Genomic DNA, 72,089 nt, shown 5'->3' with positions numbered 1-72,089 from the left:
GCTGTCGCTGGCCTGCTTCCCCACCCACCACGAGACATCCCAGACGGCCTTCAGACGGCAAGGCCGGACCGGGTCTGACGTCACCGGAAGCGAAAAGACCCCAACCTGCCTCTCTGCTGCTTCCATGTCAGGTGCTCGGATGTAGGGGTCTTCAGTAAGAGGTTGCTCACCAGCTGTTAGCCCCAAGAAAATAATGCTACCCATTAATATGTTGCCGCTGATGAGAAGTCTGTCTCACACTGACCAGGAAAGGACTTGGGCTCGAACAAACAGATCTGTATGAACGTTTGGTTACAGGAGCATCATGTACCTCTGAATGTGCTGGTGGGTGTCGTTCTTCTGCAAAACTCTGCAGTCATGCTCTAGATATCACTGTAGATGTAACTGTAGACGCCATACGCAATGCAGCAATCTTAACTATAAATGTAATTGCGGAATGTCAATAAAATGCTCCGAGCAATACGAATGACTGCAAAACGCACAGTGGAGAGATGCAAGTTGATTACATGGCGTATTTGCACAGTCTACAATATCAGTGTTGAACGCCACGTCAGTGACACTTTTGAAGTTGTTCACTGGTTCACCAATATCGTAGCCAGCGTTCTGCCACGCGTAACGAAGCATTGGTCTGTATACTCCAGCAGATAGCTGATTGTAAATGACAGAATGCATATTCATGATAAAGAATCTGTCGTGCAATTTCGGCTGCATATTACTGGAACGTTGTTTAGTGAAGTCTGTTATTCTCTTGGCATATATTTTATATTGCCTGAAGAAATACACATCTAGAGGTTGTGCAAATTTTGTAGTTTTAGGCGGAATGATTTATAAATCTGCATGTTTTCCGCCAGATGCTTCCAGTAGTACTCGTTCATCCTTAAGTCCAGGCCAGGAGTCACAAAGTACTGGTGACTTTCTCGACAAATGTGGATTCAAAACTGACAGAAAAAACGTCTTCAGATGTTGTTTCGTCATCGTCCCACTCACACTTGCATCGACGACGACATTTTGAGGGCAACAGGTTTCTATTTGCCTTGACACGCGGGTCCAAACTTTCCACTGGATTCTTGGAAGCAAATATAGAGTTTGTTTGCCAATCGTCCGTCCATTGATACAGGAACATCGATCGTGTAACTATGTGTTGCACAGTTAACTGACTGCAACATCGCGACAGTGTTTCTCTCCCCTTTCATTGATAGTGTTCTGTCACAAGAAAGTTCATAGTTGAACTGACTCTGATCACAGTTCCATACAGAACTAATATCGATGTTTTCTCTCGTGATATGCTCATTGACGTCAGCAACAAACGTTTGAGCTCTTTCAATCACCTCGCCTTCGTCATTCTTATCTTTTCGTGCTTGGAGCATAGTGACACGGCGTCATGTTATCCTAAACTCCTTTTTCAAATTAGTCATAAATCCTAGTGAAACTGTAAGGTTTCTGGCTACGTCCAATGCCCAATGTTGTAAATGCCAATAATGAACGGCGGAACCGCATTCTCGCGCTTCATCGAATTTCGCCCTTACACGTTACTTGATGGTCTTTCTTTGCCACGTAATCCAGTATGTTTTCAATATTGCTTTTAGACTTCAGTTTAGGGTATCTTTTCAGAAGATTGTCGTATGTGTCGAACCCTCTTACGTAATAATCATCGTACATGTTCTCCAGTGTGTTGTCATCAAACGCCGCGATGATACTTGCAACATTAACCTTCTTCTCGGGAGACGGTTGGTATTCACTGTCGCTGCTTCCATCGCCTCTTCCCGCACTTGCCGTAGCACTACCGTTTGCAATGAGTTGTTCGTCATTATCATCCCTATCATCATCATCATTATGTGTTAGTGTTACAACAGTATCTGTTTCTACCTTATGCTCATATTTCTGCACTATAGTAGATACCAGAAAACATGCGAATGATTCGTCTTCTACACCAAAACCATCTTCACGAAGAAGGGTTCTTCGTAACTTCGTCTCAACCAATCGCAATACATTAGCAGGATTGGTTAGCAATCGCCGAGCCATCTGACGCTTCAATACACAAATAATGTCACAAAGCGCAACTTCAGAGGCACACTGCACCGTCCCTACTGGTCCCGACTGGCGTACCGGCAGGTCAGTGTGGAATGCGGCATGGCATACGCAGAGGCCTCTAGCGGACGACTGCAGAGTTTTGCAGATGCGGGAGTATCACTAGTGCAATGAGAGACCTTTACATTATTTCTCACACGATTTTTGTGTATTTGTGTTTGCTCGAGCCCAAGCACGTTCCTGGTGAGACTCGAATCTACGTTCTCAATTTGTTGCGAGCGACCACTGCATCTGAGCAAGCGTCTAAGCCTGACTCAGACATTCGCTGTCACCGATGTTTCTGAATTTTGCTATACAGACTGAACCAAGTGGCAGTATAGACTAAAATAAGGAAATGATTATGCAGTATAAAATGCGTACATTAAGAGCTGTGAGAATTTGCACATAATCGCTAGTGAGATCCATATCTCTTGTACTGAACAAGCGCTCGTAGTTCTTATGGTACACATTTTAGAGCCTATGTTTTCTAGTTAGTTTTGTTTTGGTCGATACTTTCTTTATTGAGTCATCAGACTGGTTGCTCCCCCTTCTAACAGCCGCGTACCGCAAGTCTCTAGAGGAATGGAAGGTTCCAAATGATTGGAAAAGAGCACAGGTAGTCCCAGTCTTCAAGAAGGGTCGTCGAGCAGATGCGCAAAACTAGGGACCGATATCTATGACGTCGATGTGTTGTAAAATTTTAGAACATGTTTTTTGCTCGCGTATCATGTCGTTTCTGGAAACCCGGAATCTACTCTGTAGGAATCAACATGGATTCCGGAAACAGCGATCGTCTGTGACCCAACTCGCTTTATTTGTTCATGAGCCCCAGTAAATATTAGATACAGGCTCCCCGGTAGATGCTATTTTCCTTGACTTCCGGAAGGCGTTCGTTAAATGGTTCAAATGGCTCTGAGCACTATGCGACTTAACTTCTGAGGTCATCAGTCGCCTAGAACTTAAAACTAATTAAACCTAACTAACCTAAGGACATCACACACAACCATGCCCGAGGCAGGATTCGAACCTGCGACCGTAGCGGTCGCTCGGCTCCAGAACCGCACGGCTCTGCGGCCGGTCGGCGTTCGATACAGTTCCGCAGTGTCGCCTGATAAACAAAGTAAGAGCCTACGGAATATCAGACTAGCTGTGTGGCTGGATTGAAGAATTTTTAGCAAACAGAACACAGCATGTTGTTCTCAATGGAGAGACGTCTACAGACGTTAAAGTAACCTCTGGCGTACCACAGGGGAGTGTTATGGGACCATTGCTTTTCACAATATATGTAAATGACCTAGTAGATAGTGTCGGAAGTTCAATGCGGCTTTTCGCGGATGATGCTGTAGTATAAAGAGAAGTTGCAGCATTAGAAAATTGTAGCGAAATGCAGGAAGATCTGCAGCGGATAGGCACTTGGTGCAGGGAGTGGTAACTGACCCTTAACATAGACAAACGTAATGTATTGCGAATACATAGTAAGAAAGATCCTTTATTGTATGATTATATGGTAGCGGAACAAACACTGGTAGCAGTTACTTCTGTAAAATACCTGGGAGTATGCGTGCGGAACGATTTGAAGTGGAATGATCACATAAAATTAATTGTTGGTAAGACGGGAGCCAGATTGAAATTCATTGGGAGAGTCCTTAGAAAATGCACTCCATCAACAAAGGAGGTGGCGTACAAAACACTCGTTCGGCCTATACTTGAGTATTGCTGATCAGTGTGGGATCCGTACCAGATCGGGTTGACGGAGGCGACAGAGAAGATCAGAAGGAGAGCGGCGCGCTTCGTCACAGGATTATTTGGTAAGCGTGATAGCGTTACGGAGATGTTTAGGAAACTCAAGTGGCAGACTCTGCTAGAGAGGCGCTCTGCATCGCGGTGTCAGAAAGTAGCACTCACATCCTATGTCGCCAATTAACTGCTGGATGCACTCTGATCTTTGTCTTCTTGTACAATTTTTGCTCTCTACAGCTCCCTCTAGTACCAAGGAAATTAGTTCCTGACGTCTTAACAGATGTCATATCGTGCGCTTCCTTCTTTCTGTCAGTTTTAGCTTCCATATGTTCTTTTCTTCGCGGATTCGCGCAGAACCTTTTGATTCTTTATCTTATGAGTCCACTCAGTTTTCAACATTTTTTCCGGTAGGAAGATATTTCAGATGCATCGGCTCTCTTCTGTTCTGGTCTTCCCACTGTCAGTAATTCTGTACCATGCAGTGCTGTCTTCCAAACCTACATTCTTACAAGATTCTTTCTTAGTCTGCCGAAACATTTTTGTACTTCCTTCTTTCATCGATCGACTGAAGTATTTATTCTGTTACCCATGTTTTCTTACCTACTTCGTACCTATATTTTTCATTCCAACTTCTGTGATGGACATTTTTTACAGATTTCCACTCCTCTTGAGCTGTCCTGGTTACTGAACTATTCCTTATTGCTGTATCTATAGCTTTACAGAACTTGAACCGTATCAAGTCAATCCTTAGTACTTCTGTTTCCCACTGCTTTGCATATTGATTCTACCTGACTGTCTTAAACTTCAGCCTACCCTTCATCACTACTATATTCTGATTTGGGTCTATAGCCGCTCCTGAGAAGGAAGGCATTACAATCCTGTATCTGATTCCGGAATGTCTGTCTCACCATGACGGAATGTAACTGAAATCTTTTCGTATCACCCGGCCTTTTCCAAGTATACCTTCACCTCTTGTGATTCCTGAACAGAGTGTTCGCTATCACTAGCTGCAATTTATCACAGAACTCAGTTAATCTTTTCCCTCTCCCATTCGCTTCGCCAAGCCCATAGTCCGTTATAACCCTTTCTTCTACCCATTCCCCTACAACTGCATTCCAGTTCGCCATGACAATTAGATTTTCATCTCCCTTTGGGTACTGTATTACCTTTTCAGTACGCTTATATACTTTCTTCATCACTTCATCTTCACCTTACGACGTCGGTATCTATACCTAACTGTCGTTGTTAGTTCGCTGTCGATTCTGATAAGAGCAACGCTATCACTGAACAGTTCATAGTAATACACTCTCTGTCCTCCCTTTCTATTCAGAACGAATCCTACTCCTGTTATACCATTTTCTGCTGGTGTTGGTATTACGCTACACTCGTCTGACCAGAAATCCTTGTCTTCTTTCCACTTCACTTCACTTGCCCCTACTATATCTAGATTGACTCTTTGCATTTCCGTTTTCATATTTTCTAGTTTCCCTTCTATGTTCAAGCTTCTGACATTCCACACCCCGACTCGTAGAACATTATCCTTTCGTTGATGATTCAGTCTTTGTGGTGTGTGTACTGTAAGACCTTCTGTGCACACACCATCAGATTATTTGACTTGTCGCTCTAACGAAGCAGGCGAGTGTCAGCAATATGTCTCGTGGTCTTATCGTGGCGTGTTTATCTTCTGCCATTAGATCAGACAATAGAAATGCCACTTGCAGGCTTAGAGTAGCAGATTTACGGTGACCAACTTCAGAAAAAACTTAATTTTCACACACATTTATTAAAATAATAACAAATATAGAAGTACTTAACTTGATTCTGGATTCTATTTACAATAGTTCCATTGGTCTTGGTACGTTAATCTTATTCTCACATATCTCTGATACTTGACAAAGTGTCTATTCATTTATCTTCTTGGCTATGTACAGGAATATGGTAATCTTATTTGGCGCAGACTGAAACTTTACTATGGACTGGTACAGACAAATGCAGACTGACTAATCGGAGGTCTGTACGCTCGTTATAATACCTCGCGCATTGATGTATCACTGCACGAGTGTGATCCGCGAGGAGAAAAGATTCGACGTTGGCAGCAATCTCATTGGCTGCGTTAGATATTAATACGAGGATCGGCGGAAGCAGAATTTGGTCCGTCTCTATGGCAGTGCCATCTCGTAGTGCAGAGAGAGACGAGTGCTGCGCTTACGCTGTTCTGCTTAGCGGGGCGCGCTCTATTGGGAAAGTTGTCTACGCGCTGACTACGCGGAACTATGTACACAACTTTCTCTCATCGTCACCTCCCCTGTGGCGGTCGCCAGCCGGAGATCTGAATGGTGCACTACCCAGCAATCTTTTACCAATGGAGAGGTCATCATGGCACTTTTTCAGTTACGGGTCACAGTGCCATGTGGACACAGTTACGTGTCTATAATGCAATGGTTTCCATTCCTTCCACATCCTCATGCCATGGTCAGCCATTGAACCCAGGACCCGGGAAAGTCTGATTACTAATAAAAACGCTATCCCACCTTTTTTAATCTCCTTTTTTTTGTTATTGGTCGTTGTATTTGTATGAGGCGGACGTCCAGTGACGCTTGGTCAAGTTCATCGTTGATCCGTGCACTCAGGTTTTTATTGCAAAGTGCAGCTAACCCTCTGACCGAAAACACTGAGCTACCGTGCCAGCAAAGTCCTAGACCACAAGTGCGCTTCTGGGTAAACACCTGGTTGATATCTGAGCCGTGTATCGTGCTTCACCTTGTATTTAGATTGCATTGGTTTTCCTTTTCTTCCCATGACATGTTTGTTTGATGTGTTGTCTGTCATTAAGTGGCTGCTTGGTTGTCTTTTCTCTCTGCTATAGATATCTGCGTTTGCTTCCGGGAAACTGCTATGGAGGAAGTGAGGTCTTTGTGCGGTGGCACGGAAGTAGGGGCGTTGTGCCCAGAGAGAGTGTGGTGGACACGGGAGGGCAGCGTGGCTTGCCAGCTCGGCCCAGGTGGTCGGTTGTACCGCGTCGCCACGTGATGTGTGTCGGTTATGTGTAACGAACGGGTCGAGTTGACGGAAGAGCTCCCCGCGGGTTGGATATAAACAGAATCGCCCCACGAGTAGTTGCTGTTCATTCCACCTTGGTGGGACGCTAACAAGCTTTAAATCCTCCGTTTCAACACTGGAGCTTAAAAGGAGACACCTAACATGAAGGAGCGGTCACTTCCCGTCAACGTTGCAGAGAAGACGTGAACTCCGGTAACAGAGCGTGTTGTCGCGTGACCGTGGCGTGTTGGGTACGCTGGCGACGCGTGCGCCGTCGGATATGTGGATCATTGCCATCGGAGGTCGTGTACTGCCTGTTCTAGCATAATTGCAATTTAAGTTCGTGAAAGGTTTAATCATTAAGTAATAATTTTGTGTAACCAGCGTCTCTTCTGCCTTGTTGCCTCCTGCGATTGGGTTTCCTGTCCCCGGCACCGGTGTAACTTAAGACAGTGATCTTTCCTCCTCCTCTCGTTACTGCCCTATGGGAGGTGTAGTTTTGACAGTAATTGTTTCGCTACCCTGTCGTGTGTTATGAATACATTCATGCTTCTTGTTGGTTGATCATGTGGTCGGTCATTCAGGACAGTGCGGTGTAATGTTTCCTTGCAAAAGGTTAGCTATAATTCTGTCAGCAAGTTAAGCCATCTTATAAAAAGTTTTCGCTGGCTAAAAGTTTCAGCCTGAGAGAGGCAATTGTGTTTACGGGCGTATTTAAATTGGTCAGTATTCTGCCTAGCCTGAGCATCCCTGAGTGGGTGATTTGTGGCCGCCTTACACGGGTCCGTCATATCTGTTATGTTCTAATGATTCCAGGACACTTTTGTTTAAAAACTTTTTTTTTAAATTCCTCCATTCGTTTATTGCCAGTAATCGTGTGCTTGCTAAGACCTTTCATTTTTTAAACGGCGCTGGTAGCTTCACTACCTCACCGTACCTTATTAACAAAGTTGTGTATTTATTTTAGTAGCCTGTTTACTAATGTTCTTTAATTTTTTCCAAAACTCTAGTATTGATATAAATAACTTGATTGCCGTTAGCGGCTTGTTTAAAATGGTGTTTATTGTCGTACTGCTAGTTTTTATAAGATATGAATAAAACATTTGTGTATGAAAATCTCAACTGGACAGTAAACTACTAGAAATTTGGCCCCGTTTCCCAACTTGTGGTGTGGCTTGTAGTAACAGTAACCACTGTGTGTGTCAATATCATTAGCCGCAGTGTGAATGGATTCCAGACAGTAGGTACATGTTGTGGTCTTCAGTCCTGAGACTGGTTTGATGCAGCTCTCCGTGGTAATCTGTCCTGTGCAAGCTTATTCATCTCCCCGTACCTACTGCAACCTAATATTTTTCTGAATCTGCTTAGTGTATTCATCTCTTGGTCTCCCTCTACGATTTTTACCCTCCACGCTGCCCTCCAATGCTAAATTAGTGATCCCTTGATGCCTCAGAACATGTCCTACCAACCGGTTCCTTCTTCTAGTCAAGTAGTGCCACAAACTTCTCTTCTCCCCAATCCTATGCAATACCTCCTCATTAGTTACGTGATCTAACCATCTAATCTTTAGCATTCTTCTGTAGCACCACATTTCGAAAGCTTCTATTTTCTTTTTGTCCAAACTATTTATCGTCCATGTTTCACTTGCATACATGGCTACACTCCATACAAATACTTTCAGAAACGACTTCATGACACTTGAATATATACTCGATGTTAACAAATTTCTCTTCTTCAGAAACGCTTTCCTTGCCATTGCCAGTCTACATTTTATATCCTCTCTACTTCGATCATCATCAGTTATTTTGCACCCCAAATAGCAAAACTCCTTTACTACTTTTAAGTGTCTCATTTCCTAATCTAGTACCCGCAGCTCACCCGATTTATTTCTACTACATTCCATTATTCTCGTTTTGTTTTTGTTGACGTTCATCTTATATCCTCCTTTCAAGACATTGTCCATTCCATTCAACTGCCCTTGCAAGTCCTTTGCTGTCTCTGACAGAATTACTATGTCATTGGCGAACCTCAAAGTTTTTATTTCTTCTCCATGGATTTTAATACCTACTCCGAGTTTTTCTTTCATTTCGTTTACTGCTTGCTCACAATACAGATTGAATAGCACCGGGGAGAGGCTACAACCCGGTCTCACGTCCTTCCCAACCACTGCTTCCCTTTCATGCCCCTCGACTCTTACAACTGCCATCTGGTTTCTGTACAAATTATGCCTGAATCAGCCGCATCACAATGTCGTGTGCTTAATTTTGAATGTAGGTATACTTAACAGCAAAAGACGCATTACTTGAAGAAGTCGCTGGGTTTATCCCCGGAACACTGAGCAGAAATGCGGAAACAAGTCGGCCGGACACACCGTTAATGAGTGACGCTGAGAGGTCATTTGCTTGAGGACAGTCGGCCTGGTTCCTTGCGTCGTCCTTGCTACCTCACGAGCCCCACGTGGAAGCCTTCTCTCGGTACAGGCCACGTGCCAACTACCAAGCTCGACATCCTGGAAAACAGGAAGCCCAAATATATCCACTCGCGACACATCGAGACTCCTTGTGTCCTAACCTTGATCCGAATGTTGCCGATTGTATTCCGGTCGACACTGGATAAGGTGGAATAACTTTCTTGCGTTTAGCTGGGCATATTCGTCAATAGCCACCGATATTTCGACAGCTGAACAGTCTGTCATTTTCGGAGCACAAATGAAACGCGAAGTACCCAAGATTGGCGAAGTCTTGCAGAAGCTCGAAATTTAGCACGAACTTCAGTGCGAGTTTATATTAGAACAGATAAGCCCTCGGTCACAAATATGAAGCTAAAGTTGACCAGATTTCGACGCTACTATAGGCGTTGTCTTCAGAATTTGAAACGTCTACTTTGAACAATTATACAAGACTGTACTTAAACTGACACACAATATTTTTAGCGCAACGCAATCTGACTTTCAAAAATCCCTACAAAAGAATGGCCCTGACTAACATTAACCTATACGTTTCACAAATCACTTACCTCACAAAAATCTTCGTTACTCGAACTACTGCAATACAGCGAGCGCCACTACTGCCAGCTAAATAAAAGATTCAAACTACGGAAGGCACTAACTACTGATAGGTATAGTTAGCAAATGAAAGATTTTAATAGAGAACAAACAATGTGTTTACCTTAATAGTCATAATATATATAGCAGTTCATCCAGTCTTACAAATTTCAAAACTCCGCCATCTCTCTCCCCACATCCACCAATGCTGGCGGCTCACCTCCAACTGCGCAACGCTACGCGCCGCTAACATCCAGCTGCCCAACACTACAATGGCACACATCATTGCAAACTAGCAACAGACTGCGCACAGCACAGCCAGTGATATTTCATACAGAGCGCTATGTGGCGTTACCAATATGAAAACCTAAACAGCCTACTTACAAAGTAAACTGTTCTAAAACATATTAGGTATGTTTGTGTTGTGGTCTTCAGTCCTGAGACTGGTTTGATGCAGCTCTCCATGCTACTCTGTCCTGTGCAAGCTTCTTCGTCTCCTAGTACCTACTGCAATCTACATCCTTCTGAATCTGCTTAGTGTATTCACCTATTAGTCTCCCTCTACGATTTTTACCTTCCACGCTGCCCTACAATACTAAATTGGTGATCCCCTGATGCCTCAGAATATGCCCTACCAACCGATCCCTTCTTCTTGTCAAGTTGTGCCACAAACGTCTCTTCTCCCCAATCCTATTCAACACCTCCTCATTAGTTATGGGATCTACCCATCTAATCTTCAGCATTCTTCTGTAGCACCACATTTCGAAAGATTCTATTCTTGTCTAAACTATTTATTGTCCATGTTTCACTTTCGTACATAGCTACACTCCATACAAATGCCGGCCGGGGTGGCCGAGAGGTTCTAGGCGCTCAGTCCGGAACCGCGCTACTGCTACGGTCGCAGGTTCGAATCCTGCCTCGGGCATGGATGTGTGTGATGTCCTTAGTACTAAGTTCTAGGCTACTGATGACCTCAGAAGTTAAGTCGCATAGTGCTCAGGGAAATTTGAACCATTTTTTTTAAAAAAATCGAAGGCGATGTCATGAATAGTTGTTAATAAGATGGCGAGCCGCTAAGGGCTGCTCGTACCTGAGTGAACAAGGGTTGCAACCAGACTGAGGTGCCCACGTTTGGGCAAGTAAACATGGTGTTGCTACGAGCGCCATCTAGTAGCCGCAGAAACAACTAGGCTACTGTACATTCTAAATTAGACACATGAAATTGTGATGCAGCTGATTCAGGCATAACGTAAGCAGTAATAAGAATAGGATGAAGTTAGATATTTTGCTGCTTTAAACAGAGATACATTTTGTAAGTAAAGAAAAGTCAGTTATGACATACAAGAAAACAGCAAAGATGTAACAGGAAAATAATATTTCGGTAAAATGCATGAGGAAATCTTAATCAAAGACCAAGCAATGGCTTTATACAATCGAAAAAGTTTTTATTTCGCAGCTTATGACGACATATCGCTCTGATTACACTGGACATGCGGCGAGCGACTGCCGACTGTGCAGTGTCACGGATGCAGCATTTTCCTGAGGTAGGAGACCTTACTTAACAAATAGTGTACCTCGCGACGATATACTAACATACGAGTGAGAACAAACATTATCATGTTTTTGTTCCTTCCCTTTCCCTGCAGCCACGCCACATTCTGACTGCTTACAGTTTAATATTTTCACCTGGTGGAGAAACGTGAAAATGATTAATGAACATGCTTACGATGTTTCAGCCTCATGCGATGTATACAGCCCGCACTGCAGCCTTCCGAACACAGTTAGTTATAACCAACTGCAACTAACAAATGTCTGGAAGACTTTACCATGGTTTGGCACGTCAAGCAAGTCAAGGGACACGCAACAGTGTACCGAGAGTACAGCAGCACTGAAAATGTGGTGTCACCGCCAGACACCACACTTGCTAGGTGGTAGCCTTTAAATCGGCCGCCGTCCGTTAGTATACGTCGGACCCGCGTGTCACCACTTCATCTGTTTCTTACTCACCGATATCCTCGTCACATATCACATATCTACCACAGTGTTAGAACAGCAATAGCAGATCAGATACATCTAGCACGTTGCCTGTACCTTTCAGTAACACTAAATTTCCTTCTCCACGGAGGAACAAACATCCCTGAAACCTGAATCTTATCCAACACCATCCTGCATTCATTAGTTGGTTGCAGCTTAACTCTGCTCCTTTCCTGAAAAAAGCTATACGTAAGTGGACTTTCAGGTCATAATGACCCGGCTGCTATTTCACGCTACTCATTAATTATTCAAAGTTATTGTAACTTTAGATTCATGTTGTATTTGATAATATACAGTTACATTTGTCCCGTGCTTACAAAGCTTCGAAATAATTTCCACCTACCCTTCCCACGGCAGTTTTATGAGTGCTGTTTAATGATTTGCTCTTTGTGCAGACGATCAGACTTACCATCGAAGTGTGACACATGCAAGATGCTACATTATCTTCTCTGCGCCTCTACTACAGGAATGATGGCTCTACCTGTTTTTGGATACCATTGACTTAATTCACCATAAGATTTATACACACTTACCAGTAGTGACAAACTAATATAGGCTTCGAGTATAATTTAATTCTTGTCAGACGCCATCATTTTTTTTTAACCCTCAGTGTTAGTCATTGCCAACGGCCTTCGTGCAGCGGTAACACCGGTTCCCGTCAGATCACAGAAGTTAAGCTCTGTCGGGCTGGGCTAGCACTTGGAAGGGTGACCATACGGTCTGCCGAGCGCTGTTGGTAAGCGGGGAGCACTCAGCGCTTGTGAGGCAAACTGAGGAGCTACTTGAGTGAGAAGTAGCGGCTCCGGACTCGTAAACTGACATACGGCCGGGAGAGCGGTGTCCTGACCGCATGTCCCTCCATATCCGCATCCCGTTACGCCCTTAGTCTGAGGATGACACGGCGGCCAATCGGTACAGTTGAGCTTTACAAGGTCTGTTCGGACGTAGTTAAGTTTTAATGTTAGTCATTTCTGCCACAATTCTATGAATATTATTCTTCATAAGGGCTTGAAAATAGGATTCATATCACTCTGGATATAGGATATCTTGTTAGACGAGGAGTCAGTTTTATGATGTTTGCACCGGCTGTTCTTCCAGTTCGTGGGACACGTTTTACTTCCACATGAGAGAGCATGATTTCGAGCGCAGTCTAAGTGGAAAGTCCACCTCTGTTTAAAAGGTCACTTGCTAATTAAATCTCAACTGCTTCCATAATAACACTATCACAATAGCTGTAAGTTCAGGCCAATCCATCCTCCATAGGCTGGTGGGTGTCGAGGCAGTGTTGTCCGTACTGGTATGTAGTATAAAAAGGTGGTTTGCTGTAGTGAATAAAGAACACATTGAAGTCTTTATTTTTATTTTTTATTGAAAAATATTAATGTCTTCACTGTGTAACTCGCATTTTTCCGACATAGCTCTGATAGGAGGTAGAACGAAGATTCTCGGTGTAACTCCGTTTATAATATGGTAAATTACTGGAAAACGTCGATTTTTGGCTTGGAAACGCATTTATTGATAAGGTAAAGAAAACCTTTTGTGGAAAATATTGGCCGGCCGAGGTGGCCGAGCGGTTCTAGGCGCTACAGTCTGGATGATCGCATGTCTGCTTGATCTTGAAATAACCAAATGTCAAATAATAAGAGTTTTGTCGCTTACTGTAGTGGATGACCGTCCAATGGCTTACGAGGCAAAGCATATCGGCCTGATCCTTACAGATGTAATTTAGTTCATCGTAAGCATGTGGAAAAAAAAGTTTTGAGGAAATTACAGAGATTTTTAAAAAATGACCAATTTTATCCCTCTTTTTTGGCAGAAAACATTCTATGTACGAATTTAAAAAAAAAAAATCGGCTACGAAACCTGAAGAGAATTGAGTTTGCTTCAAGGGAGACCAAAAATATTTAAAAGCGAAAGAAAATTGTGGGTGACAACAATCATGCTGAAAGGCATGTTTTTGTGAAAAAGCGACAGATATCGTCTAAGCCTGGTCCGTAATAATCGTCACACCGGGTAGTCAACGGACGCTTTCCGCTACTTTGACCTGCTAAGCTCTCATTTTCGCCCTCAAAGCCATTTTCGTCGCTGAACGCACTGCAGCTGGCGTCTCTATCTTCACAGAGATAGGCACATTTTATCCTCGATTTTGATTCTGCGGGCTTTTGCCACGTGAATTAATGCAGTATGACCTACACTGAATAGACATACGGCCAAATTTCAAGCAAAATTTACAATTTCACGTCGACTGGATGCTGTTTTTGGAAGCGTATCTCCAAATGAGACTATTGAAACTTTCCTTCAGATTTTAAGTCGCCAAAACAACGCTGCAGTAAAACAGGTTTACTCGGATCGGTATAAATGGAGAGCATGCGGGCTGAACCGGTTCTATAACGCCGAGGCGTCGGGCACGCTCGACCTAAAAAGCTTATAGAATTGCTACTTTTTGGAGTTCGCGCATAATATTTTGGGAAAATCATTCTTCGATGGATGTGAGTGGCTCGAAGACTTCTTGTAATAGAACCCAGTACGTTGTCCTCGATGCTGAGTGTTCATCGTAGGTGAGGGTAACATCTGGAGTGCCCCAGGGAAGTGTAGTAGTTCCGCTGTTGTTTTCTATCTACATAAATGACCTTTTGGATAGGGTGGGTAGCAATGTGCGGTTGTTTGCTGATGATTCTGTGGTGTACGGGAAGGTGTCGTCGTTGAGTGACTGTAGGAGCATACAACACGACTTGGACAGGATTGGTGATCGGTGTAAAGAATGGCAGCTAACTCTATATATAGATAAATGTAAATTAATGGAGATGAATAGGAAAAAAGAATCCTGTAATGTTTGAATACTCCATTAGTAGTGTAGCGCTTGACACAGTCACGTCGATTAAAAATTTGGTCGTAACACTGCAGAGCGATATGCAGTGGGACAAGCATGTAATGGCAGTTGTGGGGAAGGCGGATAGTCGTCTTCGGTGCATTGGTAGAAATTTGGGAAGATATGGTTCATCTATAAAGGAGGCCGCATATAAAACGCTAATACGATCTATTCTTGAGTACTGCTGGAGCGTTTGGGATCCCTATCAGGTCGGATTGTGGGAGGACATAGAAGCAATTCAGAGGCGGGCTGATATATTTGTTACTGGTAGGTTTGATCATCACGTGAGTGTTACGGAAATGCTTCAGGAACTCGGGGTGGAGTCTCTAGAGGAAAGGAGGCGTTGTTTTCGTGAATCGCTACTGAGGAAATTTAGAGGACCGGCATTTGAGGCTGACTGCAGTACAATTTTACTGCCGCCGACTTACATTTCGCGGAAAGACAACAAAGATAAGAGAGATTAGGGCATATAGGCAGTCATTTTTCCCTCGTTCTGTTTGGGAGTGGAACAGGGAGGAAGGATGCTAGTTGTGGTACGAAGTACCCTCAGCCACGCACAGTATGGTGGATTGCGGAGTATGTATGTAGATTTAGATGTACATTCGATTTCCGTAATAAAAAAAGTTCTAGTTTTTTTTTTCTACCGTCACCCTGTCCATCCCTTTAAGCTTCATACACCAGCTTTAGACGGCGCTGATGACTGGTCACTAATATGACGTGTCACAACTGTAAGGAATACGGTAAAAATTCGACTTACGCAAACAAACATCATCCTTTACAGAACTTAATCCTAGAAGGTGGTCGAGAAACACTCCGCGCTCTACGCCTCCGACCGAGCAAGGTGGCGCACTGGTTAGCACAATGGACTCACATTCGGGGTGACGATGGCTCAAACCCGACTCCGACCATCCTGACTTACGATTTCCGATATTTCCACTAAATCGCTTCAGGCAAATGCCGTGATGCTGTCTGTGAAAGAGCACGGCCGACTTCGTTCCCCATTCTTCCATAATCCGACGGGACCGATGACCCAGCACTTTGGTCGCCTCCCCCGAATCAATCAACCAAACAGCCACCATTTCCAACGAACACGACCGTTAAAAATACTGCGTAAGGCAAGACAGACCAGGAAGTTTGTGCCACTTAGTCATTCCCATCGCTAACCCTACTTAAAAATAGTATTACAGCAGCAGAGAGGTGTGTTTTGTGTTCTTTAAGAGTGAATTTTGATTTTGATATCCTGCCTGAGGACAAGCGTTCTGTTGGAAAATACATCGTTTGGGAAAGGCCTCATCGTTCTTTCAACGTTACCCAGTGTATCATTTATACCGGGTGATCAAAAAGTCAGTGTAAATTTGAAAACTTAATAAACCACGGAATAATGTAGTTAGAGAGGAAAAAACTGACACACATGCTTGGAATGACATGGGGTCTTATTACGATGGCGCTCCGCCCCATATTGCTAGACGCGTGAAAGATCTCTTGCGTGCGTCGTTTGGTGGTGATCGTGTAATCAGCCGCCACTTCCGCCATGCTTGGTCTCCCAGGTCCCCAGACCTCAGTCCGTGCGATTATTGGCTTTGGGTGTTACCTGAAGACGCATGCGTATAGTGATCGACCGACATCTCTAGGGATGCTGAAAGGCAACATCCGACGCCAATGCCTCACCATAACTGCGGACTTGCTTTACAGTGCTGTTCACAACATTATTCCTCGACTACAGCTATTGTTGAGGAATGATGGTGGATATATTGAGCATTTCCTGTAAAGGACATCATCTTTGTTTTGTGGTACTTTGTTATGCTAATTATTGCTAATCTGATCAGATGAAGCGCCATCTGTCCGACATTTTTTGAACTTTTTTTGGTTCGAATAAAAGCCCATGTCATTCCAAGCATCTGTGTCAATTTGTACCTCTCTATCTACATTATTCCGTGATTTATTCAGTTTTCAAATTTATACTGACTTTTTGATCACCCGGCATATACAGCAGTCACTAACCTCCTAGTCACAAGTCGTTGGGGTACTCTGGAAGTTACATTTTCTTCCGTTTAGAACGATGTCTTGAGCTCTACCTTCCAGGAAGCCCTAAATCGAGTGACAAACCTAAGTTCCTGAACCTAGTCACCATTCTGATCCAACATTCGGTCTGCCGTCGTTACAGAATGAGTCGAATGCACGAATGACCCAATGAGTCGATTAACCCATAATGGATGGAAGCGCTGTTCAGGTTTGAAGAGTTCTGTGGTGTTATTCATACAATGTGTTGGTTCCGTTCATTCCGGTTACACGAGAGGGGTAGAGTCTGTTTGCTTACAGGCGGAACAAGAGTTGTCTGAGTGAACCAGCGAATTGTATTTCAGTGCTAAGTCAACACAAAGTGAACCGTATAATCTTCACCTTTGCCTAGGTGTGGTTCTTCCGGAGCCTTGGCTTTGCTCTTCCGTGATTGGTGCGTTTGCTTTTAAATTTCGGAGGGCGCTGCGTTCTGGGGAGAAACCTGCTGACGACGAGAGTATCGAGTGCTGCTGCCGTAGTTTAGTTTCCGGTTGTGTGGCAGCGCAATGTTGCGGGTAGGGTGGTATAGCTTCCTGTGAACGCACGCAATTGCTAGGAGCGTGTGCACTTGGGACGGCGGCAGTCGTTCTGGACGGGCTGTGTGATAAAGAAGCTCGAGGTGACAACTGTTGACGGGGCATGACTGCGTTGTAATGGTGAAACTGGGGCGACTGACATAACTCGAGCTGGTGCTGGTTGTAACCTGTCTGCCGAATGCTTGTGTGCCTTCTGGACTAACGGTGAGAATTTCTTGACTCCATGTGTCTCACTCAATTCCTGCCCGTGTCGTCGGGTGTTTTTTGCTCTAAGGTCGCGTGCCATGGCGTTTCGCAATTTTAGTAGGCTCAGGCGTGCCCGAAATCCCGATTCAATGATCTGCTGTTATATTGTCAAGTGTAACTATCACTGGAAAAGAGTGTTAACTCTCTGTGCCTTAATAACTGAACCTAAAATATTATCTGTGGTTGAAATTTTATTCTGACCCAAGTGCAATAACGATCTTGTATTTTACAATTTGTTGAGTGGTATTATTATTTAGTACTGGGCGTCATTAACAGTTCCTGCCTAGATATGCGTCATATTTTGAACCATGTGTTTCAATGTTTAGTAATTTTTATTTTGTGTGTTACAGAGAGTTGCTGTCATACCCTACGTGGACGATTCACCACGTTGGTGAAGTTTCTAGTTTCTCTGCTGGTCTGTGCCATATTGCTGAAGCAGGCAGTCCTACCACAGCTGACTGTAAATTTTTCCTAATGGTGGGGAGCACGGGCTGGTTTTAAGTGCCAACTCACTAACTTCAGCCATTCCCAAATATTTATTACTCCTGATATTCAGGCCCTTCAGGCAGAGTGGCGACGTCACTACTCATTTTTGGTTATTAATTTTATCTTTTTAGCTTGTTTCATTAAAAAAAATCTTTGATATATGAATTTGTCGTTTGGTCTTTACTGCTCCTTTGGACGAAGTAAATTAACTGTTGGTTTTGCATTCTTGTAGCATTATCAAAACAACATTTGTGGTTATATTTGATTGGCCCTTCTGGCCGAATGATTAAAATTATACCTTTCAGTAACTTATTTTATTGGTCAATGATTAATCAAAGGTGTTAGGTCCCTCAGACCGTGATTATCTCCTTACGTTGAATCTTAAGATTGTCATTCTGACATTACAGTTGTAAATGTTCAGCGGCCCTTCAGGGCTGTAGTTAAAATTTTTTTATTCTGTTTTGTATATATATATATATATATATATATATATATATATATATATATATATATATATATATATATATATATATATATACCAGTGAACAAGTGTTTTTTAATGTTTAATAAAATTAAATTGAGTTTGGAACTGTAATCTCATTTGGGTCTACGCTTTCACTCCCTGCAGCCTTTGAGCTCTGCTTACCTTACGTTTTGGTTAAGTTTTCCCATACCACGACGTATCACAAAGGTCTCACAACCTTGGGCACAGGTCTTGGTCATCGTTTTGATTACCTTGCTTTGCCTCGTAAGCCATTGGACGGTCATCCACTACAGTAACGGACAAAACTCTTTGTTATTTGACATTTGGTTGTTTCAAAATCACGGAGACTTGCGAACATCGCAGGCCATTGAAAAGAAAAGGTTACACAATGACCCAAATATTTATAGGGGATTATCAGTGATCCCTTTCCTTGGAAGGTACTAATGCAGAAATGAACAAGTCAGAAGCAGCAAGAAGAGCAAGCAGAAATCCGGAAAAAGGGGGTCGGCAATGGACAACTACTTCACAGTGAAACCGATGTGTGAAAACACACAAAGGTCGGACTAGACACATGTTGCACTGATTGATCCAGAAAAAGGATATGATAATGTACCCACCAAATGCTTGTGGAAAAAGTTGAACGAGATTTAGATCAATATCTGCTAAAGGCTGCATCGAAATTATATGAAAATAAAAATCATATTCTTCCAAGGATTACGTATTATAGCCACCTGTTCTGGACTCTGTCATCCAGCCACCTCTTAGGAGGTCTATCTAATACTCTCTTTCCAGTCGGCCGAGAATTCATAATCTATGTTGGCACTCTATCTTTTATCATTCTAACGTGGTCTTTCTATTTCATTGTACTCTCTTCCACCTTGTTATAACTGGAAAGGTTTTTGAATCCGATTTTATTATTTCGTTTCTTACTTTACCTGTTTTATTACAGCCATTTAGTTACCGCATGAATTTCATCTCTGCTGCCTCTATACATTTTTCTTTTTTTGATACTGTTCGTGATTCAGAACCATGTACAAGAGTAATGCGGCCATAACTTATAAAATTTCATTTGTGTTTCTTCCTTGTTTTCCTTTCCAACGTTCTTACAATTGTTCCGCAGATAACATGATATTTATAAACCTACTTCTCCATGTCTTTGTCGTAGTTAAAACTAATATCACATCCAAGATATACATGTTCTAAATGTTTCTTATTTATTTTCTATCTGACTGTATTCTTCCCTTTGAAATCCATAATCTTAAGCTTATTTGCACATATAGTTAAGTTGTAATATACTGAGTTTTGGGTCAGTCTATGTATGTCTCTCTGTAAATTATCTTCTGTTTCTCGTACAGCTGTGTGGTCAACTACATAAAACAGAGTATCTAATCGTACGCTAGATCCTGTTTTAATTTCTTACTGTATTTCATCTTTGCGCTTCCTAACTTGGTCGTCAATATAGAAGTTAAATAAAGTAGCCGATAGAGTAAATCCCTCATTTATTAGAATTTCATCCGTCATTTTCGAACCTGAAGTTATAACTATTTTAGAATTTACATATAGGCTCTTTATGACGTAAAGAAGGCTTTTAGGAAGACCATGTATTTCCAATATTTTCCAAAAAAATGGCTCTGAGCACTGTGGGACTTAACTGCTGAGGTCATCAGTCCGCTATAACTTAGAACTACGTAAACCTAAGTAACCTAATGACATCACACACATCCATGCCCGAGGCAGGAATCGAACCTGCGACCGCAGCGGTCGTGTGGTTCCAGACTGTAGCCCCTAGAACCGCTCGGCCTCCCCGGCCGGCCAATATTTTCAACGAAAGGTTCTCTTTACCTTATCAATTAATGCGTTTGTAAGCCAAAACTCGACGTTATCCAGTAATTCACCTTATTATAAACATATTATCGTTACTTCGCTTTCGGAAGCCTGATTGTTCTTCTAAGTTCGTTGAATCAGCTCTAGTTTGTAATCTTCGAGAATTTTCCCGTAAATATTATATTCTGCATTTAGTAGCCATACTTCTGCTTAATTTCTTGCGTCTTTCATGTTGCCGTTTTGAAATATAGAAGTAAGTTTACGTGTGTTCCATTCTTCAGGTACGGAATACTCCTTCCGAAACATGTTTAAAAATGGAGAAAGCAAAAGTCTAAAACGATTCGTCCGTATTTGGTTAATTCAGCATTAATTCCATCTAGTTCGTACAAAAGAGCGAATAGTTATCGGGAGTAAGTGGACATAAGAATTGAAGACGGATCTGCGGCGGGAATGTGGGCTGCCACAGATCTCTTTAGGTATCTAGAAGCAGTCCTGCAGACTTAGCGTGGAAAATGCAAGGTTATAGAAGTGACAGTAGAGGGCAGCAAGATGTTTAGCCTCTATTTTGCAGAGCGAGATTATACTAGCAGAAGATGACGATCTGAGTTGTGTGACAAAGAAGATTAAAGATGAAGGCTGGCCTCAAGGTGAATATATAGAAGTATATGGCTGCTGAAGCGCGAAAAGAATTTGGACTCAGGTGGAGAAGTAATTGTAGGTGCAGAAATGACCTTGGGGTATTATTTAATAAGTCGGATACAAGTAATAATGAAGCAGAATTAACAAAGGATGATTTGCAGTAAGGCCAAAGACCTCTGTTATGTGGAACGAAAGAGCAACAAAGAAAACAAAGAAGAGAATGTATAAGATTTTAAAGCACAGTGTAGTTTTGGACGGAGTAAGAGCCTCGGAACTTATATATGTATATATATGGTGTTACAAAAAGGTACGGCCAAACTTTCAGGAAACATTCCTCACACACAAAGAAAGAAAATATGTTATATGGTCATGTGTCCGGAAACGCTTACTTTCCATGTTAGAGCTCGTTTTATTACTTCTCTTCAAATCACATTAATCATGGAATGGAAACACACAGCAACAGAACGTACCAGCGTGACTTCAAACACTTTGTTATAGGAAATGTTCAAAATGTCCTCCGCAAGCGAGGATACATGCATCCACCCTCCGTCGCATGGAATCCCTGATGCGCTGATGCAGCACTGGAGAATGGTGTATTGTATCACAGCCGACCACAATACGAGCACGAAGAGTCTCTACATTTGGTACCGAGGTTGCGTAGACAAGAGCTTTCAAATGCCCCCATAAATGAAAGTCAAGAGGGTTGAGGTCAGGAGAGCGTGGAGGCCATGGAATTGGTCCGCCTCTACCAATCCATCGGTCACCGAATCTGTTGTTGAGAAGCGTACGAACACTTCGACTGAAATGTGCAGCAGCTCCATCGTGCATGAGCCACATGTTGTGTCGTACTTGTAAAGGCACATGTTCTAGCAGCACAGGTAGAGTATCATGGCGGTGAATCGAGGAAGTACCGTACATACTGATGAAACTAAAATGAGTTGTAACTTTTCCTTATTTGTGTGTGAGGAATGTTTCCTGAAAGTTTGGCCGTACCTTTTTGTAACACTAACACACACACACACACACACACACACACACACACATATATATATATATATATATATATATATATATATATATATATATAAAATAAAAACTTCCACATGGCAAAAATATATTAAAAACAAAGATCCCAAGACTTACCAAGCGGGAAAGCGCCGGTAGACAGGCACAATAAAATAACACACAAACACACACACAAAATTACGAGCTTTCGTAACCGGGGGTTGCTTCGTCAGGAGAGAGGGAAGGAGAAGGTAAGATGAAAGGATGTGGGTTTTAAGGGAGAGGGTAAGGAGCCATTCCAATCCCGGGAACGGAAAGACTTACTTACCTTAAAGGTAAAAAGGATAGGTATATACTCACACACATATATATATATATATATATATATATATATATATATATATATATATATCCATCCATACTTATACAGACACAAGCAGACATATTTCTGCTTGTGTCTGTATATGTATGGATGCCTGCCTGAGGCAGGATTCGAACCTGCGACCGTAGCAGTCACACGTAGAACCGCGAGACTATCGCGGCCGGCTCTTCAAGAGTAACTACAATTATTTAGTACGAATAATGTTTCAAACAACCACGACAACTACGGAAAACGTGCTCACAACTTGCCTGCAGCACAACCTGGCATCGTTTACGAACGTCTGCAGAACGAATTGCAGATGTCAAAAGCAATACTGTACAATTACTAACGTGTTTACTTCAAACATGTAGGCCTACCGACTTCATCACAAAACGCTTTATTATTTCTACTCGTACTTAATATCGCAAACGTTAATTACGTACTAAAAACGATATATAACTAAATCGAAGATGCATGCATAACGCATAACAAGTCTCTCAATAACTCACATACCTTCTAATCGTTTCCAAAAGTCCTCTGAACTTCAACTCAAAAGCACGGCGAACATAGGAAGCGCGAGAGACGTTTGGCAGCAAAATGGCGCCAAAGCTAATCCACCAATCACGGGCAATTTCACCTATGGCCACTCTCTCTGTATACAGGCTCTCTATCGGCCGATATTATCGGGCGATCTCTGGCGACGGAGTCTGCGTCCGTCAGCGGCGCCGCTGTGAACGCAGCCTAAAGGTAACGACGTAATCTGACAAGGGAAGATGCTATGGAGGAGGCAATGAAAGAAAGGAATAACAGCACCGAGGAAAGAAAAGACAGAACAAGATGGCGACTGGAGGTGGAGAAGCGGCGCTAGAAGAAGGAGAAAAATAAGAGCTGTAACTTCCTTTCAGTGCTACTGGCACGCAAATATACTACTGTCCATAACAGTTGCTACATCAAGAAGAAATACAGACGATAAACAGGTATTCATTGGAGAAATATATTATACTGGAACTGACATGTAATTACGTTTTCACGCAATTTGGGTGCATTGATTCTGAGAAATCAGTACCCAGAACAATCACCTCTGGCCGTAATAACGGCCTTGACACGCCCTGCGCATTGAGTCAAACAGAGCTTTGATGGCGTGTACAGGTACAGCTGCCCATGCAGCTTCAACACGATACCACAGTTCATCAAGAGTAGTGACTGGCGTATTGTGGCAAGCCGGTTGCTCAGCCACATTTGATCACACGTATTCAATTGGTGAGAGATCTGGAGAATGTGCTGGCCAGGGCAGCTGTCGAACATTTTCTGTATCCAGGAAGGCCCGTAAAACCTACAACACGTGGTCGTGCATTATCTTGCTAAAACGTAGGGTTTCGCAGGGATCGAATGAAGGGTAGAGCCACGGGGCGTAACACATCTGAAATATAACGTCCACTGTTCAAAGTGCTGTCAATACGAACAAGAGGTGACCGAGACGTGTAACCAATGGCACTCCATACCGTCACGCCGGGTGATACGACAGTAAGGCAATGACAAATACACGCTTTCAATGTGCATTCACCGCGATGTTGCCAAACACGGATGCAAACATCATGATGCTCTAAACAGAACCTGGATTCATCCGAAAAAATGACGTTTTGCTATTTGTGCACCCAGATTCGACTACACCATCAAATGGTTCAAATGGCTCTGAGCACTATGCGACTTAACATCTGAGGTCATCGGTCCCCTAGAACATAGAACTACTTAAACCTAACTAACGTAAAGACATCACACACATCCATGTCCGAGGCAGGATTCGAACCTGCAACCGTAGCGGTCGCGCGGTTCCAGACTGTATCGCCTAGAACCGTTCCGTCATCACGGCCGGCAGTACACCATCGCAGGCGCTCCTGTCTGTGATGCAGGGTCAAGGGTAACCGCAGCTATGGTCTCCGAGCTGATAGTCCATGCTGCTGCAAACGTCGTCAAACTGTTGGTGCAGATGGTTGTTGTCTTGCAGACATCCCCATCTGTTGACTCAGGGATCGACACGTGGCTGCACGATCCGTTACAGCCGTGTTGATAAGATTCCTGTCCTCTCGACTGCTAGTGATACGAGGCCGTTGGGATCCAGCACGGCGTTCCGTATTACCCTCCTGAACCCACGGACTCCATATTCTGCTAACAGTCATTGGATCTCGACAAACGCAAGCAGCAGTGTCGCGATACGATAAACCGCAATCGTGATAGGCTACAATGCGACCTTTTTCAAAGTCGGAAACGTGATGGTACGCATTTCTCCGCCTTACTTGAGGCATCAAAACAACGTTTCACCAGGCAACGCCGGTTAACTGCTGTTCGTGTATGAGAAATCGGTTGGAAACTTTTCTCACGTCAGCAATTTGTAGGTGTCGCCACCGGCGCCAACCTTGAGTGAATGCTCTGGAAAGCTATCACAGCATCTTCTTCCTGTAGGTCAGGGCTTCCCAAAGTGCGGTCCGTCGGCTCATTGTAGGGGGGCCGCGGTCACCATTCACCAAATCGTGTAAAATAATGAGTATAATTACTGAATTAAAATGTGAAAACAAATTTCTTCACTATTTTTTTGCATGTGAAAAACGTGTACTTTTAATTCAGGTCGTATTCCCAAGCAGCCTTTGATGTTCCTGAGAACGCATACACAGTTTAGTACCGGAGAACGCGGCTTCTCTAATCGACTGTTTCTCAACAATACGGGGGTCGTTTGTGCACCGGCTCACGCCGCTAGATGCGTTGAAATCTTTTACGCATGCGCGGAGCGAGCTTTGTCGACCAATCACAGCGCTCGCTGGCACGTATGCGGCCCCAGGCATCATTAAATGTGCAACTTGCTTTGTCAATGCACCACCTATTTCATAAGTCGTTGACAAGTTTATTACTTCTAACATCGGTGGCTGAAGTCAGGAACACTGAGGAAGGGTGAAGTTTCTCATCGCCTTCACAACAAGGGAAGTTTCCAGTTGAAATGAATGAGAAGGGAGGACGACCAGAGGAAGATCAATCACAAGAAGCTCTACAGGCGGATTTATTATGTGAAAACGCTGCAAGTACTCCATTGGTTGCAATATCCTGTGGAAGTGGAATAACCAAGAAGCGTAAGTACAACGAAAGGTATTTAGTATTGGGCTTTATGGAGACAAAGGAGGTTAAAGCTGAGTGTGTAATTTGTTCGCGAGTCCTTCCGAACAGTTCAATGGTTCCAGTTAAATTGCACCGTCATTTTGAAGATACTCATCCAGATTTCGAGGCTAAACACAGCGATTTTTTTCAAAAGGAAGAGTGCTGAACTAGCTGCTCCTCAGCATTGCATAAAAACTCATGCAAAAACAATGAAAATTCATTAAAAGCTTCTGTCTTTGTTAGTTCTCGAGTGGCAAAAACAGGCAAAGCTCATACCATTGCAAAATGGCTCTGAGCACTATGGGACTTAACATCTGAGGTCATCAGTCCCCTAGAACTTAGAACTACCTAAACCTAACTAACCTAAGGACATCACACACATCCATGCCCGAGGCAGGATTCGAACCTGTGACCGTAGCGGTCGCGCGGTTCCAGAATGAAGTGCCTAGAACCTCTCGGCCACACCGGTCGGCATACCACTGCAGAAAATCTTATAAAGCCGTGTGTTAATTGTTTCTTGCATGCTAGACGAGAAGGCAGCAAAGCTTGTATCTTCGGTGCCATTATCAAACAATACTGTCATCTAGTGTTAAAAGGTTTTGCTTTTTACATTTAACCAAATATATCATTGATGATGATAATTTATGGCAATGTTTGCCGACAAGATAGAGAATGCAACCTTTAAGACTTGATTGCGTGTTGTTTGACATCGCGTTTGGTGCTTGGTTCGCCTGTGTGTAGAAAATGGTCGGATTTCCTTGGCTGTTATGGCCGGCGGTGTCAGGAAAAGTATGCGACGAATTGTCGTGACTATTGTTCCTGAACTGTTGGTTGGGTTGGTGAGAAAATGTCGCATTTTTCGGCTGTGAAAAATTCATTTGGTGAGAGGGAGTGGAGTGACTCGGCTGACTATACTGTTGTGGTCTGTTACAGTTGTTCCATTTCCATCCCTTGTGACGATTTCCATTATTCGTCTTGTTGTTCTGGTACTGGTAATTACCATTGTGATTTATCTGTGAATTACCGTATTGTTGCTGTGTGTTTTCGGATTGTATCTATTCTGGTGTGGATATTTGTTATATTGATTGCCATTGCGGCGGTTGAAACTGTTATTATTGCCGTAAGGCTGAGCGTTTGGTTGTCCCGTGTTATGTTGGCACAACATTCCATTGACGCAATTTATGTGCTGCTGCGGAGCGGCCGGTCCATTATAATTATTCAGCGCGCTCGCACGCACATCCTCATAGATCATTGTGGTGTCACCGCCAGACACCACACTTGCTAGGTGGTAGCCTTTAAATCGGCCGCGGTCCGGTAGTATACGTCGGACCAGCGTGTCGCCACTATCAGTGATTGCAGACCGAGCGCCGCCACACGGCAGGTCTAGACAGACTTCCTAGCACTTGCCGCAGTTGTACAGCCTACCTTGCTAGCGATGGTTCACTGCCTACTTACGCTCTCATTTGCCGAGACGATAGTTTGCTACGACCTAGCTAGGCTGCATTATCAGTTATTATTGATATTGTACCGTCAAGAGCGACGTTCGTCATTAACGGATTAAAGTTAAGTATTCCACCAGCTACGTTCGTTTTTCTCAATTCTAATTCCCTTGTCATGATCCAGACCTCACGCCAGCCTGCGTGAGCTGAGACTCGTGCATTTCGGCCTCCTTTAGCAAAACAGTGTTGGCTCTCCTGCCAGCCACAACAATCATATCTAAATTGTCAAGAACGGAAAGAAAGGCTTCTAGGTCCTCCTCACTCACATTAACTAGTTTTTCTCTTATTGACACAGGATGTTTTGACTTTAAGATCATGATTACATCTTTCGTCGAAATGGGCGTGACCCAATACTGAATTTTACGTAGATATTTTTCAAAATAATGTCTGAAACCTCCTCCTTTGGTGTTGAAAGGTTCGGCGTTGTAAACCTCCTTTCGGAGTCTTTGTTGTATACCTGAACTCCAGAATCTATTCAAAAATGCTTTTCAAAATCTGCATAGGTGTGTGATTTGTCTATTATTTCTGTACCCCAAATTGATCCTTCACCGTGTACATAGCCTAAGATGAACTGTATCCGCTGCCTGTCGTTCCATGATTCTGGAAAAGCACCTGTGAATGATTTTAGAAATACCATGGGATGTATATTTCGTTTTTCAGGTACACTCAGTCGCAAAAGTATTCGGACAGCACGTAACGGAGCGTAATTTTGCAGTTTGCCGCATGAAGAAATACAGAAATTGCGCTTCGTAATGCATTTGGGACTCTTGGGTAAGATGTCGCAACGTGAAACACGCGTCAGATACGAAGAATTGTTGATGGGTATGTGTCTGCTACGTAATATTTACTGAAAATGGCATGGGAAGGTGCAACAAAAGTATTCGGACAAAGGCGGACAACGTGAGAGAATAGTTCATTCCGAGACGCACAGAGGGTGAAGCGACCGCAGTGTGTCCGACATTTCCGCGAGACGATAGTGATGATTAGTAAACACGTATCGCGAGCCTGTGCAGGTCGACGATGGGACGCAGAGGGAAGTGTTCTACATTCCAACAAAGGCAATTTGTCGTTTATCATCAGGCGAAGGAGAAAACCTGCACGGAAATTGCCGCAATAGTGGACATCAAGAAAAGTACAGTTCACGACATTGTTAAACAGTTCGAGAAAGAAGACCGATTGGAATTCCGTTGCAGTACAGGACGGCCACGGACATTTTCACAGAGAGATGAACGTGTGATTGTGCGAAAGGTACAACAGAATCCGAAAATACCTGCCACACGAATTGCAAGTGAGGTGGAGGCAGACCTTGGTATAAAAGTTCATCCCGAAACCGTGCAGAGAGTACTATGACGATCGGAGTACCATGGTCGAGTGGCACGGCAAAGCCATTCATAAATGCAGTGAACCAGAAGAAACATGTGCAGTTTGCGAGGGAATACGCCGAATACGATCAGGCTTGGTGGAATCGGGTGATATTTTGCGACGAATGTAAATTTACACTATGGCAAAGCGACGGAAAGGCAAACGTGTGGCGAAAGACCAATGAAGAGCTGAATCCCAGGAACCTCAAACCAACAGTAAAGTTTGGAGGTGGGAGCATCATGGTGTGGGGATGCATGTCCGGGAATGGTGTGGGTGATTTAGTGTTCATTGAAGATACGATGAACAAGGAAGCGTATTTGAATATCCTGCGAGGACGTTTGAAGCAGAGTGCACGACATCTAGGTATTGCGAACAACCTTCATTTTTATCAGGATAATGATCCTAAGCATACCGCGCATATTGTACAAATGTGGTTGCTCTTCAATTGTCGGAAAGTATTGCACCCCCCTCCCCAATCACCAGACCTTAACCCAATCGAACATTTGTGGGATTAATTGAAACGGACCCTCCGCGCGGACATCTATACGAAGGAGACCTTGATTTGCCAAGAATGGGCAAATATAGGCTCAGATTTCACGAAAAAAACTCGTGGAAAGTATGCCTAGTAGATAGGAGGAGGTATTGAAAATGAAAGGTGGACCCACAAGGTATTGACATTTTCGTCGTACAACTTATGAACATTATTGGACAGTGTCCGAATACTTTTGTAGCAGCAGGATGTGCAGGCTGTTTCATTTTTATTGTTAATTTTTCTGGTATTTATGTTTTGGAAACGAAATAATACAATAATTCTTTTGCAATTAATATTGTTACGCATATATATTGCTAATAAATATGTTTGGGTTTCATAGCCAGTGTTTCTCGAGTACTCATTGTGAAGCTTCCCACTGTCAGAATACTTTCGCGACTGAGTGTATAAAAGGCTGAAAAACTCTGTGTTTCAGCACACTCTCGTCTCGCATTAGTTCAACGAATGTTAGTTGGTCGTGACGTGGAAATTTCGTCACGCGTATTATTTGCTGTTGGTGAGAATTGCACCTGACACTCGGGATATTGACGATTATCGTGTTCTGGCGGTAGCGAATACTCACTTTGTCACCTTGCAGTTCCGTAACTTGTCGTTTCAGTTGATCTGTATCATTGCTTAGCTGACGTTTCCATTCCGGAATATCGTGGCTAAATGCTCGTCTGATTTCACCTAATTCACTGGTTAAAGTGTCACCGGGAGCGGTTAAGATTTCTGCTGTAGCAAATTTAACCGTACCCTTTAATTCAGCGTGTACCTTGATGACAATGTACTGTTCTTTGGATTGCATCCACTCTTCAAATTCCCTATTAAGTGTATTGCTTATACTTGTGTTGACATCTGCGATCTTTTTTGTCAATATTGACATCGGATATTTGCTGAGCAAGGTCTTTAACTCGCTCGCCAACGTGGTTGACACCTTATGCCAATTGGCTTACTCTCTTTGAAACATCACTGTAATGTTTCAGAGAGTCTCCCGCAGTTGATTTACACACATCTATTTGGGCCTGCATATCTGTGAGCTTGCTACCAATTTTGGTCTCGGCGGATTCCACCATCGAAAGAACACTATCAATTATTGCGAGTACGCTTGCGTTTAGCTCGCTTGCGTAAGCAGTGGTAATGGCTTTAATTTTTTCCTTCATGGTGTCATTCGAATTTTTGATTTGTGCTTGGATGTTGGTAATAACAGAATTTATGTTGTTCATTCGCACTTGAGTGTCCTCTATCCTTCATTCTAAACTGTTGAACCTGCTGTCACTTTGATTTGCTAACTGACTGATTTGCGTTTCAATATTGTCACTTTAGTTTGTTAACTGTCCTATTCGAGTGTCAAGATTACCGATGTGAGCTTCAATGTTATCACTCTTGTTTGTAAACTGTGCCATGTTTGCTTCAAAATTGGTTTTCATATCAGCACACAATTTTAGTATATCTGACAGCGAGCATTCACGTGACTGCGACGCGGTCTGTGGCGCCGACAGCTCACGTGTTGCTTCGTCGACTGTTGTTCCCTCACTACGAGATTCAGGTTTGTTTACACCCGCGCGCGGTCTAAGTTGCCTTGGTTGCTCATCAGCCATCGTAAATTTAAAGTAGTTACACTGCACGAGCTAGAAAAAATAATTTTTTTAAATTATGATTTTCACTTGTCAGGTGCGCCAAGGATTTCGCGTCCTGATTTCTCAGATGTTGCTCGTTATAAACAATTGAAACTCTGACACACGAAAATGCCAATATGGCAACGGGACTGATAAAATAAATGAAAAACACTTATAGAGCACTGAAACTGGCACAGATAGCGGCCATTGTGATTCACTAAAATGCACAACAATGGAAATTTTTGCTAACTATTTCTAACTGTTGTAAGCCTAATGATGTGATAGAGGCGGATCTAATAGCAAAAGGAAACAGAAATTTGGAAATTAAATTGCTTGAGGAAAAGTAAAAAAGCGTAGAGACTGAATGTCACGCGCCGACTGAATGCTCGGTACGCAAAGCTTCAAACGTAATGAAAAATCGTACTCATATTAATCGTCTTGCGCGCTGCTATTTATTGCTATTGTGGATTCTTACTGCGATTTTCTGCATATGCGTCCTTTTTTTTTATCACTGGTTTGGCATCCAATTTTCTGCAGATGGTAGCATGAAAATAAAAACAAGAAGTTAGTTTTTTAGTCACGTCCCTGTTTGGGCGCCACATCTAGCGTTAAAAGGTTTTGCTTTTCACATTTAACCAAATATAACATTGATGATGATAATTTATGGCAATGTTTGCCGACAAGATAAAGAATGCAACCTTTAACACTAGGTTGCATACTCACGGCAGTTCTCCATGGCCGTTTTTTGGTACGATTTGGAAAGAGAGAAAAATTAATGAATGATCGCCGATGCGTCGGTTCTCGATTGTGTTCAGGAGACTTACAGATTGATTGCGCGAAAATAGTTTCTCAGATGACCTCCTAACCCGGATTGCTTTCACACAATCAGACTCTTCAATGAAATTACCTAAGGGACCTATTAGAATAATAAAACAATTGGAAATGAATGTAAAACAGTGAAATTTTGTAAAAAAAGTTGTCAGATCTGAAATTGAACACATTAATAGTCTCCCAAATACAATCGAGACACCGCGATAAAGAGCGAACCTGTAACAAAGTTCATTTAAACATAAACATTATTTGTGCTTAATTTAAAGAATAGCATAGATTTTCTGTACAGTGAATCATCAATATATTCTAAAAGAACAAAGGCGTTAAACTATAAACATTAACAAATTTACAATGAATACAAAACTTACATTTTTATGTTTTTCTTATACATGGAGCAGTCCAACAATCGCTGCTTTTGTATGTGTGATATTTTGTAAAAAGTTAAATGTCCTGGCGTGCGCGTAAGCGTTTTTTTTTGTTGGTGATAACGTGGTTTTTCACACTAAATGAAATATAACTTGTAGCGGTGCTACACAACACGTCTTAACAAGTCGGCGACCAAACATCAAAGGCGACCGGAAGTACAATTAACTATAAAGACTCTAGAATTTTCCTAACAAATGATTCTTTCTTTGTTTCGCAGCTTCTTGCTATCAATCGCTGCGGCAATGATTTTAAATATCTGCGCCCAGCGAGTCATAGTGTTTAAAAGTACCTTTTAAACGCTGGCCGCGCGTCTTGGTATAGGCGTACGTTATAAACAGATTTCGTTTCTTTACTCTCGCGTTGTCATGCTTAGTATCATTACAAACTACAGCTCGATGGCTCTCCTTTTCCCATATGCAAAATGTCTGAAATCCAATAATATCACAACAGCCGGATTTATTATGTGAAAACGCAGCAAGTACTCCATTGGTTGCAATATCCTGTGGAAGTGGAATAACCAGGAAGCGTAAGTACAACGAAAGGTATTTAGAATTGGGCTTTATGGAGACAAAGGAGGGTAATGCTGAGTGTGTAATTTGTTCGCGAGTCCTTCCGAACAATTCAATGGTTCCAGTTAAATCGCACCGTCATTTTGAAGATATTCACCCAGATTTTCAGGCTAAACACATCGATTTTTTCAAAAGGAAGAGTGCTGAACTAGCTGCTCCTCAGCACTGCATGAAAACTCATGCAAAAACAGTGCAAATTCATTAAAAGCGTCTGTGTTGGTTAGTTCTCGAGTGGAAAAAACAGGCAAAGCTCATACTATTGCAGAAAATCTCATAAAGCAGTGTGTTAATGATATTGTTTCTTGCATGCTAGACGAGAAGGCAGCAAAGCTTGTATCTTCGGTGCCGCTATCAAACAATACTGTCAAGAGGCGCATTGTTGACATGTCAAATGATGTGAAAGACACTCTTCTTTCTTGCATCCAACACAATTCATTTTCTCTGCAGGTAGATGAATCCACTGATGTTGTAGGATTAGCGATTTTATTGGCTTTTGCCCGTTATGAATATTCTGGATGTTTTGAGGAGGACCTCTTATTGTGCAGACCACTACCTGCCAACACAATAGGTGCTGAAATATTCCGTCTATTAGATGATTTTTTAAGCACTAACGGAGTTTCATGGTCTAATTGCATATATGTGTGCACAGATGGTGCAAAAGCTATGATGGGTCCTACAGTCGGAGGAGTAACGAAAATAAAACTCCAAGAATTGCAGCAGCAGTCATTGTACTCTCCACAGATACACTTTACCTACGATACAAATACCTATTTCGTTCAATAAAGTTTTAGGTTGATCTATTCAAATCATTAACTACATAAAATCAAGTCAAGACTTTTCAGAATTCTGTGTGAAGATGTGGGAAGTCTTCGTCGTTCCCTGCTCTCCACACAGAAGTGAGGTGCCTCTCACTTGGGAATGCACTCCCTCGGTTGTACGAATTAAGACTGGAAGTCTGAGCATAACACCAAATTAGCAGACCTTATTAATGACGAAAATTGGCCGTGTATACTTGGCTATTTGTCAGATATTCTCTCCAAAATGATCGAAATGAATATTTCACTCAAAGGGCAAAGTGAAACAAAGGTCACTGCTATCGACAAAGTTCGTACAGTCAAGAGGAAAATCAATTTTGGGCAGAGAGAGTCGATGAGGCGGAGGTCGAGGGTTTTCCTCTTCTCAAGGAGTTTTTGAAAAAACATTCACGCTTGCGAAGAATTTGTTTCATCAAACCTGGGACATCTCCGAAGCTTGATGCCATTGTTGGAGCAGTATTTCCCAACAGCTGAAGATGAGAAGCTGTAGAAAAACGAATGGGTGGTCAACCCATTCACTGGATCCAAAAAGCCCAACATTCTATCATCAAATGAATGTGAGTTGTTGACAGAAATTTCCACAGACCCTACCTTGAAATCAAGTTTTTGGCATTGACAGTTACTCACACTTTTGGATAACAAGAAATACTACTTCCTTGTTGAAAAGGCAAAATGTGTACTTCTCCCCGTTGCCACAACATACATGTGTGAATTTGGATTCTCGATCCATGCTGCCCACAAAACTAAGTACCGAAGATGTCTAGATGCGGAACCAGACATCCGTCTCCAGTTGTCAAGAGTTGAACCCAACTTTTCAAAATTGTGTCAACAGAAGCATCCTCAACCATCACATTAGGATTCCATTATTATTGCTACAGACTCATCTGTAGTAAAGAAGAAATCATTTTTCTTCGTAGATGCTCACTGAACGTACCTTAGCTATGTAGGAATTTTGTTTCTGTCTTCTATCATTTACAAAATAATTATTAATTGAATTCTGTTGGCATTGATATTTTTGTTACAAAAATTAAAATGATCTCTAAAGATCATTTATTTCCTTTATAATATATTCCATCCTCTCAGTTAAAAATATGGCCTGCCTATACTTCAATTAGAATTACTAGCTATTACTCTGACACTATCCTTGCGGTTCTAGGCGCTGCAGTCCGGGACCGCGAGACTGCTACGGTCGCAGGTTCGAATCCTGCCTCGGGCATGGATGTGTGTGATGTCCTTAGGTTAGTTAGGTTTAAGTAGTTCTAAGTTCTAGGGGACTGATGACATACGATGTTAAGTCCCATAGTGCTCAGAGCCATTTGAACCATTTCTGACACTATATTGTGGCAACTGGCTGCGAGCGTAAACAAATGAGGACTTTTCACGTGCCACTTTGTAAAAGGTAAATCTCATCTGCCAGAATTGTTTGCTTTGAGAATTGTTTCCTTGAGCACTTGTTTCCTTTAGAGTCTTGCGTTCTGTGAAATGCTTTGTCTTCTTATATAGAAATAAGAGAGTCTGTTTGTTTGCTTTCCTAATTTGTTTACAGTCGACGCCAGCTGCCATGAGAAAGTGTCCAAGTAATGAAGTTGTCAGCTGTGGCTAAACTGTTGCCACGCTGCCTGCCTGTTACCAGCTACCAACTGACAGTACACTGTTGCAATGCCGCCTGCTAGATACCGGCTATGGACTGACAGCTGCCGTTCATTAGATACGCAAAGACGTAAAAATAACTAGACTTTCCGAGCTGTTTACATTGCCACGAAAGTTGACTGTGGAACTGGAAAACGGCTTTATAAAAGCAGATTTCCAGAATCTATTTTGAAGTGTTTACCTGGCCAACCAAAAGCGGGACATCGGCTTATGAAATCCGGTTTTGGAAATGCATGTAAACTGGGTGAATGTATTCCCACAGATGTCACAACAGTGCTTTAAGGGCAATTCCTTTCTTTCGTGATGTGTGTGTATCCCGAATCATGGGTTTGCCTCTTTCCTTCACAGCCGCACGGAATGGCCGAGCAGTCTGAGGCGCCATATCGTCGTGGACTGCGCGGCCGTTCCCGCCGGAGGTTCGAGTCCTCCCTCGGGGTTTGTGTGTGTGTTGTCCTTAGCGGACTGATGACCTCAGTTAAGTTCCATAGACTTTAAATACATTTGACCATTTTTCATCGGATTTCACGACCCCCCCCCCCCCCCCCACACACACACGACTGTTATGAAATATGCATGCTCCTTAGACAACAGTAGCCAAACATTGGAAGTGAACAGACCACAAGTGGCAGCTTGTCAACAGCGAACATGTTGTTTTCATTCATCTCTAAACCAAAGACTATTGATACTTCGGAGGGGTTGGGGCGGGGGGGGGGGGGTCATTGGGAACATGGCACTTGCATCAAGAAGTTTTCAGTCCCCATGAACTTCGCTATGAAATTTAAAGTTCTTGACTGACTGCGGGTCGGTCAGGGATTTTCGACTGAAGAAGGGGTCCACCAGCTGAAAAGGTTGGGAATCCCTGCTGTAGGTTAAATTTCGCGTCTGTAGCACGTCATCTTCGTGGTGTAGCAATTTTAATGGCCAGTAGTGTAGGTGCAGCAGCCTGGGAGAGAAAGGAACGCGAGTGCTGGCTAGCGCGCTCTCGGCTACCCGGCATGCGTCACGTGGACGGCGCGTCCGTGACTCGTGGAGGCCGGGCTGGCCGCCAACCAATGGCGTTGCAGGGACCTTGCAGTCACGCCCGGCGCGGCCTTCCCGGCGCGTGCTTGAGAGGCGAGCCGCAGCTAGGGGCTCCTCACCGGCCCGGTGGGGATCCCTGGGAAGCCACTCGTCCCGGGAACCAACGGGGAGAGTGGCGTCGTGGAGACAATTACACTGATGGGCCGACACATTACGACCACTGGATGTATGCTGGCTGCTGCCGCTAAGGGCACGTGACGCGACAACCACTTGCATGAATATCAGGAGCTCAGATGGAAATCCAGTTGTAAGCAAAGAAGGGAAAGCGGAAACGTGGTAGGAGTATATAGAGGGTCTATACAGGGGCGATATTCTTGAGGACAATGGTATGGAAATGCAAGAGGAGGTAGATCGAGATGAAATTGGATACGATACTGCGTGAAGAGTTTGACAGAGCACTGAAAGACCTGAGTCGAAACAAGGCCCCGGGAGTAGACAACATTTCATTAGAACTAATGACAGCCTTGGGAGAGCCAGTCCTGACAAAACTCCACCATCTGGTGAGCAATCTGTATCAGACAGGCGAAATTCCCTCAGACTTCAAGAAGACTATAGTAATTCCAATCCCAAAGAAAGCAGGTGTTGACAGATGTGAAAATTTCCGAACTATCAGTTTAATAAGTCATAGCTGCAAAAAACTAACGCGAATTCTTTGCAGATGAATGGAACATCAGTTCGGATTCCGTAGAAATATTGGAACGTGAGGGAATTCTGACCCTACGACTTATCTTAGAATCTAGATTAAGGAAAGGCAAACCTACGTTTCTAGACTTAGAGAAAGCTTTTGACAATGTTGACTGGATACTCTCTTTCAAATTCTAAAGGTGGCAGGGGTAAAATACAGGGAGCGAAAGGCTATTTACAATTTGTACAGAAACCAGATGACAGTGGTTGGGAAGGACGTGAGACAGGGTTGTAGCCTCTCGCCGATGCTATTCAATCTGTATATTGAGCAAGCAGTAAAGGAAATGAAAGAAAAGTGTGACATTGTATTTCTGTTAGAGACAGCAAAGGACTTGGAAGAGCAGCTGAATGGAATGGACAGTGTCTTGAAAGGAGGGTATAAGATGAACATCAACAAAAGCAAAACGAGGATAATGGAATGTAGTCGAATTAAGTCGCGTGATGCTGCGGGTATTAGATTAGGAAATGAGACACTTAAAGTAGTAAAGGAGTTTTGCTATTTGGGAAGCAAAATAACTGATGATGGTCCAAGTAGAGAGGATATGAAATGTAAACTGGCAATGGTAAGGAAAGCGTTTCTGAAAAAGAGAAATTTGCTAACATCGCGTGTAGATTTCATTGTCAGGAAGTCGTTTCTGAAAGTATTTGTATGGAGTATAGCCATGGGTGGAAGTGAAACGTGTACGATAAATAGTTTAAACAAGAAGACAATAGAAGCTTTCGAAATGTGGAGCTACAGAAGAATGCTGAAGATTAGATGGGTCGATCACATAACTAATGAGGAGGTATTGAATGGAATTGGGGAGAAGAGTAGTTTGTGGCACAACTTGACCAGAAGAAGGGATCGATGGTAGGAGATGTTCTGAGGCATCAAGGGATCACCAGTTTAGCATTGGAGGGCAGAGTTATGGGTAAAAATCGTAGAGGGAGGCCAGGAGATGAAAACACTAAGCAGATTCAGAAGGATGTAGGCTGCGGTAGGTACTGCGAGATGAAGAGGCTTGCACAGGATAGTGTAGCATGGAGAGCTGCAGCAAACCAGTGTCTGGACTGAAGACCAAAACAACAACAACAACAACAGCAACAACATGAGCGGAGAAGAGACGAATGGGGAACAGGGGACGCAAATGCGGAAATCCACCGACTCGAGAGACTTTGACAAAAGCCAGATTGTTGTGGCCCAGTGCCTGGTATGGAGCGTCCCCGAAACGGACAAGCTGGTCTGCTGTTCTAGAGATCGGGGCTTCCCGCTCTCTAAAGCAGGACAGGCGGCGATTTGTGGCCCAGCAGAAGGCCAGCACACTAGAGATGAGTAGTTCGCCAACGAACGGGTGCAAAGGAACGGTTCACCAAGATGAACGAAAAGACCGAGGAACGATTTCCAAGGAACGATCAGTTCATAGTTGACTTGGGTCGCGGCGGTCACTTGGGCAGTTCTCGCTCCAGCCTCGGTCTCGTGCTCGCCTCTGTCTCGGCCTCCCTCGGCCGCACTCGTCGTTCTTCGCATGACCACCTGTCTCAGTTCTACTGCCGACTGCTCCCAGTTAGTTCAGTATCCAGTCTTTCGTTTCGTTCACTGCGCTCCCCCATTTTACATGTGTTCAAACTTTTCTTCCACTTGGTTCTGGGTATTCAGCGTCCACGACCGATAATCAAAAAGTATTTTATAGTTACGTAAATTACATAAAAATTACGTTGTATGTATTAGGTACGTCTTTTCAGGTAACAAAATGGCATATCAGCTCACTTCATTATATCGATGAGCGGCAGAAGACATGCAAGGCAAATGTTTTGTTATTAATGTATTTTTTGCTTTCATCGACTTGATTTAGCAGCTAACTTTCAATAATTTGCTCAATTTTTAGTGTAAGAAAACTCGTATAAAACGATTTTTGTGTGTCTTTCATATGCAAAACATTACATTTAGGTAGGCTCTAATTATTTTTAAGGTTGGTTGTTTTCAATTTGTATTACCCGCTAGTTTGGTTTCTTTGAAAAGAAAAAAAAATTGGGAGGTGGGTCATTTTAGCTCAGTAGGAAGATCGGTGCCTCTCCATTTTAAACGACATAGATTACCATAAAATCGTATTTACTCATTATCTCAAAAACATTTGTTCAGAAGGACCTTTCAAACCAAAAAAATTAATAATTATTATTATTATTATTGCTGCATTAACTTTAATAATGCAACATAAAAACCTAATTTTTACTAAGCGTGTGACGCAAGTATGAGAAAACCACATTTTATTTTATGCTTCCATAAAGTCTCTACTTCGCCTACGAACTCAGAGACAACGTGAAGTATGTATAGGGTCTAAACGATTATTGTTTACAACGTAGCATAGCAATGTAGTGGAAGTCGAAACGAAGAATTTTATACAAGACACTTGTGGTCTATTAAGTTGGGGAAACAGCCACCAACAGGTTTACAAGACTACATGAGCTATAGCCCACGCGCGTCGCGTGAGATTTTCGTGTTCTCTTCTCCATCTCCCTACACATCGCCATCGATTATTTTGCAGTTGTTGCTTGTATTAGTTTGTTATTTTTTCACTGCCGAATTATTACACGTTTATCTTTTTGTTGTATCTGCACGTAACGGCCAACACATCGTCCGTAATTGAAAAGCAGTCTGTGCTCGGGGACGGTTTTCCGTGCGCCACCCTATATTATTTCCCTGCTATCAGCCACGCAAGGCTACAGTTGGCTAAACGAGAGGCTCTGCAGAATCACAGAAATTACTTCTAAAAGTGTCAGAATTCTGTAATGAATAAACACTCTGTACTGCAGGGGGGAGGCAATTGCCCCCTCTTGGTGCCCTCCATCCTTCAGTCACCTACACTACTAGTTTTCAGTTCTTCATAAGAACCATATACCAAGCACAGATGAACGGTGAACGAGTAAAAATGAACGGTTCCCAAAAAAGAACGATCAGCAGTGAACTAATTCCCGAGGATGAACGAGTTTGCCCGTCTCTACAGAACACAGCTCAGCGCACACTGTTGACCATGGTGCAGCGCAGGAGAACATCCCTACGTGTTCCCAACAACAATGACAGTATTTGATACAGTTTTAGTCTGTCATTGGGTAGGACTACAACAAAGTTCCTAAGTTACATTATAATCCGTAGTAACATTCTAATCGAAAATTGGTCAGCCCTAAATACTACTTTCCCGTATTGCGTTAAGACCGACTGCAAGAAAGAAAACGAAACCACACGTTTTCTCACCACAGCACAACAATTTCTTTCTTGCAGTTGATCCTCATAGAAAACGTGTACATCGACGTAAGAAAATGCTTCGAAGTGTTCATCAGAGTATTGCGTAAAAATTTGAACTAAATCAATCAAGATTTATATTACGTACATATCGTACATATTTAAAAATTAAAAATATTAAATTATACAACGTATGTCCTTCTGAATGTTGGATACAGTATCATGTAAAAATCTGCAACACAGCGGCTAAGAACGTTTCGAAACTTTTAGTAACAACATTAAACTACGACTTGTCTTTATATAATAGTATAGAAGACATAAAAAAACATGGCTAGTAGCAGTGAGGAACAAACACACTGATCAGCCAAAATACACTACTGGCCATTGAAATTGCTACACCACGCAGAAATGCAGATGATAAACGGGTATTCATTGGACAAATATATTATACAAGAACTGACATGTGATTTCATTATCACGCAGTTTGGGTGCATAGATCCTGAGAAATCAGTACCCAGAACAACCACCTCTGGCCGTAATAACGGCCTTGATACGCGTGGGCATTGAGTCAAACAGAGTTTGGATGGCGTGTACAGGTACACCTGCCCATGCAGCGTCAACATGATACCACAGTTCATCAAAAGTAGTGACTCGCGTATTGTGACGAGCCAGTTGCTCGGCCACCATTGACCAGACGTTTACAGTTGGTAAGAGATCTGGAGAATGTGCTGGCCAGGGTAGCAGTCGAACATTTTCTGTATCCAGGAAGGACCGTACAAGACCTACAACATGTGGTCGTGCATTATCTTGCTGAAACGTAGGGTTTCGCAGGGACCGAATGATGGGTAGAGCCACGGGTCGTAACACATCTGAAATTTAACGTTCACTGTTCGAAGTGCCATCGCAGGAGCTGCTGTCTGTGATGCAGCGTCAAGGGTAACCGCAGCCATGGTCTCCGAGCTGACAGTCCACGCTGCTGCAAACGTCGTCGAACTGTTCGTGCAGATGTTTCTTGTCTTGCAAACGTCCCTATCTGTTGACCTAGGGATCGAGACGTGGCTGCACGATTCGTTACAGCCACGTGGATAAGATGCCTTTCATCTCGATTGCAAGTGATACAAGGCCGTTGGGATCCAGCACGGCGTTACGTATTACCCTCCTGAACCCACCGATTCCATATTCTGCTAACAGTCATTCACCAGGCAACGCCGGTCAACTGCTGTTTGTGTATGACAAATCGGTTGGAAACTTTCCTCATGTCGAAACGTTGTAGGGGTCGCCACCTGTGCCAACCTTGTGTGAATGCTCTGAAAAGCTAATCATTTGCATATCACTGCATCTTCTTCCTGTCTGTTAAATTTCGCGTCTTCGTGGTGTAGCAATTTTAGTGGCCAGTTGTGTATTTTGACCATGTACTTGGTTGTTGGTCCACTTCTGGAAACCAATTCAGCAATGATTCTGCGTACCACGGATTCGACACGTACTTGGTAGGGTTCCAGAGGTTTGTGGCACCAGATGCCCACGGGCAGGTCACACACTTCCCGTAATTTACGGGCGGTCGGTTTGTGCACGCTGAGTTGGATTTATAGCATTCAGATAAGACGAAATTGATGGCCATGACATCAACGTGAGTTCACTAGCACGCTCCTCAAGCCAGTGCAGCAGGATTCTGGCCTTGCGAAACAGGTAGTTCTCCTGCCGGCAGATGCTATCGCTGTCAAGGAAAACACGAAGGTAATCTGTTACAGGCGGTCCCTAATAAGTGCAATTCCCACCGTTCTGCGTCCGTGGCGCGCTGCGTGTTTCGAACAGGCCTTTGCCTGGATGACGGCGTATCTGGACCTGGTTTAACACTGAGCGGGATTCATCCAACCAGGCGACGCGATTCCACTCATCCGCGGTCCGCTCTCGATGATTCTGTGCCCACCGTAATCGTAATTGACTACTTAAACCTAACTAACCTAAGTACATTACAGACATCCATGCGACCGTAGCAGTCGCGCGGTCAGCCGTTTTGTATGCCCCCACATGAAGAAATGTAGAAGAAACGTGAGGCCAGGTGACCAAAGGGCGATCCACCGATCTCAAATGGTTCCTCACAGCAATTCTTAAAGGGATTGGCGCCCCGTCACCCTTTGTCGAAAACCTGACGATGCCGCTCTGGCTCCAGTATATTAGGACATGTTTTTATAAAACAGGTATGCCTATTCATACTTAAAGCGCACAAATTCACATGTATGTCAATATTACTTTTTAGTATGGTCTATTTTATCGTTTTAAGGTGTAGAAAATCTGCTAGTGTAGTTATGATTTTTCCCATATTTTACTGCAGATCTGAAGATGGGCATTATAGACCGAAACCGGCAGTCTGATGACAAAAAAATTCGTGACCATAGACATATATAGTAAGGAACATTTAGGCAGAAAGGAAGAATGTATGGTCCAATCAACCAATCACCTAGAATTTTTACCAAACAGATTCGCCAAGCAGCGGTTCGTTTTGAACAATTATTTTATTTAGCTAACCAGTTTCGGCATCTCAGTAATGTCATCTTCAGGCCCCATATGCAGTTCATATACAGACAGTCAGACGTAGCGATACTATAGTTCAATTCTTTTATCTTGGCGGTTCGCGCATGCCCGCCCAGACGCGGGAGATTGCTGCGTTGCCAGTTGCAAACGACGCACGCGCCAAGAGAAGCAGCGCCACGGTATAGTATAGTTCGCAAACTTCTGTTTACGGGGGAGCGCGCAGTTTATGAAGTAAAGCCACCACAGCCGCATTAACCGTTTCGCCAAAATTAGAAAAACCGAAAACGTATTATGATTATAATGAAGAGACAAAGCACTAGAAATTTCAAAAAAAATACACTCAAACGAATAAAATTCATGAAGTACCAAACAAGAATTGAACTCAGAATATTTTTCTTCGCACACTAACATATTCACCATTACGCTAACGCAGCTCGTCATAACTTCTGGAGAACTCTAAGCTATCATACAAAATACCGACAAATACTGTTGGTATGACTATGAATTACTCAGGTTTCGCTGAAGTACAACAGGAAATAAACAATTACCGCTGTTCTTTATTGCCAAAAAGAGGTTCGTGAGAATGATACAAACACCTTTCCTTGTTATCGCCTGAATTAGCAGGCTTATTGCTTGTTTGGTTTAATTAATTAATAGAATATGAAGCAATTGGTAGAAAGAATGCTTTTTCCAAACTTTCTATAAAATAAAGTCCGCTAACAAGACATTGCTTTTGTTCAATTACTTTATTTATGACTGAACGTTTCTAAAACTGAAGACACTCGTCCGTGCTCTGCATTGCAGTCAAGCTGTGGCAACGTCGTTCTCTGTTCATTGGTTGACTGTGTTTTGTGACGTCAGATGTGCAGAACGAACTTAAACTCGGCCGCCATCGTAAATGACGCGCACTTTAACATAGTGGAGCCATCATTATGTAGATACCGTGAATTCGATACTCGTGTGTTTCCTTCGAAGACTCGACAACAGCTCGCCGGAAATGCCGGCCGCATACTAACACCGAATCGCTATTGATGAGGATGGGGTCGTGTACCTCGTGGGTTCAAAAAATGATTCTGAGCACTATGCGACTTAACTTCTGAGGTCATCAGTGGCCTAGAACTTAGAACTACTTAAACCTAACTAGCCTAGGGACATCACACACATCCATGCCTGAGGCAGGATTTCAACCTGCGACCGTAGCGGTCGCTCGGTTCGAGACTTTAGCGCCTAGAACCACACAGCTACTACCTCGTGGGGTTTGCATGTGCGAACTGTAGACACTGAAATAGGCTTGAGGAGTAAACAAAGCCTAGGCGGCTACAGAACCTCGGCAGGAGGTGAGAGGTGCAGCGTCCCCTGCTGTAAAAACCACTGTGAGGCCTGCACGTGTTGGGAAACGTTTCAGCAGCTAGAGCTGCAGCGCACTGAAGACGGAAAGGACGAAGCTGGTGGTCATGTAACACATTCAGCACTAGGCTGTGTATGGCACGCGCAGTACGGCGTGTTCTGTAGACAGTGTCTTCAACATGTCACGGAATCTCGTCTTCTGTTCCGCGAGTTCTTACTGTACGATTCTGACTTGTATTACCCGTAATTGCAGGGAAATTGCTTCTTCTTCACGTACCAGGCGATACAGACGTCCGAATGTCTGGTGCCCCTTCGGTTGAGGAAGCTCTGCCGATACCCACCCACGGCAACCCTTCCATTTCCACTCACACACCTGTATACCAGATGTGTGTCACCCGTTTCAGAATACGTAAACCGCTCCATGTTCACTGATGTTGTCACAGGGCGTCGATGCTTGCAAAGGAATCGGCGTGTTTTCAAGCAGAATTCAGTGCCAACCATCCGCTCACAGAGTAGAATGTAATGTCAGTACAGGTTCTCAACCAGTGACACGGAGACAACGTCCTACGCCACCACCACTGCACTACGCCACAGACGGCAGTTACATTCCAAACATTGCCAACAGATTCCCCGTGCCTTGTCTCACCAGTCACCTACCATCCTTCACATACCCATTGACCAGCAAGAAAGGAGCAGTCCACTCATGACTCAATACCACCTTGGACTGGAGCAACTGAATCACGTTCTCCGCCAGGACTTTGATCACCTCTCACCCTGTCCTGAAGTAAAAAACATCATCCAACAGTAGTAGTCCACTGCCCACGCAACCTATGCAGTATCGTTGTTCCTGTTCCAAGCCTCTTCCTCATGCCTCATGTCCCAGAAGTAATCTTAGATGGAAGATGTGTGTCATACATCCTCCAACTACCACCTGCTCCAGTCCTGTCACTGGCCACCCTCCTACCCCATCAATAGCAGGGTCATCTGTGAAAACATCCATATGATATACTAATATACTTGCTACCACCCTGCTGCATTGCATGAGGGCGACTGTCGACTGACAGAAACCGCTGACGGTTACAGAGAGTCGTAAGGTTCAAGAGACAGACATCTATTCAGACCATCACAAAAGAATTCCAAGGTGCACCAGGATCCACTGCGAGTACTATGATCGTTAGACGGGAGGTGAGAAAACTTGGATTTTGTGATCGAGCGGCTGCTCATAAGCCACACATCACGCTGGTAAATGCCAAACGACGCCTCACTTGGTGTAAGGAGAGTAAACATCGGAAAATTGAACAGTGGAACAACGTTGTGTGGTGTGATGAATCACGGTACACAACGTGGCGATTCGATGGCGAATGCCCGGTGAACGTCATTTGCCAGCGTGTGTAGTGCCAACAGCTACATTCCGAGACGGTGGTGTTATGGTGTGATCGTGTTATTCATGGAGGGGGCTTGCACCCCCAGTTGTTTGGCGTGGCACTATCACAGCATAGGCCTCATTAAAGTTTTAAGCACCTTCTTGCTTCCCACTATTGAAGAGCAATTCGGGGATGGCGATTGCATTTTTCAACGCGATCGAGCACCTGTTCATAATGCACGGCCTTTGGCGGAGTGTTTACACGACAACAACATCCCTGTAGTGGACTGAGCTGCCCAGAGTCCTGATCTGAATTCTACAGAAAACCTTTGGGATGTTTTGGAACGACGACTCCGTGCCAGACCTTACCGACCGACATCGATACATCTCCTCAGAAATGCCGGGATGGTTCCTCTGAAAGGGCACGGCCGACTTCCTTCCCCATCCTTCCCTAATCCGATGAGACCGATGACCACGCTGTCTGGTCTCCTTCCCCAAACCAATCAACCGACCTCTCCTCAGTGCAGAACTCCGCGAAGAATGGGCTGCTGTTCACCAACGTATGCCTGGAAGAGTGGAAGCTGTCATCAAGGATAAGGGTGGGACAACATCATACTTAATTCCAGCATTACCGATGGAGGGTGCCGCGAACTTGTAGGTCATTTTCAGCCAGCTGTCCAGATACTTTTGATCACATTGTATATGTATGGAAATTGGATGTACGTCCCAATCTCCTTCTCTTCCGTGCCTCTATCTCCTCTTCCTCCTCTACCTGTCCATCTTCTCCTCCTTCCTCCCTACCTCTCCATCTCCTCCTGCCCCTCTCTCCCCCCTCTCATTGTCCATATTTTCCTTCCTCCTCTATCTCCTCATGCCTTTCTCTCCCCCGCTCTCTGTCCATCTCCTCCTTTCCGCTTTCTGTCTCAATTTTCTTCCAGCGCTCTATCCATCTCTTCCAGCCGTCTGACCTTCCACCCCTCTGTCCATCTCTTTCCTCTCTCTAATATTCAGATTCTGTAGTTGTACCGTAATCAGAAGCGGACAAGGTTTCACAGTTTTATATGTATGTAAATTCGCGGTCTCACACTTCGCAGCGCGATTCCTCACATGCTAACAATACAAAAATATTCGTAACGTTTCGTCCTGAGCATATTTCAGGCAGTAAATGGATCTTAAAGACTGGCAAGTCGGTAACACTGGAATCACTTGTATAGTAACTGCTAGCAAATGGGAGGGACGCTGTGCAGTTGGTGCAGTGTTTAGCCTTTTGGGTTAGCATGTAGGAGGTCAAGGGTTCGACTCTGGGTCGAGGCGTACTTATTTTTATTTGCTAAATGTAGTTTGCGTGATGTCTGAATCGTCATACAACCATTACAGTGGGTCTTCTACAGAACATTCGCACATACATATTACGAACGCAGAAACGGAAGTACAACCGTTTTCAGGGGTCAGCTTTTAAAGAAGCCTTTTGTACATTGTGGTCGACAATTATTGCACACCACCTGTTTTCCGTGTACCCTCTCCCAATGGTCCTATCGGTTAGTACCGTCTATTATTCTTGTCATATTCAGATCCATTACATTTCGTTATGGCCTTACATCACCATAAGGGCTCGGAACGTGCTTTGCTGATAATTTCCAAACGCGTACTATGTAAACGTCGCGAACGTGTGGCTTAAAAAAACGAAGCATACTACAATATTATATGGCAGAATGAAGTTGCACCATTTTACATAGTCAAACGCTTTTTCTCGGTCGATGAATGCTATGAACGTGTCTTAATTTTTCTTCAGTCCTGTTTCCATTATCGAGTGCAAATTTATAACTGCTTTTACCTTTCAAGCTAAACACGTCTTCTCCATTCTCCTCTATGTTATTCACGATAGTAACTACGGATTGACAAGCTGTTACGCAGAATGTGCGATATGTTTTACTTTTTATCTGCCGTTGCTATCTTCGGAATTGGGAGGATGATATTTTTCCGAAAGTCTGATCGTATGTCGCCAGTCTCACCGATGCTACACACCAACCTGAATAGTCGTTTGGCTGCCACATCCCCCAATGATATTGGGAATTACGGTAGAATGTTTCCTGTCCATAAGCCTTATTTGATCTCAAGTCTTCAATGGCTTGGGTCAAATGGCTCTGAGCACTATGGGACTTAACATCTATGGTCATCAGTCCCCTAGAACTCAGAACTACTTAAACCTAACTAATCTAAGGACATTACACAACACCCGGTCATCACGAGGCAGAGAAAATCCCTGACCCCGCCAGGAATCGAACCCGGGAACCCGGGCGTGGGAAGCGAGAACGCTACCGCACGACCACGAGATGCGGACTCTCAAGTCTTCCAGCGCCCTTTTACATTCTGACTTTCGAGAATAAGTCAGTAAATATTAAGCCAGATGACAAATTCTGGATCTTTCCTGTCCAGCAAATTGCTGCTGCACTCACATATTTCGTATCAATTTTATTTCGAGTGAAAGCTTAAAATAATATGAGAGAGGAAAATAGAATTGTAAATAGTTCCCGTCATATAAATGAACCGATACGAACAGATTTCGACTACTGTCATTTTGAGAGGTATTAATAATTCGTGCCGGCGACCGCTGAAAAGATTGAATTTTGAACGGAGTGGTAGTGAGACGCGCAGGGAGACAGGGAAGCCCGCAGATCTGACGACGGTAAGGACACCAGGTTGGAAACCTCTGGGGCAAAAAGGAACCGACCAGTTTTCATGTTGTAGCAGGTGAGAACATGAATTAAATTTTCACTCTACAGTGGAGTGTGCGCTGAAAGGAAACTTCCTGGCAGATTAAAACTGTGTGCCGGACCGAGACTCGAACTCGGGACCTTTGCCTTTCGCGGGCAAGTGCTCTACCAACTGAGCTACCCAAACACGACTCACGCTCCATCCTCACAGCTTTACTTCTGCCAGTACCTCGTTTTCTACCTTCCTACCTCGCAGGAGAGCTTCTGTAAAGTTTGGAAGGTATCCTTATCTTCCAGATCATCAACCGCCACCGGTCTTCGCAGTAGTCGTTCAATGACATGCTATAGTAAAATTCAATAGTTCATTACTTTGAGCTGCGTTTAGTAATGTCGCCCGATTTCGAACGCCACGAGTATTTCGCTGATACAACTGGACAGCATCAGCAGCAACCATGAGGTAAGTTCCGTCATGTCAAAATCTGCATTGTCCAACCCTTTTGTTGCCTATATCTGGTTCTCATGGTTCTGCATCAAATTGGTTCAAATGGCTCTGAGCAGTATGCGATTCAACTGCTGAGGTCATCAGTCACCTAGAACTTAGAACTAATTAAACCTAACTAACTTAAGGACATAACACACATCCATGCCCGACGCAGGATTCGAACCTGCGACCGCATCGGTCGCTCGATTCCACACTGAAGCGCCCAGAACCGCACGGGGTTCTGCATCCTTTCTACGATATGTTCTCAATTACGCTTGCAACCTTTTTGTCTCTCGTTGCTCATTCTCTATGTTGTCTTGTGATGGTGTATGTCAATGGAGGCTTCGCCGAATAATTCAGTTCTGTTCTGATTTCAGAATACATCAGATTGCTGCGTATGTTCGTAGCGTCTTTATTTTGCATGTTAGTATACCGGTTGCTTTGCGCTTATTGTCATTTTTCATTTCTAGTTCAGTGTTGCTATTTGAGCTTACATTTGCAATTTTGTCATTTGGGGAGAGTGAGTGGAGCTGTGGACGCTAGAAAATGGAGTGCCAAGTGGAGAAATCGAAACATTTCCGATATATTTCTCTGTTTCATCTCAGTAGGGGTGACAGCAGCGGAGGTAGCCAGGTGAAGCGCGGCAAGAAAATGGTTTTCTTGTTTCAGTGAGTATCGTTTTGAGATTAGTAACGTTGCGATGTTGAGGAAGATCTTTTAGACGCATTAATCCGCTGTGATCGACGTCATGCTCTAAAACTCGCAAATGTAATGAAGTATGGTCATTCCACCTTCGTGCAACATTTGCGTGCAGTGTAGAAGGTTCAATAATCGGGTATATGAAAACTGTTTGCTGTAAACCAAAATTACGAAAATCAGCGGGTAGCCATGTGTGCATCTCTGCTTGCACGTCATCAACTGGTTAGTGAACAACACCGACCATTCCTATACTGTATCGTTACTGGTAACGAGGAATGGTGCTTTTATGCTAACATAAGGAAAATAAGGGCATGGTTGAGCCCCAAACAAAGCAGCAACTCCTTGTACAAAGACCTGCGCGCATTCACAAAGGATATTGTTATGCGTCTGGTAGAACAGCGATTGTGTGATGTAATACGAATTGCTTCCCTGAGGTGTAACCATCACTGCTGGACACTGCCAACAACTGAGACGTCTTGCTGACGCACTGCTAGAACAGGATGACAATGTGAAGGGATGCTAGTCCATGATAAAATCAGACCGTATTCTGCTAGACTCAAGAAACACTATACTGGAGTTGGGAAGTCATTTCAAACCCTCATTATTCACCTGATCTAGCTCCTCCAGGTTTTGACCTTCCCCGCTCTCTACCGAAAACCTTCAAGGAACTTACTTTTCGGACGGAAATGCACTACAGACATGGCTCAACGAGTTCTTCGCCTCAATAACACATAAAGTTAACATCTTCTGGGTTGTTACGCAGCGTCATATTTCTTCTAAAACAATCGACGTTTCGACCCCTCTACTGGGCTCTTCTTAAGGATCTTCCGGTGTCCACTATTGCTATAACACCGGAAGATCCTGAAGAAGATCCCAGCGGAGGGGTAGAAACGCCGATTGTTTTAGAGTAAATATGACGCGGCCTAACAACCCAGAAGACTATAGTGACAACGGCCAAGAAAACCTGCAGACTTACATCAAAACCACACGATTGCTACAGTCACGGAATCTAAAAGTTACTCCAGCGTTGGCAGCTGTTGTAAATCGTAAAGAAGAGTATATTATTGATGACTCAAATCTCTGTTATATGTGTCTGTTGTGTTTAGTAAACTTATGTCGAACGCTACGATCTTATGCATTAATTACTACCTCGCAAGGGAACGTAAACAACATTACATCACATTTTTGGGAGCAAAAGTACACTTGCAACATATAAGCCCCAAAACTCGAACCCCCCGCTAAAATTTGGGCCGTAATTCCGATAGTACGCCGTTGTGGCCTTCTGGACGCACAGCGGTTATCTCTCATTCCGTCCCACTGCACCAGCTTAATGCCCGAGCACAAAGTACCGCATAGCGGTCTGAGTAACAGGCTTGTGAATTACGGTTTTGACGTTAACAGCATCCGTTTAGTGCGTACAAACACGCGGTTTCTGGTCTGTTGCTGATGCCACAATTCTCTTTGCCTAAAAAATTTTTCTGTTGCGATTCACAAATGCAGTGCCAACGTAAACAACGAATGAGTGTGTCATTAAAGAAATAGCACTATTTCAATATTAATACCACTGTCGTGCAATATCTTCATTGAAACTGAATGTTGGCAGGGTTCAACTGAAGTACATTCGCAGAAGATTCACTGTCTTTCGTCGTCATTGGCACAATGAAGTTGTAAATTTAAAATCATTAACTTCATTTAACAATAATTCTTTACTTGGTTAGGTTTTCTCATCGCGAATTTGAGGAGAATATAGAGGATGTTCCGAAATTATTGGTTCAAATTAATATGGTTCAAATGGCTCTGAGCACTATGGGCCTTAACATCTGAGGTCATCATTCCCCTAGAGCTTAGAACAACTTAAACCTAACTAAACTAATGACATGACACACACCCATGCCCGAGGCAGGATTCGAACGTGCGACCTCAAATTACTACCTAAAGTAAATAACATCAAAACAAATACACACATCAAAAACAGTTTTGCTTCACCCCGTTTCCCAGAAGTGCTGAAGATACACGTTGACTGCGGATATTGTATCACAGACACAGTCTATTTGACTGTTCAGAGATGTTACTAAATCCGCCCAAATATGTAAATAACCATGAATGAGCAGCGCCCATTACACGGAGGGGTCGTGTGTGGGTGGGGGGTGGGGGCAACAGCCGATTAGTTCCAGTCATTCCACCAGGAAAGACGTACACGGCACGTGTTGTCTTTAGTTCAGCTATTCCTAGACGGTCAATAACGCTGTTCGATCGTGTCCACATTGTTACTTTGTGCTAGGAAGGGCTCTCAACAAGGAAAGTGTGTAGGCGTCTCGGAGTGAACCAAAGTAATGGGAGAGACAGGAACTGTCGATGACATGCCAGCTGAGGCCGCCCAATGGCTGCTACTGCAGTGGATGACCGATACCTACGGATTATGGCTCGGAGGAAGCCTGACAGCAACGTCACCATGTGGAATAACGCCTTTCGTGCAGCCACAGGACGTCGTGTTCTACATCTACATTTATATTCCGCAAGTCATCTAACGGTGTGTGGCGGAGGGCACTTTAAGTGCCACTGTCATTACCTCCCCTTCCTGTTCCAGTCTCGTACGGTTCGCGGGAAGAACGACTGTCTGAAAGCCACCGTGCGCGCTCGAATCTCTCTAATTTTACTTTCGTGATCTCCTCGGGAAGTATAAGTAGGGGGAAGCAATATATTCGATACCTCATCCAGAAACTCACCCTCTCGAAACCTGGCGAGCAAGCTACACCGCGTTGCAGAGTGACTCTCTTGCTGAGTCTGCCACTTCAGTTTGCTACACATCTCCGTAACGCTATCACGGTTACCAAATAACCCTGTGACGAAACGCGCCGCTCTTCTTTGGATCTTCTCTTTCTCCTCCGTCAACCCGCCTAGTACGGAACCCACACTGATGAGCAATACTCAAGTATAGGTCGAACGAGTGTTTTGTAAGCCACCTCCTTTGTTGACGGACTACATTTTCTAAGGACTCTCCCAATGAATCTCAACCTGGTACCCGCCTTACCAACAATTAATTTTATATGACCATTCCACTTCAAATCGTTGCGCACGCATACTCCCAGATATTTTACAGAAGTAACTGCTACCAGTGTTTGTTCCGCTATCATATAATCAAACAATAAAAGATCATTCTCTCTATGTAACGCAATACATTACATTTGTCTATGTTAAGGGTCAGTTGCCACTCCCTGCACCAAGTGCCTATCCGCTGCAGATCTTCCTACATTTCGCTACAATCTTCTAATGCTGCACTTGTCTGTCTACTACAGCATCATCCGCGAAATGCCGCATGGAACTTCCGACACTATCTACTAGGTCATTTATATACACTCCTGGAAATGGAAAAAAGAACACATTGACACCGGTGTGTCAGACCCATCATACTTGCTCCGGACACTGCGAGAGGGCTGTACAAGCAATGATCACACGCACGGCACAGCGGACACAGCGGGAACCGCGGTGTTGGCCGTCGAATGGCGCTAGCTGCGCAGCATTTGTGCACCGCCGCCGTCAGTGTCAGCCAGTTTGCCGTGGCATACGGAGCTCCATCAAAGTCTTTAACACTGGTAGCATGCCGCGACAGCGTGGACGTGAACTGTATGTGCAGTTGACGGACTTTGAGCGAGGGCGTATAGTAGGCATGCGGGAGGCCGGGTGGACGTACCGCCGAATTGCTCAACATGTGGGGCGTGAGGTCTCCACAGTACATCGATGTTGTCGCCAGTGGTCGGCGGAAGGTGCACGTGCCCGTCGACCTGGGACCGGACCGCAGCGACGCACGGATGCACGCCAAGACCGTAGGATCCTACGCAGTGCCGTAGGGGACCGCACCGCCACTTCCCAGCAAATTAGGGACACTGTTGCTCCTGGGGTATCGGCGAGGACCATTCGCAACCGTCTCCATGAAGCTGGGCTACGGTCCCGCACACCGTTAGGCCGTCTTCCGCTCACGCCCCAACATCGTGCAGCCCGCCTCCAGTGGTGTCGCGACAGGCGTGAATGGAGGGACGAATGGAGACGGGTCGTTTTCGGCGATGAGAGTCGCTTCTGCCTTGGTGCCAATGATGGTCGTATGCGTGTTTGGCGCCGTGCAGGTGAGCGCCACAATCAGGACCGCATACGACCGAGGCACACAGGGCCAACACCCGGCATCATGGTGTGGGGAGCGATGTCCTACACTGGCCGTACACGTCCTGTGATCGTCGAGGGGACACTGAATAGTGCACGGTACATCCAAACCGTCATCGAACCCATCGTTCTACCATTCCTAGACCGGCAAGGGAACTTGCTGTTCCAACAGGACAATGCACGTCCGCATGTATCCCGTGCCACCCAATGTGCTCTAGAAGGTGTAAGTCAACTACCCTTGCCAGCAAGATCTCCGGATCTGTCCCCTATTGAGCATGTTTGGGACTGGATGAAGCGTCGTCTCACGCGGTCTGCACGTCCAGCACGAACGCTGGTCCAACTGAGGCGCCAGGTGGAAATGGCATGGCAAGCCGTTCCACAGGACTACATCCAGCATCTCTACGATCGTCTCGATGGGAGAATAGCAGCCTGCATTGCTGCGAAAGGTGGATATACACTGTACTAGTGCCGACATTGTGCATGCTCTGTTGCCTGTGTCTATGTGCCTGTAGTTCCGTCAGTGTGATCATGTGATGTATCTGACCCCAGGAATGTGTCAATAAAGTTTCCCCTTCCTGGGACAATGAATTCACAGTGTTCTTATTTCAATTTCCAGGAGTGTATATTGTGAAAAACAATGGTCCCATAACACTCCCCTGTGGCACGCTAGAGGTTATTTTAACGTCTTTAGACGTCTCTTCATTGAGAACAACATGCTGTGTTCTGTTTGCTAAAAACTCAATCCAGCCACGCAGCTGGTCTGATATTCTGTAGCCTCTTACTTTGTTTATCAGGCGACAATGCGGAACTGTATCGAACGCCTTCCGAAAGTCAAGGAAAATAGCATCTACCTCGGAGCGTGTATCTAATATTTTCTGGGTCTTATGAACAAATAAAGCGAGTTGGGTCTCTCACGATCCGGAATCCATGCTGATTCCTACAGAGTAGATTCCGGTGTTACGACTGAAAATGTGCGCAATAGGTTTCATGATGCGCAGCTTCACTCCCGACGTCTGTGGCAAGGTCCATCTTTGCAACCACGACATCATGCAGTGCGGTACAGATGGTCCCAATACCATGCCGAATGGACCGCTCAGGATTGGCATCACTCTCTCTTCACCGATTAGAGTCGCATATGCCTTCAACGAGACAATTGTCGGAGACAAGTTTGGAGGCAACCCGGTCAGGCTCAACGCCTTAGACACACTATCTAGGGAGTGTAGCTAGGAGGAGGTTCCCTGCTGTTTTGGGGTGGCATTATGTGGGGCCGACGTACACCGCTGCTGGTCATGGAAGGCTCCGTAAAGGCTGTACGATACATGAATGACAGCCTCTGAACGATAGTGCGACCATATCGGCAGCATATTGGATAGGCATTCGTCTTCATGGACGAGAATTCATCAAAGACCGAAGTTTGGTCCAAGCGAATAAACATGGGAAAACGGTTCGGCTGCAGGCTCTAAAATTACCTTGCATGATCTCAAAATAATTACTTCAAGGGAGATTAAGAGTGTGGGAGAGTGTTCTATCCAGAGAATAGTGGGCCTAGGACCACACGAAGTTTTCTGCATCCACATCGTTTTCCAGAAGCCAGCTGATGGTGTGTGGCCGAGGGTCCTAACTACTAACTGACTCCCTATTGTCAGTATGTAATTAAGAATTACGGCCATTTATTTAACATATTTTGATATTCAGAGACTGACTTATTAAAACTGATAAGGTACTTCCTCTTGACGTGAAATAATGACATACTTTTAGGATAGCGACAGCATGTTCTCCAGACATGAATGCTAACGAACATATCTGGGATAGACTGAAAAGGGCTGTTTATGGACGACGTGACCCACCAACCACTGTGAGGGATCTACGCCGAATCGCTGTTGAGGAGTGGGACAATCTGGACCAACAGCGCCTTGATGAACTTGTGAGTATTATGCCACACACCGTCAGATGGCTTCCGGAGTAAGATGTAGACGTAGAAAACTTCCTATGGTCCTGGGCACACTGTTCTCTGGCATGCATCAATGCAAGAGGACGTGCTACTGGGTATAAGCGGTACCGGTGTGTACAGCAATCTGGACCACCACCTCTGAAGGTCTCACTACTTGATGGTGCAACATTCAATGTGTGGTTCACATGAGCAATAAAAAGGGCGGAAATGATGTTTTTGTTGATTTCTATTCCAATTTTCCGCACCGGTTCCGGAACTCTCGGAACCGAGGTGATGCAATTTTTTTTTATGTGTGTATATTATCTTCCCATATAGTAGGAGAAAGTGGGGGAATTACATGCATGTGGATAATCCCACGCAGGCTGATTTATGCAGTTTGAATGGCGCAGGCTGTTCCCAGTTGGTGCTACACCCTGCCAGCAGGAGTAACAACTACTACGCTGCTTATGCCAGTAATTTTCCAATGGCATTGTTGGAGCAGTGAAGTATTGTTTATTTTCAGCTGTATTTTGAAAGGTAAGTGCTACTATAAGTTGCTTTAACGTAATTCTTGCGTATCAACTACTAACCCTAGATAAAAACTTTAATTGAAGTTTTGTCCCAATATTTGAATTAGGTGCCCAGTTATGATTAGGTTAGTCATATCCTGTTCCAAAACAAAAACAAGTTCTTCCTAAGACGAAACAAGCCAAGGGAAAGCCCAAGGGAAAGTTAGTGATCGTTACTCCAGAGAAGAATAAACTGCTAACAGAATTATCAATAAAGAAACAAAAAGAAGCCATGAAAAAGAAAGCTGAAGGAAACAAGAAAAGAAATCTTAAGGATAAAGCAGATAAGTGCAGAAATGTGCAACTTAAAAAAGTCTCGAAGAAGAAACAGACATTATATAAAAAGAAACACCACCAAGAAAGTGAAAGTAGCGGCGAAGACGACCTAAATCTGGACTTGCAAAACATTTGTGATGACGATGAAATGGATGATATTGATCCATTGGCGATTTCAGAAGATGTCTGTTTAGTTTGTGGAGAGTTGGGGAAAGATGGAGAACTATGGTACAGATGTATTTCTTGTAGCAGATGGAGTCATGAGGAATGTAGTGGCTGAAACACTCCAAAAGGTTACAAGTGCGATCTTTGCTGTATGAGAAAATGAACTCTTTTCACATCAATAAAAATTATAAGAGATGTGTGTAGAATCACGTTATTTCATTCTTAAATACACTGTTTACTATTTGTAGTAACTAATTAGCAAACAAAAATAGCAAGTATTGTACATTTTTATGATTTGTTTGTTTTACGTGTTATTACCCAGTACTTTTCAAGTAATTACCCTCAGCGGTGGGGAATACCACGCATTTGGAATTTTTTTTTATTTTAATGTTCAAAATTAAGGTACTGTTTATAACTATTTGCAGACGATTGGAATATGTGGAGAAATGTCCACTGTATGGTATGTACTTATTTTCGTAGGTTTTAACGAATGGTTCATATCGGTTTTTCCTTAGGTGCGTGTATTTCCCTCACTCTCCCCTATTCACCCGAAATTTTAATGGTAAACAATCTTGTAACCTCTGCCACAGGTTTTTTCTTAATTATGCCGGTAACATTCCCCAGCCGACTAAAGGAACCCGTAACAGAATGCGCAGCTATTTATTTGATCTTCTCTATATCATCTAAAAATCCTTCCTGGTAAGAATCACTGATAAAAAACAAGAATCGGTTGAAAAAGTTCCTTGTAAGCAACTTTGTTCTTGGATGAGTTATATTTCCTTAGGTTTCTTCCTATAAATCTCAGTCTGTCATCATCTTTTACCACTATTTGTTTTAGGTGGTCATTCCATTGAAGGTCGCTTCGGACTGTTAGTCCTAGATATTTTTGGATAGATGCTATTTCCAGCGGTTTGTCATAAATAGTGTAGCTATTTGTACGTTCAGGCTCAACTGCCAGTGCCTACATCATTCGTCAATCATCTGCGAACAGCCTTAAAGACCACCCGACGCTTTCTACTAGATCTTTTACAGACATCGTAAACAGAAACGGTCTTATTATACTTGTTACGGCATAAAGTGAAGCGCCGGCGCGTGAGTCGGGAAGGAGAGAACAGAGACGGCTGTGAAGAAAACGTCAGCCATTTCCACGCTGACCGTCGCTCTCCAGGACGACAACGCAACAGCAGCGGCCTCAATGCGAAGAGGAGATAAGCGCTACGCCCGACCGGTCGCGGCGAGTTGAACAGCAGCAACAATGTTACACACCTGTATAACAGCTACTTAGGTATTGTATATACTGAAGAACCTTGTTTATTTTGCGTTTCCCCTTTTGATTGCGACACATCTATGTAATTCTCAACGTTAAATATTGTCATTTACTTTTCGTAATAAAACTCATTAATACGATTTGTTTGAATTGTTTGTCTAGGGATCCGAGAAAGCAGGTTTCCTAGACACCTCACATTTGACGACTAGACAGGAATTAACAACACTTCCTTGGAATACTCCGGCAATTACCTTTGCATCTGTGGATTTTGTTCCGCTAAGAGCGACGTGTTGAGTTACTCCTCCAAGGAAGTCTTGAATCCAGTCGCAGATCTGCTGTAGTAGATAAGCTTTTCTTACGAGGGTTGGAACTTCAATAGCGGCAACTATTTATTCGCAACCGATACAAAACAGCTGTATGTTTGCCCCTGTTACTGTCCTTCAAAGTAGTCACCAGCGTTGCCTAGAACCTGTTGCCAGCGATGTGGAAGGCGTAGTATACCGTTAGCAGAGCTTGTTCTGTTGGTGGTGCGAATGGAGCGGTCTACCGCCTGTCCAGTCTCTGGAACAGTTCTGAAGCGAATGCCACGAAGTCACAAGGACTCGAGTCTGAGGAGTATGGTGGATGGTGCAGGACTTCCCAGTCCCATCGACAGAACACAGCAGCTACAGATGACTCTGTATTCGCCCATTTAAAAATGATGGATGGGTTGCGCAGAAAGTGTCGCCGCTTCTTTTTCAAAGCTGGTTGCAGGCGATCCAGCAGAAACGAACAGTAATACTGTGCAATGGTCTCCGTGGAGGAACGTAATGCGTTGGAATAACACCACCACGTACACGAGAATCACCGTAATTTTAGACGCTCCATTCGCACCATCAACAGAATAGGCTCTGCTAACTTTATACTACGCCTTCCACTTTGCTGTGTAACAGGTTCTACACAACGCTGGTGACTACTTTGAAGGACAGTAACAGGTGCAACACATGTAACTCTTTTGTATCGGTTGTGAATAAATAGCTGGCACGTTTTGAGTTACAACCCTAGTATTTTTTCTCAGAACGCCTGTATGGGAAGGTGTCAAATGCCTTCCTGAAGTCAAGGAGCACGCCCATCAATCCGATCGCCGTTGTCCACAGTGCTGTCCATTTCGTGAAGGAACGGTGCGAGCTGTTTGCGGAATCCATGTTGATTTTTATAGAGAGTTTCGTTCTCCAAAAACATCATCATTCTTGAGCATAAAACATGTTCCATAACTCTGCAACAGACTGACGTCATTGATGTAGACCTGTCTTCATGTTACTTTGTCCCATCTTCTTGAAAGCAGGAATGACCTGTGCCCTCTTCCAGGCGCTAGGTACCCTTTCTTGCTTCGTCGGTCAAGTATTTTGGTTGCTACTTCAGTCTGGTGACTTATTTTATACTCACATGAAGAAATGTGCCCTGGAGACCGCCATAAGCAATTTCTGCCATTTTCTACATTTTGTTCTTGTTACAAGATGTGAGATTGTGTTTTGTGCAGTGTTTCTAGTTATTTTGAGTTCTACATATAAAGGGTGCTACAAAAGGGTACGGCCAAACTTTCAGGAAATATTCCTCACACAAAAGAAAGAAAATATGGTATATGGACATGTGTCCGGAAACGCTTACTTTCCATGTTAGAGCTCATTTTATTACTTCTCTTCAAATCACATTAATCATGGAATAGAAACACACAGCAACAGAACTTACCAGCGTGACTTCAAACACTTTGTTACAGGAAATGTTCAAAATTTCCTCAGCGATGATACATGCAGCCACCCTCCGTCGCATGGAATCCCTGATGCACTGATGCAGCCCTGGAGAATGGCGTATTGTGTCATAGCAGTCCACAATACGAGCACGAAGAGACTCTACATTTGGTACCGGGGTTACGTAGACAAGAGCTTTAAAATGCCCCCATAAATGAAAGTCAGAGGGTTGAGGTCAGGAGAGCGTGGAGGCCATGGAATTGGTCCGCCTCTACCAATCCATGGGTCACCGAATCTGTTGTTGAGAAGCGTACGAACACTTCGACTGAAATGTGCAGGAGCTCCATCGTGCATGAACCACATGTTGAGTCGTACTTGTAAAGGCCTATGCTCTAGCAGCACAGATAGATTATTCCTTATGAAATCGTGATAATGTGCTCCATTGAGCGTATGTGGAAGCGTTTCCGGACACATGTCCACATAACATCTTTTCTTTATTTGTGTGTGAGGAATGTTTCCTGAAAGTTTTGCCGTACCTTTTTGTAACACCCTGTATAAGTGTATAAATTTAAAGCTATGTGGAATATATTGTTATTTCTCGGTTACAGAATTTTATGGCAAGTAAATGTCTACTTATTTTTAAATCTAGTTACATAATGAGTGGACGTAAAGCGGTGCTTGGTCAGTTGTGCACCGTATTGTGTCTTGAAACACAAGAAAGCCTTTCACAATGAACATGGGCTATTGAACAGTTAGTTTGTTAACGATTTTATCTGTCTTAAAAATGTAAATTTGTGTTAGTTTCCAATAGCTCTAGTTTCAAAATATATTTTACTTGTAACTGAGTTTTGAAAATACTTCTGCCTAATTTAATATTACTTACTGATTATTGGTGTGCAACAGAGTAGTAATGTAAGCGGTAGACGATTATGGAGAAGTTTTCCACGATTGCGCCGCTTTTAAAATTCAATGGAATTTTTGTCCTTAGGCCATGTTCCAAGTTGTAGCTTGGAACACGTTTTTATATTTAGAAAAATCTTAATAATCCATAATAATTTCCATAATTTCAGAAAAAGTCTACAACACATAAAAGGTGAATGTCAACATTTTAAAATATATTAATGATCTACTACAAAGATGGTTACAGGTGAGAGTCTGAAAGGGTCTCAACGGATAAGAAGCTTGCCCGCCCCAGCTCCCACAAACGCATCTACTCGATTTTTTGTTGTATCTATGGCCATACAAGCGGTATCACATTCGTAATTTGTCCTAAAGACTATCAAGAATCACCGACCAATATCTGGAACAAGTGATCAGAAAAATGGAAAAACGAAACTAAAGATATACACTGTGCCAGAAGTCAAATGGCTCTGAGCACTATGGGACTTAACAGCTATGGTCATCAGTCCTCTAGAACTTAGAACTACTTAAACCTAACTAACCTAAGTACATCACACAACACCCAGTCATCACGAGGCAGAGAAAATTCCTGACCCCGCCGGGAATCGAACCCGGGAACCGGTGCCAGAAGTCTCCAAAGTAAAATTCACGTCCATTGTCCAGCACTTTCTGACCACTTTTCATGCTTCTGCTATAACAGGCAGTTCAATCTGTAGTAGAAACCTTTAGAATAACGGCAAAAACTTAACTCAAAATATCGAATGGGAAGACGCGCTATGTGGAAGGGATCATGGCACCATTCAGTCACCAACTTGAGTAAAAACTTCCAAGTATGTAGGCTAAGTAAGTAGGAATATTATTCACCCAACGGCGGCAAATTGAGATGCTAACAGAGAAATTACAGCGAAACTATATCAAATAAAGAAGTTCACTTGGAACGTGTATAATATGTGTATCACAAAAGGGAAAATTATCCGAAATCATGATAATTGGTTAATCACAAACAAGAAAGATAAATTCATAAAAAAATTTTAGAACCAAAATTTGAAAATGAAATTTAAAAGGAAATGGCAGGATGGCTCTGAGCACTATGGAACTTAACATCTGTGGTCATCAGTCCCCTAGAACTTAGAACTACTTAAATCTAACTAACCTAAGGACATCACACACATCCATGCCCGAGGCAGGATTCGAACCTGCGACCGTAGCGGTCGCGCGGTTCCGCACTGAAGCGCCTAGAACCGCGAGACCACCGCGGCAAATGGCAGGAGGACAAGTTACTGAAGAAGATCATAGATAATATCAGAATGTCACTTCTATTGCTTTTCGTTTAGCTGTATAGAACAGATGAAGCTGGCTCACAAAGAAAATTCGAAACGTAGCATCATCGACGAAAAATCTCAACAGCTAGGTAAAATATCTTACCCCAGAACTTAAAGGAGTTGACATTCATAAAGAAGACATTGAAGATATAAAGAACTTTAGAACTCTCCTTCAGGAAAGCATATTTGCTGAGAAGGCTAGCCGACAACATCCAGGAGCCGGCCAGGGTGGCCGAGCGGTTCTAGGCGCTACAGTCTGGAACCGCGCGGCCGTTACGGTCGCTGGTTCCAATCCTGCCTCGGGCATGGATGTGTGTGATGTCCTCAGGTTAGTTAGGTTTAAGTAGTTCTAAGTTCTACGGGGCTGATGACGTCAGAAGGTAAGTTCCATAGTGCTCAGAGCCATTTTGACAACATCCAGGACGGACAGTAGAACGTAAACTGAAACGCAGTGAACGAATGAAGAGATACTGCGAGGAAAAGAAGGTAAGAAAGTGATAAATAAGTTCGAATACACAACGAAAGAAAAATGAACAACACCACAAACTACTGTTAACTTTTTAGAAGTCACTTTGGTATAACGAAATTGTCCGTTGTGTTCTCTTGGCCTACGAAGAGGAAAAGACTATACACAAGTAAAACAGTAGAAAGATATGGCGAAACTTTCAAGAAACATTTCTTGCACGTGGAGGAAGAAAATTGTTGCAAGGCCATGGGACCGGAAACGCTTTATTTTCATATTAGAGCTCAGTTATTGCCAATATTTGCAATTACTTTCAAAATCCCCTCCTTTAGTAGGGACACACGCGTCAACCTGTCATCGCATTGAATCGCCGACGTGATGTATCGCTCGATGATTGTGCATTGTTCCACTATTTGGGCTTGAAGTCTCTGTCCATCTTGTTCCGGTGTTCCGTACACAATAGCTTTCAAATGCCCCCACAACTTGAAGTTTAGTGGTTGTAGGTCCGAAGAGCGTCGAGACCGAGGAATTGCTCCGCCTCTGCCTATCCATCTATGACAGAATCTGTTATTTAGAAGCCTACGAACTGTCATTAGGAGCAGTATCATCAAGTATGAAGTACATATTTTCTCGCGCTCATAAAGAAACATGTCGAAGAACAACAGGTAAGGTTCTCCGTTGAGCATGAGGCCCTAACGAACCGTTACCAACAATTCCGACCCAAGCGTGACAGAAAATCTTTGTTGATGACATCATTGCATAATTTTGTGAGGATTTCCGACAGCCCGCATGCCCTGATTTTAAAAGTTTCAATTTTATCACGTTTAAGCGAAGCGTCATCCGAGAAGATCGCATCTGTACTACAATGAGACTTGGCACGTTGTTGAATGAACCTTTCGCATAAGCGTACCCTTGCAGGAGATTGAGGTTTGTCTCATGTTAACGACAGCAATGAAGTGAGTCTCAGGTAACATTACCTTGCTTCCACTGGAACAACGAATACTGGTGAGGAACCTACTTACTGAACATTCCAAAAGACCGTAACCAAGAATATAATGTGAACATGTCGTATAAAGGAAATGTTTCATGTAATGCAGGTACGTTCTGTTTCAGTGTGTTTGACATGATTAATGCGTTTATGAAAAGAAGAAGGGAATAAAGCGTTCCCGGACCCGCCACCATTAGCCGCATTTTATTCTTCTCCTAGGTGTTCCTGAACACGCGTTACTGTGGCCGAGGCTGGTTAAATGAAAAAAAGAAAGAAAATTATGTGATCAAAAGTATCTGGACACCCACAAAAGGTGCGCTGTGCTCCCACCTACTGCCAGGTACTCCATATCAGCGACCTCAGTAGTCATTAGACATCGTGAGACAGCAGTATCCTTAGGTAGTGGTCATACACTGCAGTAGTAGCCCTTGGGAGGCCGGAGTGAGGAATGTCTCTCCACATCTCTTCCATGTCTGAACAACATCGCTTTGGTTCGCTCCGAGAAATTGATTTAAATGTTCACAGTAGAGATTGTAGCAAGTGTCTTGTTGAGTGCGACGAAAATGTGTTTCCGCCCGGAATCGAACGTGATAACCGCTACACCACGGAAACTGCTACGCTCTGAGCTCCACATGTGACACAACGTGTAGGACGATCGCAACTTTGGCGTAAAAATCACTTTGCGGAAACGCACAATGCAGGTATTTCGCATTGGTACGCAACAATCGACAGCACCCTTGCCTGTCTGAATGCCACCACGAATAAGAGCCCAAGAAGTCGTCGGAAATGCTCGCGGCCGAGTCCTCGGTAGCATCAGCTACTCTTGCTTTCCGTACGAGCTACCGTCAATTCGCGCAGTCGCTATTGCAAATGATGTCAGCAAAAGCAATCACTTCGTTAGCGGCAAGGAGTGGCCCATCCAGCAGATCCATACGTGAGAGCAGGCAGGATAACTGTTCGGTAAATGCGGAGCTTGGTATGCAGGTTAAGTTCCCTACTACGAAAGATCGGGTACAAAGCCCTGGTTAGCTTTTGCCCGTAGTTGGTGACATACTCCGCACGACAGTGGAAGAGCAACTCGGCTCGGTGTAGCCATGGGTCTGAGGCGTGAGTCGTCTTGTCAGTTCCGAGCGGCTCCCCCCCCCCCCCCCCCCCTCCTTCGGAGATTCCAGTCAGCCATCGGCATGGGTATGTGTATTGACCACAGTGCAAGTTAGTTTAAGTTAGATTAAGTAGTGTGTGAGCTGGGAAGCGATGACCTAAGCAGTTTGGTTCCATAAGATCTTCCCATAATTTTTTTACAGTTCCCTTGTTGACAGCCCTTCCTGGCACAAAGTAACAATGCGGACGCGATCGAACCGCGGTATTGACCATCTAGGTATGGTTGAACCACAGACAACACGACCCGTGTACCTCCTTTCTGGTGGAATGACTGCAACTGATCGGCTGTACGGTCCCCACTGTATAATAGGCACTGCTCATGTATGGTTTTACATCTTTGAGCGGGTTTAGTGACATCTCTGAACAATCAAAGGCTGTGTCTGTAATAAAATATCCACAGTGAGTGTCTGTCTTCAGGAGTTCTGGGAACTGGGATGATGCAAACCTTTTTTGGATGTATAGATGTACTTGTGGACAATATTATGGAAATGGAAGAGGATGTAGATGAAGATGAAATGGGAGATACGATACTGCGTGAAGAGTTTGACAGAGCACTGAAAGACCTGAGTCGAAACAAGGCCCCGGGAGTAGACAACATTCCATTAGAACTACTGCCTTGGGAGAGCCAGTCATGACAACACCATCTGGTGAGCAAGATGTATGAGACAGGCGAAATTCCCCAGGACTTCAAGAAGAATACAATAATTCCAACCCCCAAAGAAAGCAGGTGTTGACAGATGTGGAAATTACCGAACTATCAGTTTAATAAGTCACAGCTGCAAAATACTAACGCGAATTCTTTGCAGACGAATAGAAAAACTGATAGAAGTCGACCGCGGGGAAGATCAGTTTGGATTCCGTAGAAATGTTGAAACACGTGAGGCAATACTGACCTTACGCCTTATCTTAGAAGAAAGATTAAGGAAAGGCAAACCAACTTTTCTAGCATTTGTAGACTTAGAGAAAGCTTTTGACAATATTGACTGGCATACTCTCTTTCAAAATTTAAAGGTGGCAGGGGTTAAAATACAGGGAGCGAAACGCTATTTACAATTTGTACAGGAATCAGGTGGCAGTTATAAGAGTCGAGGGGCATGAAAGGGAAACAGTGGTTGGGAAAGGAGTAAGACAGGGTTGTAGCCTCTCCCCGATATTATCCAATCTGTGTAGTGAGCAAGCAGTAAAGGAAACAAAAGAAAAATTCGGAGTAGGAATTAAAATCCATGGAGAAGAAATAAAAAATTCGAGTTTCGCCGATGACATTGTAATTCTGTCAGAATCAGCAAAGGACTTGGAAGAGCAGTTGAATGGAATGGACAGTGTCTTGAAAGGAGGATATAAGATGAACATTAACAATGGCGAAACGAGGGTAATGGAATGTAGTCGAATTAACTCGAGTGGTGCTGAGGGAATTCGATTAGGAAATGAGACGCTTAAAGTAGTGAAGGAGTATTGCTATTTGGGGAGCAAAATAACTGATGATGGTCGAAGCAGGATATAAAATGTAGATTCAGGAGGATGTAGATTGCAGTAAGTACTGGGAGATGAAAAAGCTTACGCAGGATAGAACAGTTGGAGAGCTGCATCAAACCAGTCTCAGGACTGAAGACCCCAACAACAACAGCATGTATTTATTACTTCCTCTCACGTACGTCTCACGAAATCATCACGACGAGAAAATTCAGCAAATTAGAACTAACACAGAGTGTAACCGAAAATCATTCTTCCCACGTGCTATTCACCTGTTCTTCAGTTAGGCCCCCACACACTGTCAGATGGCTTCCGGGGTATGATGCAGACGTAGAAAAATTGGTGTGGTCCTAAGCACACTACCCTCTAAGTAGAACACACTCCCGCACTCTTAACCTCCTTTGCTGTAAATATTTTCAGATGATGCAAGGCAACTTTCGAGCCCACAGCCGAACCGTTTCGCCTTGTTTACTCGCTTGTGCCAAACTTCGGTCTGTGACGACCTATACGTCGACCTTCGCGCCTATTCGCACCTGACGAAACAGCGACGTCTGCCATTCTCATCATGAAGGCTGGTAACAGCAGGAATGCAACTGGGCGTCAGCTGAGAAATATCGGTCTCCTGCAGTCCAGCAGGGTGAAAGGACTGTCGAGGCCGTTCCAGAACCGCCCGGCCGTGTGCTATGAGCCGTCCTTCTGGAGCGCGCTTTGGCTTCGCGCCTGGAAACCGGTTCTCCAGCCACTCACCAATATCTCGTGGCGTCCTTCCCTGTACGACATGCCGCCACAGTCACTTGTTCTTGACGTCACTCAACCTTACGAGGGAGAATGTGTGCTAATGGCGGCAAGCGCTGGTCCACATAGCAGATACTAGGCCGTACATCGCCTGTCCGGTAGCCTCTATACGTGAATCAAGACAGTCTTTTTTTTTTAAGTGTGTAGGTGCAAGTAGGATTGTGTATACAGACAGTTCATCCAGGATGGTAACCTAGGATTTTGACAATTTTTGCCTCTTACTGACACTGATACTGGCAAGATATCAGCCCCAAGGCGCCAAGAATTTGTTGTTGTGTTCTTCAGTCCTGAGACTGGTTTGATGCAGCTCTCCATGCTACTCTGTCCTGTGCAAGCTTCTTCATCTCCCAGTACCTACTGCAACCTACATCCTTCTGAATCTGCTTAGTGTATTCATCTCTTGGTCTCCCTCTACGATTTTTACCCTCCACTCTGCCCTCCAATGCTAAATTAATGATCCCTTGATGCCTCAGAACATGTCCTACCAACCTCTTTAATGTCAAGTCTGAAATCAGGTTACAAATGCCAAATAAAATATTTTTTTCCGTGTGATATTTTTGCAAATTAACAATTTCCAAATTTTTTCCTTCAGTTATTGTGTAAAATCATTCTTCTTGCTGAATCTCGTGATTCAACGTCAAAGGGAAGTACCCTGTTTTAATAAATGAGACTGAGTATTAAAATATGTGAGATAAATAGCTGTATCTCTTAATTACCTACCGCCAACAGGGAAATTGAGGCAATAGTTAAATCACTGAAGACTAAGGACTCTCACGGTTATGATGGAGTATCCAACGGAATATTAAATTACTATGCTGCACATGTTGGCCTGTATTTAGCCATAACTGTAATTATTCCATTAGGAAAGGTCGGCTTCCTGAACGATTGAAGTATTCAGTAGTAGAGCTACTTTACCAAAAGAGAGAAAGGGATAATGTACACAATTTCAGACCTATTTTCATATTATCAGTGTTTCCTGAGTTATTGATAAGGATGTGCATGAAAGGATAATCCATCATTTTGTTTCACATAATCAGCTATCAAATGTACAGTTTGGTTTTAGAAGTGGCTTAACAACTAAATGAGCTATATTCTCTTTTCTCTGTGAGGCACTGAAAGGATTAAACAAAAGATTTCGAAAGCAGGGCAAATTTTCGATTTAACTCATCATCATCATCATCATCATTTAAGACTGATTATGCCTTTCAGCGTTCAGTCTGGAGCATAGCCCCCTTATAAAATTCCTCCATGATCCCTTATTCAGTGTTAACATTGGTGCCTCTTCTGATGATAAACCTATTACTTCAAAATCATTCTTAACCGAATACAGGTACCTTCTCCTTGGTCTGTCTCGACCCTCCTACCCTCTACTGCTTACCCCATGAGTCTCTTGGGTAAACTTGCTTCTCCCATGCGTGTAACATGACCCCACCATCTAAGCGTCTTCTCTCTGACTGCTACATCTATAGAGTTCATTCCCAGTTTTTCTATGATTTCCTCATTGTGGACACCCTCCTGCCCATGTTCTCATCTGCTAGTACCTGCAATCATCCTAGCTACTTTCATATCCGTAACCTCAACCTTAATGATAAGGTAACCTGAATCCACCCAGCTTTCGCTCCCATACGAAAAAGTTGGTCGTAAGATTGAACGGTGCACAGATAGTCTTGGTACTGACTTCCTTCTTGCAGAAGAGAGTAGATCGTAGCTGAGCGCTGATTTCATTAGCTTTGCTACACCTTGCTTCCAGTTCTTTCACTATGTTGCCATCCTGTGAAAATATGCATCCTAAGTACTTGAAACCGTCTACCTGTTCTAACTTTGTTCCTCCTATTTGGCACTCAATCCGTTTATGTTTCTTTCCCACTGACATTACTTTCGTTTTGGAGATGATAATCTTCATACCATAGTCCTTACATTTCTGATCTAGCTCTGAAATATTACTTTGCGAACTTTAAATCGAATCTGTCATCACAACTAAGTCATCCGCGTTGCAAGACTGCTTATTTTGTGTTCACATATCTTAATCTCACCCAGCCAGTCTATTGTTTTCAACATATGATCCATAAATAATATGAACAACAGTGGAGACAGGTTGCAGCCTTGTCTTACCCCTAAAACTACTCTGAACCATGAACTCAATTTACCGTCAACTCTAACTGCTGCATGACTATCCATGTAAAGACCTTTAATTGCTTGCAAAAGTTTGCCTCCTATTCCATAATCACGTAGAACAGACAATAACTTCCTCCTAGGAACCCGGTCATATGCCTTTTCTAGATCTATAAAGCATAGATACAATTCCCTGTTCCACTCGTAACACTTCTCCATTATTTGCTGTAAGCTAAAGATCTGGTCGTGACAACCTCTAAGAGGCCTAAACCCACACTGATTTTCATCCAGTTGGTCCTCAACTAATACTCGCACTTTCCTTTCAACAATACATGAGAATATTTTGCCCACAACGCTGATTAAATATATACCTCTGTAGTTGTTACAATCTTTTCTGTTTCCATGTTTAAAGATTGGTGTGATTACTGCTTTTGTCCAGTCTGATGAGACCTGTCCCGACTCCCAGGCCATTTCAATTATCTGTGTAGCCATTTAAGACCCGACGTTCCACTGTATTTGATGAGTTCCGACTTCATTTCATCCACCGCAGCTGCTTTATTGCACTGCAATCTATTGACTATTTTCTTCACTTCCTCAAATGTGATCCTATTTCCATCATCATTCCTATCCCATTCTACCTCGAAATCTGAAACATTGCTTAACGTATTTTCACCTACATTGAGCAACTCTTCAAAGTATTCCCTCCATCTGCCCAAGGCATCCACAGGATTCACCAGCAGTTTTCCTGACCTGTCCATAATACTTGTCATTTCCTTCTTACCTCCCTTTCGAAGACTGCTAATTACACTCCAGAATGCTTTTCCAGCAGCTTGACCCATAGTCTCCAACCTGTTTCCAAAGTCATCCCAAGATTTCTTCTTGGATGCTGCAATTATCTGTTTGGCTTTGTTTCTTTCTTCAACATAACTTTCTCTGTGTACCTGAGTTCTAGTATGGAGCCATTTTTGATACGCCTTCTTTTTCCTTTTACAGGCTGTCTTGACTGTGTCATTCCACCAACCTGTTTGTTTCATCCTACTTTTACACACTACTGTTCCAAGACATTCTTTAGCCACTTATAGTACTGTGTCCCTGTACCTTGTCCATTCCTTTTCCAATCACTGTTACTGACTACATTCAACTAACTGGTGCCTTTCTGAGATCGCTGTTATGTATTTGTGCCTGATTTCCTTATCCTGAAGTTTCTCCACTCTTATCCTCCTACATATGGACCTGACCTCCTGCACTTTCGGCCTCACAATCCCAATTTCACTGCAGATTAAATAATGATCAGTGTCATCAAAGAATCCCCTGAATACACGTGTGTCCCTCACAGCCTTCCTGAATTCCTGATATGTTATTATATATTCAATGACAGATCTGGTTCCCCTGTCTTCCCAAGTATACCGGTGAATGTTCTTATGTTTAAAAAAAGGAGTTTGTGATTACTAAGCCCATACTGGCACAGAAATCCAAGAGTTGTTTCCCGTTCCTGTACGCTTCCATATCCTCTCCAAATTTACCCATAACCTTTTCATACCATCCTGGCATTAAAATCACCCATGAGCAGAACACTGTCCTTGTCCTTTACTCTAACAACTACATCAGTGAGTGCCTCATAAAACTATCCATCTTATTTTGATCTGTCCCTTCACAATGCGAATATACTGACACAATCCTAATTTTCTTGCTAGACACTGTCAAATCTATCCACATCAGTCGTTCGTTTACATACCTTACTGCAACTACGCTGGGTTCCATTTCTTTCCTGATGTAAAGCCCTACACCCCATTGTGCTATTCCTGCTTTGACCTTGTATTCTCCCACTTCCTCTTCTTTCTCATCCCTTACCCGAATGTCACTAATAGCTAAAACGTCCAGCCACATCTTACTTGCAGCCTCTGCCAGATCTACCTTCTTCCCAGAGTGGCCCCCATTGATATTAATAGCTCCCCATCTAATTATCATTTGTTTGCCAAGTCGTATCTTAGGAGTCCCTGGTTTGTCAGTTAGAGGTGGGACTCCTTCAACTCCAAAGATCTGAGGCATTTTGCTCTGATTGTTGCCAACATCATATTTAAAGTATCGGGGAAACAGGTTGCTAGCCTTACTTGCCCCGAGTCCCATTGAGTTTTACCCCTAACGGTTGAGGGACTAACCGGTGGATTTGGTAGTCTTTGCCGTATGAGCACAAAGGTGACCACGACTCAGAATATGTCCGAGATGCCCAGCCTTATTCCAAAGTAACTGGTATCCCGACTGTCGGGACCACTTACTTGGCCACTCATACGTTGCCCGTGGTTCATGAACTAGGACATGACTACAGGAACCCACACGATGAACCGATTTAACTAAATCATTTAATTTTGTTGCTCAGAAAATATTGCTCCATACGTTGGACCATTATGCAATATGGGATGTAGATCACAATTGGTTCACCTCTTACTTCAAAGTTGTTGTTGTGGTCTTCAATCCTGAGGCTGGTGTGATGCGGCTCTCCATACTACTCTATACTGTGCAAGCTTCTTCATCGCCCAAAACGTACTGCAACCTACATCCTTATGAATATGCTGCTTAGGGCACTGATCTCTTGGTCTCCCTCTAAGATTTTTACCCTCCACGCTTCCCTCCAGTACTAAATTGGTGATCACTTGATGCCTCAGAACATGTCCTACCAATCGATCCCTTCTTCTAGTCAAGTTGTCCCACAAACTCCTCTTCTCCCCAATTCTATTCAATACCTCATCATTAGTTATATGCTACCCATCTGATCTTCAGCATTTTTCTGTAGCACCACACTTAGAATCCTTCTATCCTCTTTTTGTGTAAATAACTTATCGTCCATGTTTCACTTCCATACATGGCTACACTCCATACAAATACTTTCAGAAACGGCTTCCTGGCACTTAAATCTATACTCGATGTTAACAAAATTCTCTTCTTTAGAAACTCTCTACCGTTATCGGTTATTTTACTCCCCAAATAGCAAAACTCCCTTACTACTTGAGTGTCTCATATCGTAATGTAATTCCCTCCGCATCACCCGACTTAATTCGACTACATTCCATTATCTTCATTTTTCTTTTGTTGACGTTCATCTTACATCCTCCTTTTAAGACACTGTCCATTCCGTTCAACGTTTATTTCTTCTACATGGATTTTAATACCTATTCCGCATTTTTCTTTTGTTGCCTTTACTGCTTGCTCAATATACAGATTGAATAATCTCGGGGAGAGGCTACAACCCTGTCTCACTCCCTTCCCAACCACTGCTTCCCTTTCATGTCCATCGACTCTTATAATTGCCATCTGGTTTCTGTACAAATTGTAAATAGCCTTTCGCTCCCTGTATTTTACCCCAGCCACCTTTAGAATTTGAAAGAGAGTATGCCAGTCAACATTGTCAGAAGCGGTCTCTGAGTCTACAAATGCTAGAAAAATAGGTTTTCCTTTCCTTAATCTATCTTCTAAGATAAGTCGTAGGGTCAATATTGCCTCTTACTTCAACAACAGACAGGAAAAGATCATTCTCCAGAATACAGAGAATGACAGTGGTGCGGGGTCAGAGTATGTAACGATTTAATGGGGGGGGGGGGGGGGGGGGGGCGCCCCAGGGATAAGTACTAGGGCCACTACGGTTCCTTATTTATTACAGGTAATTGTAAATTATTTCTGTTTGCTGACGACATTAGCTTGGTAGTAAAGGATGTTGTGTGCAACGTTGGTACTGTTTCAAATAGTGTAGTTCAAGACAAGTTCACGCCTTGTGGAAAATAAACAAAAGCTAAATCACAGTA

Source organism: Schistocerca gregaria, chromosome 9, assembly GCF_023897955.1.
Source record: "Schistocerca gregaria isolate iqSchGreg1 chromosome 9, iqSchGreg1.2, whole genome shotgun sequence".
Lineage (NCBI taxonomy): Eukaryota > Metazoa > Arthropoda > Insecta > Orthoptera > Acrididae > Schistocerca > Schistocerca gregaria.
This window is presented reverse-complemented; position numbering follows the sequence as displayed.